Source organism: Urtica dioica, chromosome 1, assembly GCF_054948205.1.
Source record: "Urtica dioica subsp. dioica isolate 48M chromosome 1, U.dioica_male_clone48M_v1_H2, whole genome shotgun sequence".
Classification (NCBI taxonomy): domain Eukaryota; kingdom Viridiplantae; phylum Streptophyta; class Magnoliopsida; order Rosales; family Urticaceae; genus Urtica; species Urtica dioica.
Window position 1 is genome coordinate 57,699,615 of NC_142756.1, and position 72,089 is coordinate 57,771,703.

The window sequence follows — 72,089 nt, forward strand, 5'->3', positions numbered from 1 at the left end:
TTATTCACAAGCGACAAAGGAGTTGAGGAAATAACAGCTAGAAGGGTAAAATGGTAATTTAGTAAATCCCGACTAGCTGATGACATTCATGAAGGGTAAACATAGATAATATTCAGTGGATCCGCTCATCATAATTAGGTCGAATTCTTGAGTAGAAAATAAATTCATTTGAACCGAGAGATTTTCAGTGTCAGCTCTTTAGTGGAGTCAGTTGGCATTAAGCTAAACTTGGAAAAGGTTTGTGAACTTTTGAGTCCAAGTGTTTAGCTAAAGCTTTGTTCATTTGGGTCCATGAGGTCACTGTCACGAATCACATCGATAGGAATAGTTAAACTGGAAGCTAAGTCAAAACAAGAACGAAAATAGTGAAAAGGGTATTTTTGTCTTTTGAGACAAACGATGAAATGAATGTCAATAAATTTTTGACAAGGTCATTTTATGACATGTTTCACTCGGCCATGACTTGATCATTGGGCCTTGTGAATTAATTTCATTTCATAAGAATTTTATTGAAAATTCTTATTGGGCCTTTTTCATGTTGTCATGAACAAATGGAAAAGCTTCTAGAAGCCTTTTCTAGAAGGCCTTGGGCGCCCAATATACCCAACCAAGAGAGAATATTTTGTGCATAAATGTATCAAGATACTTGCCAAAAGAAAAAGAGGAAACAAATTTGCATAAGGATGCTATATGGAATTCGGCCACATTGAGAGACAAGGCAAGCCTTGAACAAAATAGGAAACAAATCAAGGCTTCTAGAAGCCCTAGCTTGGCCGAGTATCTCAAAGGGAAAAAAGAGGAAATTGCTCATGAATATGTGATATTCTATAGAAGAGGAAACTACCTTATTGAAGGTGAGACCTCTCCTATAAATAGGAGCCCCATTTCCTCACAATTCATTCATCCAAGTTTAAGAGATTTGAGAGACTCTCTCTCTAGAACTTGGCCGAAGTCCTCTTCTCCCTCTCTCTAGTTTATTTTCGGTTTTCTCTTGTCTTGGCACCTAGGTCCTCACTCGACCTAGTCTTTAGCTCTGCGACTTCGAGACTCGTTCTCAAGTCGTAGTGTTTAAAAGTGCCCACTCACTGATTCCTTCTTTTCGAGTGATTTAGTGATAGAAACTATCGTGGTTGCTCGAGTTCCCGAGGAAAGAAAAGAGAGACGTGCTGCGAGGGGAGACGAACGTTGCCAACCTTCCAAAGGCTCATCAACGTTCAAGCATCAAAAAGGTTAGTAACTTTTATAGCTCATATTAGTTTTTATTTACATGCATATGCTCTTGTCTAGGTTAGTAAAAACTAGTTTTACTTAAAAAGAAAATTTTTAAAATTCCGCCGCTTTGCGAAGCGTTTAATCTTTTTCTTAAACCCTAGATCGATTCCAACAAATGGTATCAGAGCTATGGTCAAAGGAATGCATGTGCATGTTTTTAAATTATGAGCTTGAAAATCGTTTTCGAAAGTTTACTAATTTTGTGACAAGTTAGAATTGTAATCTTAGATTTTTTTTAATTTATTGCTCTTGTCTCTAAATTAAAAACCATGTTGATTTTCTATGAGTTTGGGATGATGTTAAAACACATTAGAATCAGTTCTAAAAGTTTTTAATTTTTTATATTGAAAAACGTGTTTTAAAGGTTTGAGATTTTTCGAGTAAATTTTGTGACTAGTTTTATTTTCTCGCTAGTTTCGTTTATTTACTTGAATCGTTTTATGCATGTTGTTATTTCTTTTATTCTATGTTATTACCCTGCTAATAAGACACAAATAAAAGCTTTAAACAATATCTTAAAACGTTCCGTTACACTCGATTTTTTTTTCGCACCTAAAAGGACGAAGCTTTAATTTATTTCTTTTTCTTCGAGCTGGAATGTAAACCCGCATTAAAAGCGGCATAACTCTCTGCTCAGAAATCGAAATTTAATGATTCTTGAATCAAATTAAAGCTCTGTCTGTCCTCTGTCCAATGCCACCGGTTTTGGCTGAAAAGGACATCGGAGCCGCCAGATATGGCGATTTTACTCCGAGGTGCGCGGCTGTCTGAAACTCCAGTTTTTTAGAAATCCGGATTTTCAAACCCCACTACCATGAGTTATAGAACTCTAATGAGAAAACTTTCTTGAGCAAAAATGTTTTTCATATGATTATAAACATGATGTGTAAGATTAAAATGTTTTGATTTTTGAAAGTTTAATTGAAATTGAATTTTTACAAAACTAGTTTGAATTTTGAAAAACCGTTTTCACTTTCAAACTTGAAAATATTTTGTCATCCAAATCAAATAAGTTTTCAAAATGTTTTCAAAACTATATCTATATCACATATGTTCAAAATCTATATGCTCTTGAAATTTTGAGTGGGAGGTCTCCTTGTAGACAAGCCGAAAAATAAAAAGATGTGTAATCTCAAACTTTCAAGTGTTCGAGTGAGTTGAAGTTCACACTTCCCTCACGCACTTTCCCGAAATAGAAAATAGGAAAAGATCGAGTATGTCCCTTGTGCCTTTATGCACTAATACTGCTCTGAACATGTCGATCTAGGATTCTCTTCTAGTTGTCCGCTCTGTCGCTCTCTAACTAGGAAATTTGTTTCCGAACTTATAAGAGTCGATGAACCAACTCCAAAAACTAAGTGGGAGGGTTATATTCGTTGTTTGTAACCCGCGATCCCCAACACTAGTGAAAGATGCAATAACGTGGGACTAAGAGCCGCTCTTGCGACCCTCACTTAAATGTGAGTACTCCAAGGCGTTATTGCTTCGATCATTGCTCAATGAGCTACGTCCGAGAGTGATGCAATGATGGCAAGGCCTTCCCTTGGGGGATTGTTTTTCAAAGCTGATCTTTTGGACTAAGTGGTTGGTTGCACACTTAGGCTCAATCCCTAGTATCCTTCCTTAAGGCTCTGCGAAAGGATATGAGTGATCAAACCAATTTACAAGGTGGCTAGTCAAAATGATGTACTGACATCTTGGCTTAGCATTAATGATGTGTCATTTACTTATAAATGGAGATTTTTTGCGGCCTTCTCTTGAGGGAGTAAATTATCGTTTGGTTTATAACACCTTTGGGTTTTACAAAAGTCTTAATGAAACTTAAATCCTAAACCAAAGACTAATCATAAACTTGTTTCAACTGTTATAGGCAATATGTCTCTCAACCCTCTCTCAACAATTCTTTCCTCGAATAAACTCGAAGGCGACAATTACGTCGACTGGAAACGTAACCTCGACATAGTCCTTACTGTCGACAAGCACAAATGGGTTCTCACCACCCCCTGTCCTCAAACGAATGATGATTCGACGCAAGAGGAGAAAGATGTCCTGGCGGCCTGGCTTCGATCCGATGAGATTGCGAGATGCTATATTTTGGCATCGATGAACAATGTGTTGCAACAACAACATCGTGATTATGAAACTGCCACCGATATGCTCTACAATCTCCATGAGATGCTTGGAGGGCAAGGACGTCAAGCTAGGCAACAAGCGGTCCGACAATTCATGAACTGTCGTATGAAGGCTGGAACTCCCGTTAGAGATCATATGATGCTGATCATTAGCTATCTCAACGAGATGGAGATTCTTGGATCTGAGATTGATGGGGAGACTAAAATAGATATGATCTTGGAAACTCTCCCCGAAACCTTTGATACCTTCAAGTTGAACTATTCCATGAACAAGCTGGAGTACACTGTTACCGAGCTCATGAAGGAACTTCAAACCGCTGAGGCACTCACTAAGAAAAAGAGGGCTCAAGGAGAAGTACATGCTACTGCCTCCACCTCTGGATCTAAGAAGAGACCTCGCAATGCCGAGAAGAAGAACCAACCTAAGGTTCAAACGAAGAAGAAGGCGCCAAAGGCTCCGAAGGTGGACAAGTCTAAAGACAAGTGCCACCACTGCAACGAGCCTGGTCACTGGCGTAGGAACTGTCCCGCCTACCTCAAAACCAAAGCTAAAGGTATTGTACTTGTTACTGAAGCCTGTTTAGTAGCTGATAATGTATCATCGTGGATTATTGACTCCGCTGCTACTAACCATATTTGCTGCTCCTTGACTGGTTTTAGGAAAAGCAAAAGCTTAGAGGATGGCGACTTCTGCTTCAAGTGGGGTGATGAGAGCGTGGTGTCTGCGAAGGCTGTGGGATCCGTGACGCTATCTTTTGAAGATCGAACTTTAAATTTGAATAATGTTTATTATGTTCCTTCCTTTGGGAAAAACCTAGTATCTGTTGCTCAACTTTTCGAGCAAGATTATTATTTAAAGTTTATAAAGAATGGAATTCGTATTTCTTTTTCTAATTCTTTCGTCACTGATGCATGTATGAAGAATGGTCTTTTTTACATCTATCCCACTCAACCTTCTCTTTTAGACACCGAAATAGATAACGATCTAATTAGGGAGCCAAAGAGGATCAAACTTTCTGAATCCTCCGATCTAACAAAATCAACATACCTCTGGCACTTAAGACTTGGTCATATCAGTCTAGATAGGATTAAGAGACTTGTGAGGGATGGTCCACTCCAAGCCTCTGCAATAGGTTCACTACCTACTTGTGAATCCTGCATAGAAGGAAAAATGACTAAGCGACCTTTCTCCGATAAGGGTCGAAGAGCCACTGAGTTGCTGGAACTAATACATTCTGATGTATGTGGTCCGCTCAACCAACAGGCACGTGGAGGATACGAATACTTCGTTACCTTCACTGATGACTACTCAAGATATGGGTTTGTCTATTTGCTTAAACACAAATCCGAGACCTTTAACGTATTTAAGGTCTTTAGGGCTTTAGTGGAAAAGCAAACTGGCAAAGTGATCAAAACCCTTCGATCTGATCGAGGTGGTGAGTATATGTCTGGAGAGTTCGATGACTTTCTTAAAGAAGAAGGTATCGCTTCTCAGCTTACCGCGCCTGGCACACCTCAACAAAACGGAGTGTCAGAGAGAAGAAACCGAACTCTTATGGAGATGGTTAGATCGATGATGAGTTACTCATCACTCCCGCTTTCCTTTTGGGGATATGCCCTCGAAACAGCCGCCTACATTCTGAACCAAGTTCCGTCCAAGACGGTTCCTGGTACTCCTTATGAACGATGGACTGGCCGTAAAGTGAATCTTGGCCGCATCCGAATTTGGGGTTGCCCTGCACACGTGCTGAGGCAAAAGACTAGCAAGTTGGCTAGTAGGTCAGAATTGTGCCTGTTTGTAGGATATCCGAAGGAAACCAAAGGTTTTACTTTCTATAGTCCCGAGGACGATAAGACTTTCGTTAGCACGAATGCTCGTTTCCTCGAGGAGGACTTTATGAAGGATGCGAAACCTAGAAGCAAAATTGTGCTTGAAGAAAAGTTGGGTGAGGAAGCTTCTACCTCATCTGTAAGAACTGTTCTTACCCCAACTGAAACACAACCTAACTCGTCAGAATCTCGTCAAGTAGTACTTAGACGTAGTGGGAGGGCTACTCAAAAGCCTGACAGGTACATGTCTTATGGAGACTCTCTTGTAGCCGTCTCCGACATGGATGATCCTGTTTCCTATAGCCAAGCAATGGCTTGTTCTGAATCAAACCTTTGGCTTGACGCCATGAAAGTTGAGATGCACTCGATGTATGTCAACAAAGTCTGGAAACTTGTAGACCTTCCTGAAGGGATTAAACCCGTAGGGTGTAAGTGGATATACAAGAAGAAAAGGGGTCCTGATGGGAACGTTGAGACGTTCAAAGCACGACTTGTGGCAAAGGGTTATACCCAACAAGAAGGGATTGACTATGAAGAAACCTTCTCGCCAGTCGCGATGCTTAAATCCATCCGCATACTCCTATCCATAGCTGCAGCTCTCGACTATGAGATCTGGAAAATGGATGTCAAGACAGCCTTTCTGAATGGCAATCTTGACGAGCGCATTTACATGGCTCAACCAGACGGTTTCGTGGATAAAGGTCAAGAGACCAAGGTTTGTGAGTTGCTTAAATCCATTTATGGACTAAAGCAAGCATCTAGGTCATGGAATATTAGATTCGATGAAACTGTAAAGAGCTTCGGCTTTGAACAGTCAATAGATGAGCCTTGTGTTTACAAGTTAATACACGAAGGCAAAGTTGTGTTTCTGGTACTATATGTCGATGATATACTACTCATTGGTAATGACGTGGGTAAGTTGTCTGAGGTTAAGGTCTGGCTAGCAAAGCAATTCGATATGAAGGATCTAGGAGAAGCCGCGTACATTCTGGGAATCCAAATCTTTCGAGATAGGAAAAACCGGACCCTGTCGCTCTCTCAAGCATCTTATATTGATAAGGTGATGGATCGCTTCTCGATGCAAGACTGCAAGAGGGGTCAAACACCCTTTAGGCATGGAGTTTCACTCTCTAAGGAACAGTCTCCCAAGACTGCACAAGAGATTGAAGACATGAGGAAAATTCCTTACGCCTCTGCCGTAGGAAGCCTCATGTATGCTATGCTTTGCACCCGACCTGATATATGTTTCGCCGTTGGCGTAGTTAGTCGTTTCCAATCCAACCCTGGACCCGAGCACTGGATTGCTGTTAAGCATGTTCTTAAGTATCTTCGAAGAACTAGGAACTTGATGCTTACATACTCAGGTACTGACCTGACTATGACGGGATATACCGACTCCGATTTTCAAGCGGATAAGGATTCCAGGAAATCCACTTCGGGATCTGTGTTCATCCTTAATGGTGGAGCTGTTGTGTGGAGAAGTATTAAGCAATCTTGCATTGCTGACTCCACAATGGAAGCAGAATATGTGGCTGCTTGTGAAGCATCCAAAGAGGCTGTATGGCTTAGAAAGTTCCTTAAGTATTTGGAAGTTGTTCCAAACGTCGACGAGCCCATGACCCTTTATTGTGATAATAGTGGGGCTGTCGCTAACTCAAAGGAACCTAGAAGCCATAAGCGCTCTAAGCATATTGAGAGGAAATACCATTTGATTCGAGAGATCGTGCAGCGCGGAGACGTGGAAGTGAAGAAGATCTCAACGGTGGACAACCTCGCAGATCCATTCACCAAGGCCCTAGCGAACAAGGTCTTCGACCAACATCGTGAGGGATTAGGCATGAAGGACTACACACACCTTCTTTGAGTCAAGTGGGAGTTTGTTGTCAATGGTGCCCACAAGAAGAGTTGTAGTCTTTATTTTGAACATTTGATGTAATAAAGTCTCATGAAGACTCTTGCTTGTAATTGCCTATTCATTCATTAATAAAGTTGAAACGTTCATTCAATCTTCCTTGTCTGAAGCTTTATGATAAAACCATAGTCTTTTAGTCCATAAACAAACTTAACAACTTACGAAGAGACAAATGTAGATTTGCATGAACAAACTCTTCGTAGTTTGCTTAAAACGATATATTCGCAATCTTAGGGTCAAAGGACTATTGACCTCAGTATGATTGTTAGAAGAATCTATGATGTCTGGTTATGAGGCATTGAGAGTTGGAGACTCTATAGTTCTTCTAGGTATCTTCCGAAGGTACTGAATTGACCAGTGCGCTTCTAGAGACAAGATAAGAACAAACCATTTAACCTCTTATGTCTCGAAGTCAGTATGTATGAATTGCATCATGCTTACCTTAATCCTGAAATGAGACATGCCATTTCACACCTTAGTATTCTCATTTGAGAAAGTCAAAGTTCGGACTCACTATGTGATTCCGAACAAGGCCTATTGGTGAAGTACTAAGTTGTGAGTCTGTCATGAGTAACTTTGTGAAGTTCTCATAGATATGGAATTCATGTACAAGATTGCTGAAATGCAATGTATGTCACCTCATGCTTTGTTCCTTGGAGTGTGAATAAATGAACTGGCCAGTGTCCAAATTGAGTCCTGACTCTTTTGGATGAAACAATGTGACTTGTTAGCTCCTCGTCAATACATTGTTTCTAACTTATTCACAAGCGACAAAGGAGTTGAGGAAATAACAGCTAGAAGGGTAAAATGGTAATTTAGTAAATCCCGACTAGCTGATGACATTCATGAAGGGTAAACATAGATAATATTCAGTGGATCCGCTCATCATAATTAGGTCGAATTCTTGAGTAGAAAATAAATTCATTTGAACCGAGAGATTTTCAGTGTCAGCTCTTTAGTGGAGTCAGTTGGCATTAAGCTAAACTTGGAAAAGGTTTGTGAACTTTTGAGTCCAAGTGTTTAGCTAAAGCTTTGTTCATTTGGGTCCATGAGGTCACTGTCACGAATCACATCGATAGGAATAGTTAAACTGGAAGCTAAGTCAAAACAAGAACGAAAATAGTGAAAAGGGTATTTTTGTCTTTTGAGACAAACGATGAAATGAATGTCAATAAATTTTTGACAAGGTCATTTTATGACATGTTTCACTCGGCCATGACTTGATCATTGGGCCTTGTGAATTAATTTCATTTCATAAGAATTTTATTGAAAATTCTTATTGGGCCTTTTTCATGTTGTCATGAACAAATGGAAAAGCTTCTAGAAGCCTTTTCTAGAAGGCCTTGGGCGCCCAATATACCCAACCAAGAGAGAATATTTTGTGCATTAATGTATCAAGATACTTGCCAAAAGAAAAAGAGGAAACAAATTTGCATAAGGATGCTATATGGAATTCGGCCACATTGAGAGACAAGGCAAGCCTTGAACAAAATAGGAAACAAATCAAGGCTTCTAGAAGCCCTAGCTTGGCCGAGTATCTCAAAGGGAAAAAAGAGGAAATTGCTCATGAATATGTGATATTCTATAGAAGAGGAAACTACCTTATTGAAGGTGAGACCTCTCCTATAAATAGGAGCCCCATTTCCTCACAATTCATTCATCCAAGTTTAAGAGATTTGAGAGACTCTCTCTCTAGAACTTGGCCGAAGTCCTCTTCTCCCTCTCTCTAGTTTATTTTCGGTTTTCTCTTGTCTTGGCACCTAGGTCCTCACTCGACCTAGTCTTTAGCTCTGCGACTTCGAGACTCGTTCTCAAGTCGTAGTGTTTAAAAGTGCCCACTCACTGATTCCTTCTTTTCGAGTGATTTAGTGATAGAAACTATCGTGGTTGCTCGAGTTCCCGAGGAAAGAAAAGAGAGACGTGCTGCGAGGGGAGACGAACGTTGCCAACCTTCCAAAGGCTCATCAACGTTCAAGCATCAAAAAGGTTAGTAACTTTTATAGCTCATATTAGTTTTTATTTACATGCATATGCTCTTGTCTAGGTTAGTAAAAACTAGTTTTACTTAAAAAGAAAATTTTTAAAATTCCGCCGCTTTGCGAAGCGTTTAATCTTTTTCTTAAACCCTAGATCGATTCCAACAAATGGTATCAGAGCTATGGTCAAAGGAATGCATGTGCATGTTTTTAAATTATGAGCTTGAAAATCGTTTTCGAAAGTTTACTAATTTTGTGACAAGTTAGAATTGTAATCTTAGATTTTTTTTAATTTATTGCTCTTGTCTCTAAATTAAAAACCATGTTGATTTTCTATGAGTTTGGGATGATGTTAAAACACATTAGAATCACTGTCACGAATCACATCGATAGGAATAGTTAAACTGGAAGCTAAGTCAAAACAAGAACGAAAATAGTTAAAAGGGTATTTTTGTCTTTTGAGACAAAGGATGAAATGAATGTCAATAAATTTTTTGACAAGTTCATTTGATGACTTAATGTCACTCGGCCATGACTTGATCATTGGGCCTTGTGAATTAATTTCATTTCATAAGAATTTTATTGAAAATTCTTAATGGGCCTTTTTCATGTTGTCATGAACAAATGGAAAAGCTTCTAGAAGGCCTTTCTAGAGTGTAATAGGCGCCCACTACCCAAAGAGAAAGAGAGTTCCTTTTGTGCATTAATGTATGAAGATACTTGCCAAAAGAAAAAGAGGAAACAAATTTCCTATTCAAGGCAATGGGAATTTCGACCAAGACAAGTCAAGGGAGAAGAAAAATAAAAGAGGAAACAAATCCAAGGTGTCATGAAGGCTTATGTGGCCGTGTGACTTGGATAGGAATGGGAAATAAAGGGTTGCTCATAAAGGCTTGGAAAATAAGAGGAAACTACTTCTTTCCAAGGCCAACCCTTCTCCTATAAATAGGACCCTCATTCCCCTCATTTTATTCATTCCACATAAGTTAGAGATTGAGAGCTTCTCTCTCTAGACCTTGTGGTGGCCGAAATCCTCTCTCTCTCTCTTTCTATTTTATTTTCGATTTTTCTTGTTTTGGCACCTAGGTCCTCACTCGACCTAGTGTTTAGCTCTGCGACTTCGAGACTCGTTCTCAAGTCGTAGTGTTTAAAAGTGCCCACTCACTGATTCCTTCTTTTCGAGTGATTTAGTGATAGAAACTTTCGTGGTTGCTCGAGGTGCCGAGGAAAGGAAGAGAGACGTGCTGCGAGGGGAGACGAGCGTTGCTACTTTCCAAAAGCTTCTACAAGGTTCAAGCTTCAAGAAAGGTTAGTAACTTTAATAGCTCATATTAGTTTTTATTTACATGTACATGCTCTTGTCTAGGTTAGTAAAAACTAGTTTTACTTAAAAAGAAAATTTTTAAAATTCCGCCGCTTAACGAAGCGTTAAACTTTTTCTTAAACCCTAGATCGATTCCAACAAATGGTATCAGAGCTATGGTCAAAGGAATGCATGTGCATGTTTTTAAATTATGAGCTTGAAAATCGTTTTCGAAAGTTTACTAATTTTGTGACAAGTTAGAATTGTTATCTTAGATTTTTTTTAATTTATTGCTCATGTCTTTAAATTAAAAAGCATGTTGATTTTCTATGAGTTTGGGATGATGTTAAAACACATTAGAATCAGTTCTAAAAGTTTTTAATTTTTTATATTGAAAAACGTGTTTTAAAGGTTTGAGAATTTTCGAGTAAATTTTGTGACTAGTTTTATTTTCTTGCTAGTTTCGTTTATTTACTTGAATCGTTTTATGCATGTTGTTATTTCTTTTATTCTATGTTATTACCCTGCTAATAAAACACAAATAAAAGCTTTAAACAACATCTTAAAACGTTCCGTTACACTCGATTCTTTTTCGCACCTAAAAGGACGAAGCTTTAATTTATTTCTTTTTCTTCGAGCTGGAATGTAAACCCGCATTAAAAGCGGCATAACTCTCTGCTCAGAAATCGAAATTTAATGATTCTTGAATCAAATTAAAGCTCTGTCTGTCCTCTGTCCAATGCCACCGGTTTCGACTCAAAAGGACATCGGAGCCGCCAGATATGGCGATTTTACTCCGAGGTGCGCGGCTGTCTGAAACTCCAGTTTTTTTAGAAATCCGGATTTTCAAACCCCACTACCATGAGTTATAGAACTCTAATGAGAAAATTTTCTTGAGCAAAAATGTTTTTCATATGATTATAAACATGATGTGTAAAGATTAAAAGTTTTGATTTTTGAAAGATTAATTGAAATTGAATTTTTACAAAACTAGTTTGAATTTTGAAAAACCGTTTTCACTTTCAAACTTGAAAATATTTTGTCATCCAAATCAAATAAGTTTTCAAAATGCTTTCAAAACTATATCTATATCACATATGTTCAAAATCTATATGCTCTTGAAATTTTGAGTGGGAGGTCTCTTTGTAGACAAAGCCGAAAAATAAAAAGATGTGTAATCTCAAACTTTCAAGTGTTCGAGTGAGTTGAAGTTCACACTTCCCTCACGCACTTTCCCGAAATAGAAAATAGGAAAAGATCGAGTATGTCCCTTGTGCCTTTATGCACTAATACTGCTCTGAACATGTCGATCTAGGATTCTCTTCTAGTTGTCCGCTCTGTCGCTCTCTAACTAGGAAATTTGTTTCCGAACTTAAAAGAGTCGATGAACCATCTCCAAAAACTAAGTGGGAGGGTTATACTTGTTGTTTGTAACCCACGATCCCCAACACTAATGAAAAGTGCAAGTGTCGCCGGACTAAGAGTCACCCTCGTGGCCCTCTCTTAAATGAGAGTACTCAAGGGCGCTTTGCTCTGATCATTGCTCAATGAGCTACGTTCGAGAGTGAGACGATGATGACAAGACCTCCCCTCGGCGGATTGTTTTTCAAAGTCAATCTTTTGGACTAAGTGGTTGGTTACACACTTAGACTCAATCCCTAGTAATCCTCCCTCGAGGCCCTGCGAAAGGATGTGAGTGATCAAACCAATTTACAAGGTGGCTAGTCAAAATTGATGTATTGACATCTTGGCTATGCATTAATGATGAGTCATTTACTTATGAAAGGAGACTCGTTGCGGCCTTCCCTCGAAGGAGTAAAGTGTCATTTCGTTCATAACACCTTTGGATTTTACAAAAGTCTTAATGAAACTTAAATCCTAAACCAAAGACTAATCATAAACTTGTTTCAACTGTTATAGGCAATATGTCTCTCAACCCTCTCTCTATCTTTCTTTCCTCGAACCAACTCGAAAACGAAAACTACATAGATTCGAAACGTAACCTCGACATAATACCTACCGTTAACAAGCACAAATGGGTACTCACCACCCCGTGTCCTCCTCTGACGAATGATGATTCAACTCAAGAGGACAATAACGCCTTAGCGGCCTGGCTTCGATCCGATGAGATTGTGAGGTGCTATATCTTAGCATCTATGAACAATATGCTGAACAAGCAACATCGTGACATCGAGACTACCGCTGACATGCTCTACAATCTCCTTGAGATGTTTGGAGGGCAAAGGCGTCAAGCAAGGCAACAAGCAGTCCGACAGTTTATGAACTGTCATATGCAGGCTAGGACTCCTATAGGAGACTTTATGATATTGATCATTAGTCATCTGAGTAAAATGGAAATCCTAGGATCTGAGATTGATGGGAAGAATGTCATAGATGTGATCTTAGAAACTCTCCCCGCATCTCTTGATACCTTCAAGATGAACTACTCCATTAACAAGCTAGAGTACACTGTTACCAAGCTTATGGAGGAACTTCACACTGCTGTAGGTTTCACTAAGAGAAAGAGGAATCAAGGAGAGGCACATGCTACTGAGCAAGAAGCCTCCGCCTCTAGAACTGTGAAGAGACCTGACAAGGCCGATAAAAAGAACTGTCCCGCCTATCTCAAAGCAAAGGAACATAGTATTGTACTAGTTACCGAAACATGCTTAGTAGCTGATAATGTATCAACGTGGATTCTTGACTCCGCTGCTACTAACCATATTTGCTGTTCCTTGAATGGTTTCAAGAAAACCAAAAGCTTAGAGAAAGGCGAGTTCTGTTTCAAATGGGGTGATGGGAGCCTGGTGTCTGCAAAGGCTGTGGGATCTGTGACGCTGTCTTTTGAAGACCGCACTTTAAACTTGAATAATGTATATTTTGTTCCTACCTTTGGGAAGAACTTAATATCCGTTGCTCGTCTTCGTGAGCAAGATTATTGTTTAAAGTTCATTAAGAATGGAATTCGTATTTCGTTTCCTGATAATTCTTTTGTCACTGACGCATGTATGAAAAATGCTCTTTTCTACATCTATCCCACTCAACCTTCTCTTTCAGACACCGAAATAGATAATGATCTAATTAGGGAGCCAAAGAGGATCAAACTTTCTAAATCCTCCGATCTAACAAAATCAACACACCTATGGCACTTAAGACTTGGTCATATCAGTCTAGAAAGGATTAAGAGACTTGTGAGGGATGGTCCACTCCAAGCCTCTGCAATAGGTTCACTACCTACTTGTGAATCCTGCATAGAAGGAAAAATGACTAAGCGACCTTTCTCTGATAAAGGTCGAAGAGCCACTGAGTGGCTGGAACTAATACATTCTGATGTATGTGGTCCGCTCAGCCAACAGGCACGTGGAGGATACGAATACTTCGTTACCTTCACTGATGATTACTCACGATATGGGTTTGTCTATTTGCTCAAACACAAATCCGAGACCTTTAACGTATTTAAGGTCTTTAGGGCTTTAGTGGAAAAGCAAACTGGCAAAGTGATCAAAACCCTTCGATCTGATCGAGGTGGTGAGTATATGTCTGGAGAGTTCGACGACTTTCTTAAAGCAGAAGGTATTGCTTCTCAGCTTACCGCACCTGGCACACCTCAACAAAACGGAGTGTCAGAGAGAAGAAACCGAACTCTTATGGAGATGGTTAGATCGATGATGAGTTATTCATCACTCCCGCTTTCCTTTTGGGGATATGCCCTCGAAACAGCCGCCTACATTCTGAACCAAGTTCCGTCCAAAACGGTTCCTGGTACTCATTATGAACGATGGACTGGCCGTAAAGTGAATCTTGGCCGCATCTGAATTTGGGGTTGCCCTGCACACGTGCTGAGGCAAAAGACTAGCAAGTTGGCTAGTAGGTCAGAATTGTGCCTGTTTGTAGGATATCCGAAGGAAACCAAAGGTTTTACTTTCTATAGTCCCGAGGACGATAAGACTTTCGTTAGCACGAATGCTCGTTTCCTTGAGGAGGACTTTATGAAGGATGCGAAACCTAGAAGCAAAATTGTGCTTGAAGAAAAGTTGGGTGAGGAAGCTTCTACCTCATCTGTAAGAACTGTTCTTACCCCAACTGAAACACAACCTAACTCATCAGAATCTCGTCAAGTAGTACTTAGACGTAGTGGGAGGGCTACTCAAAAGCCTGACAGGTACATGTCTTATGGAGACTCTCTTGTAGCCGTCTCTGACATGGATGACCCTGTTTCCTATACCCAAGCGATGGCTTGTTCTGAATCAAACCTTTGGCTTGACGCCATGAAAGTTGAAATGCACTCGATGTATGTCAACAAAGTCTGGAAACTTGTAGACCTTCCTGAAGGGATTAAACCCGTAGGGTGTAAGTGGATATACAAGAAGAAAAGGGGTCCTGATGGGAACGTCGAGACGTTCAAAGCACGACTTGTGGCGAAGGGTTATACCCAACAAGAAGGGATTGACTATGAAGAAACCTTCTCGCCAGTCGCGATGCTTAAATCCATCCGCATACTCCTATCCATAGCTGCAGCTCTCGACTATGAGATCTGGCAAATGGATGTCAAGACAGCCTTTCTGAATGGCAATCTTGACGAGCGCATTTACATGGCTCAACCAGACGGTTTCGTGGATAAAGGTCAAGAGACCAAGGTTTGTGAGTTGCTTAAATCCATTTATGGACTAAAGCAAGCATCTAGGTCATGGAATATTAGATTCGATGAAACTGTAAAGAGCTTCGGCTTTGAACAGTCAATAGATGAGCCTTGTGTTTACAAGTTAATACACGAAGGCAAAGTTGTGTTTCTGGTACTATATGTCGATGATATACTACTCATTGGTAATGACGTGGGTAAGTTATCTGAGGTTAAGGTCTGGCTAGCAAAGCAATTCGATATGAAGGATCTAGGAGAAGCCGCGTACATTCTGGGGATCCAAATCTTTCGAGATAGGAAAAACCGGACCCTGTCGCTCTCTCAAGCATCTTATATTGATAAGGTGATGGATCGCTTCTCGATGCAAGACTGCAAGAGGGGTCAAACACCCTTTAGGCATGGAGTTTCACTCTCTAAGGACCAGTCTCCCAAGACTGCACAAGAGATTGAAGACATGAGGAAAATTCCTTACGCCTCTGCCGTAGGAAGCCTCATGTATGCTATGCTTTGCACCCGACCTGATATATGTTTCGCCGTTGGCGTAGTTAGCCGTTTCCAATCCAACCCTGGACCCGAGCACTGGATTGCTGTTAAGCGTGTTCTTAAGTATCTTCGAAGAACTAGGAACTTGATGCTTACATACTCAGGTACTGACCTGACTATGACGGGATATACCGACTCCGATTTTCAAGCGGATAAGGATTCCAGGAAATCCACTTCGGGATCTGTGTTCATCCTTAATGGTGGAGCTGTTGTGTGGAGGAGTATTAAGCAATCTTGCATTGCTGACTCCACAATGGAAGCAGAATATGTGGCTGCTTGTGAAGCATCCAAAGAGGCTGTATGGCTTAAGAAATTCCTTAAGTATTTGGAAGTTGTTCCAAACGTCGACGAGCCCATGACCCTTTATTGTGATAATAGTGGGGCTGTCGCTAACTCAAAGGAACCTAGAAGCCATAAGCGCTCTAAACATATTGAGAGGAAATACCATTTGATTCGAGAGATCGCGCAACGCGGAGACGTGGAGTGAAGTAGATCTCTGGAAGATCCATTCACCAAGGCCCTAGCGAACATGGTCTTCGACCAACTTCGAGAGGGATTAGGCATGTAGGACTACTCACATCTTCTTTGAGTCAAGTGGGAGTTTGTTGTCAATGGTGCCCACAAGAAGAGTAGTAGTGTCTATTTATGTACATTTGATGTCATATAGTCTTACGAAGACTCTTGCTTGTAATTGCTTATTCATTCATTAATAAAGTTGAAACGTTCATTCAATCTTCCTTGTCTGAAGCTTTATGATAAAACCATAGTCTTTTAGTCCATAAACAAACTTAACAACTTACGAAGAGACAAATGTAGATTTGCATGAACAAACTCTTCGTAGTTTGCTTAAAACGATATATTCGCAATCTTAGGGTCAAAGGACTATTGACCTCAGTATGATTGTTAGAAGAATCTATGATGTCTGGTTATGAGGCATTGAGAGTTAGGAACTCTATAGTTCTTCTAGGTATCTTCCGAAGGTACTGAATTGACCAGTGCACTTCTAGAGACAAGATAAGAACAAACCATTTAACCTCTTATGTCTCGAAGTCACTATGTATGAATTGCATCATGCTTACCTTAATCCTGAAATGAGACATGCCATTTCACACCTTAGTATTCTCATTTGAGAAAGTCAAAGTTCGGACTCACTATGTGATTCCGAACAAGGCCTATTGGTGAAGTACTAAGTTGTGAGTCTGTCATGAGTAACTTTGTGAAGTTCTCATAGATATGGAATTCATGTACAAGATTGCTGAAATGCAATGTATGTCACCTCATGCTTTGTTCCTTGGAGTGTGAATAAATGAACTGGCCAGTGTCCAAATTGAGTCTTGACTCTTTTGGATGAAACAATGTGACTTGTTAGCTCCTCGTCAATACATTGTTTCTAACTTATTCACAAGCGACAAAGGAGTTGAGGAAATAACAGCTAGAAGGGTAAAATGGTAATTTAGTAAATCCCGACTAGCTGATGACATTCATGAAGGGTAAACATAGATAATATTCAGTGGATCCGCTCATCATAATTAGGTCGAATTCTTGAGTAGAAAATAAATTCATTTGAACCGAGAGATTTTCAGTGTCAGCTCTTTAGTGGAGTCAGTTGGCATTAAGCTAAACTTGGAAAAGGTTTGTGAACTTTTGAGTCCAAGTGTTTAGCTCAAGCTTTGTTCATTTGGGTCCATGAGGTCACTGTCACGAATCACATCGATAGGAATAGTTAAACTGGAAGCTAAGTCAAAACAAGAACGAAAATAGTTAAAAGGGTATTTTTGTCTTTTGAGACAAAGGATGAAATGAATGTCAATAAATTTTTTGACAAGTTCATTTGATGACTTAATGTCACTCGGCCATGACTTGATCATTGGGCCTTGTGAATTAATTTCATTTCATAAGAATTTTATTGAAAATTCTTAATGGGCCTTTTTCATGTTGTCATGAACAAATGGAAAAGCTTCTAGAAGGCCTTTCTAGAGTGTAATAGGCGCCCACTACCCAAAGAGAAAGAGAGTTCCTTTTGTGCATTAATGTATGAAGATACTTGCCAAAAGAAAAAGAGGAAACAAATTTCCTATTCAAGGCAATGGGAATTTCGACCAAGACAAGTCAAGGGAGAAGAAAAATAAAAGAGGAAACAAATCCAAGGTGTCATGAAGGCTTATGTGGCCGTGTGACTTGGATAGGAATGGGAAATAAAGGGTTGCTCATAAAGGCTTGGAAAATAAGAGGAAACTACTTCTTTCCAAGGCCAACCCTTCTCCTATAAATAGGACCCTCATTCCCCTCATTTTATTCATTCCACATAAGTTAGAGATTGAGAGCTTCTCTCTCTAGACCTTGTGGTGGCCGAAATCCTCTCTCTCTCTCTTTCTATTTTATTTTCGATTTTTCTTGTTTTGGCACCTAGGTCCTCACTCGACCTAGTGTTTAGCTCTGCGACTTCGAGACTCGTTCTCAAGTCGTAGTGTTTAAAAGTGCCCACTCACTGATTCCTTCTTTTCGAGTGATTTAGTGATAGAAACTTTCGTGGTTGCTCGAGGTGCCGAGGAAAGGAAGAGAGACGTGCTGCGAGGGGAGACGAGCGTTGCTACTTTCCAAAAGCTTCTACAAGGTTCAAGCTTCAAGAAAGGTTAGTAACTTTAATAGCTCATATTAGTTTTTATTTACATGTACATGCTCTTGTCTAGGTTAGTAAAAACTAGTTTTACTTAAAAAGAAAATTTTTAAAATTCCGCCGCTTAACGAAGCGTTAAACTTTTTCTTAAACCCTAGATCGATTCCAACAGTTGGTACATCGACTCTTATAAGTTCGGAAACGGTTTTCCTTGTTATAGAGCGATAGATCTGACAACTAGAAGAGAATCCTAGATATTCATGTTCAGAGCAGTATTAGTGCATAAAGGCACAAGGTACATACTCGATCTTTTCCTATTTTCTATTTCGGGAAAGTGCGTGAGGGAAGTGTGAACTTCAACTCACTAGAACACTTGAAAGTTTGAGATTACACATCTTTTTATTTTTCGACTTGTCTACAAGGAGACCTCCCACTCAAATTTTCAAGAGCATATAGATTTTGAACATATGTGATATTAGGGATGGCAATTTCGTGTTCGTGTCGTAATCGTGTCGTGTTAATCGTGTTTACATAAATAATTGTTGGAACCAAATCCGACCATTTATTAATCGTGTTTGAAGTTTAGATCCAAATCCGACCGTTTATTTTTTTACTGATCCATAACCATTTAAATTAAACCATTTAATAATCGTGTTAAATGGGTTATTTAATCGTGTTTTAATCGTGTTTGGACAATTGGACTCAATTAATCGCGATTCAATTATCAAAACCATAATGATCATAAAAGAAAAAAAAATAGTCTTAACAAAATAAAAATATCTCAAACATAATAGGTAACTTACCCAAGATATAGCCGAAAAATGCAAGGTCAAAATACATGCTCATGTATAAAAGGAAAAAACATAGTACATTACATTCAGACATGAATCGTTCGGCCGAAAGAACATAGTGAGTTTGATATTAAAAGGAAAAGTACCTGCTTGTGGTTGAGAGTGAGACTAAACAAGATAGTACCAAATACATCTTTATTTGAAAGAATAGAGGCCATAGACAGACAGTTGTGCTAAAAAATAATCACTTGTTAAGCACGAGAAGTCAAAACATATCCTTGATATTCTGAAAGAATTCATATACTAAGTTGTACCTGAAAATGACCGCAATCAATTAAGATGAGGCATGGGTTATGCCGAATCATGGCAATGTGCCAACGATCTCGCTTTTACGGTCAGTTTTACGACCATTGTGTTACACAATCAATAAATTTAGAGCTGCTGGGAAATACATACTTATAGTCTATAGTTCAACAAAAAAAAATTACAGATTCAATTCCTAGCGAATATACCCAAAATTACAAATTCAATTCCAAGTGAATATACCCAAAATTACATATTCAATAAAGCAGTTCAAAACAACCACAAACCAAACAACGAGAATGAAATTTGAACAAACAACTCCATTTATAGGAAAACAAGAGAAGATGAATCAGCCCAAAACCGTAGGCTTTAAACAAATCACTAATGTCCATAATGGACAATAAAAGACAATAAACTCAAGGAAAAAAAACAAATAAAAACGCAGGCATTAAGGATGAGCAATAACACCTATAATAAAGTCTATATTTATTCCACTAGCTGTTACTAACCACTGTAACGTTTCCTTTTGCCATCAATTCATTTGACCAATTCAAGATTAGACTCACAGTGCCTTGTCTCGTAGACGAGTCGCTGAAACTCGTCGGACGTGAACCCGCTCTCGTCTCGGAGCACGTGGTAGTGCGTTGGCCGGCTCGTCCCTTTGACCCCGTGGTGGCTGCACAGGAAAAAGTCAAACTCCCTCGGGTGAGCGATGACCGTGTCCACGACCGTCCCGGGAGGGACGTTCTCGTCGCTCCTCTCCTGGAACAGCCTCGTGTGGTGCTCACGAACGTCACCGGAGGATCGTACGACCCGAACCGTGAGAACGCGGACTTTATCGCCGGAAGCTCTTCGCGGAGGACGCGGTGGAACTGGGTCTCGCTCACGCCGTCGCGGAAGAAGACGACCCGCCGGGGAAGCTCGCCCACGGAGGCTCGGAAGTCTTCTAGAAGCTCGGCGACCATGACGGCGAGGCCCTCGATGATCTCCTGGCGGTGGGGTCTGGGAGCGCATGCGGGAGGCGTACTTGTTGGCGGCGGGCCAGTTGGCGCTCCCGACGACGGCAGCGACGGAGGGGCTCGAGTCGTCGAGCGGGTGCGGGTGGGTCTTTATAGAGTTGTTGTATGACTATTAACTTCGCGGCGTTCGGTCTGATGCTCAAGGGCGAGTTGTAGATCCGATTTTTTTTTTCTTTTCTTGCCTCTGCTCTGCTCTAGTGACGTGCCTTGTAATTTTCTTTTGTTTATGGTTGCATTTTTTATTTTATTTTTTTTCACACAAAAATTAGACAAAATGGCGGGAAAGTGATGGGGGTAAAACAAAATAGAAATTTTTTAGATTGAAATTTGATGAAAAAAATGGAGGGAATGTTATGGAGGATATTAAATCTTAATATTAATCTAAAAAATTACACATACATGAAATAATAATAGAAATATATAATTACATAAAATAATAATAATCTGTTAATTACATGAAAATTGAATAAGATACGTTATTATGAGACTATTGTTATTGTGATTGTAAATTATGATTGTTCGATGTGAATTGAAATCAAATAAAATTGAATACAATATGCTATTATGAGACTATTGTTATTGTGATTGTGTGATTATTGTTGGATATGAATTGAATTGAAATCAAATAAAATTGAATACGGTAGGTTATAATGAGACTATTTGTTGGTATGAGAATACGGTATGAGCTCTGATACCATTTGTTGGAATTGATCTAGGGTTTAAGAAAAAGTTTAACGCTTCGTTAAGCGGCGAAATTTTAAAAATTTTCTTTTCCAAGTAAAAACAGTTTTTACTAACCTAGACAAAGAGCAAGTACATATAAATAAAACTAATATGAGCTTAATAAATTTCATAACCTCTTTAGAAGCTTGAACGTTGATGAGCCTTCGGAAGGTTGAAAACGTTCGTCTCCCTCGCAGCACGTCTCTCTTTCTTTCCTCGGCAACTCGAGCAACCACGAAAGTTTCTATCACTAAATCACTCGAAATAAAAGGAATTAGTGAGTGGGCAGTTTTAAACACTACGACTTAAGAACGAGTCTTGAAGTCGCAGAGCTATACTCTAGGTAAAATGAGGACCTAGGTGCCAAAACAATAAAACGAAATTGACTAGAGAGAGAGAGGAGAGGGGCAGCCAAGTCTAGAGAGAGAAGCTCTCAATCTCTAAAACTTTGGAATGAGAAAAATGAGAAGAATGAGGCTCCTATTTATAGGAGAGGTCTTACCTTCAATAAGGTAGTTTCCTCTTCTATAGAATATCACATATTCATGAGCCAATTTCCTCTTTTCCTCTATGACATACTCGGCCAAGGCATGTCTTCTAGAAGGCTTGGATTTGTTTCCTTTTTTGTTCCTTGCCTTGCCTTGTCTCTGTCTTGGGCGCCTACCTCATTTCCTCTTAGGGAAAATTTGTTTCCTCTTTTTTTTTAGGCAAGTATCTTCATACATTTATGCACAAAATATTTTCTCTTTCTCTTGGGTATCTTGGGCGCCTATCTCATTCTAGAAAGGCCATCTAGAAGCTTTTACACTTGTTCATGACACCATGAAAAAGGCCCGTTAAGAATTTTCAATAAAATTCTTATGAAATGAAATTTATCCACAAGGCCCAATAAGACTAATATTGGCCGAGTGAAACATGTCATTAAATGACCTTGTCAAAAAATTTATTGACATTCATTTCATGCTATGTCTCAAAAGCCAAAAATACCCTTTTGACAATTTTCGTTCTTGTTTTGACTTAGCTTCCAGTTTAACTATTCTTAATCGATGTGATTCGTGACAGTGACCTCATGGATCCAAATGAACAAAGCTTGAGCTAAAATACTTGGACTCAAAAGTTCACAAACCTTTTCCAAGTTTAGCTTAATGTCAACTGACTCCACTAAAAAGGTGACACTGAAAATTTCTCAGTTCAAATGAATTTATTTTCTACTCAAGAATTCAACCTAATTGTAATGAGTGGATCCACAGAATATTATCAGTGTTTACCCTTCATGAATATCATCAGCTAGTCGGGATTTACAAAATTACCATTTTACCGTTCTAGCTGTTATTTCCTCAACTCCTTTGTCGCTTGTGAATAAGTTAGAAACAATGTATTGACGAGGAGCTAATAAGTCACATTGTTTCATCCAAAAGAGTCAGGACTCAATTTGGACACTGGCCATTTCATTATTCACACTCCAAGGAACAAAGCATGAGGTGATATATATTGCATTTTAGCAATCTTGTACATGAATTCCATATCTAGGAAAACTTCACAAAGTTACTCATGACATTCTCACAACTTAATACTTCACCAATAGGCCTTGTTCGGAATCACATAGTGAGTCCGAACTCTGACTTTCTCAAATGAGAATACTAAGGTGTGAAATGACATGTCTTATTTCAGGATTAAGGTAAGCACGATGCAATTCATACGTAGTGACTTCGAGACATAAGAGGTTAAATGGTTTGTTCTTATCTTGTCTCTAGAAGTGCACTGGTCAATTCAGTACCTTCCGAAGATACCTAGAAGAACTATAGAGTCTCCAACTCTCAATGCCTCATAACCAGACATCATAGATTCTTCTAACAATCATACTGGGGTCAATAGTCCTTTGACCCTTAGATTGCGAATATATCGTTTTAAGCAAACTACGAAGAGTTTGTTCATGCAAATCTACATTTGTCTCTTCGTAAGTTGTTTAGTTTGTTTATGGACTAAAGACTAATGTTTTATCATAAAGCTTCAGACAAGCAAGATTGAATGAACGTTTCAACTTTTATTAATAAATAAGCAGTTACAAGCAAGAGTCTTCGTAAGACTATATGACATCAAATGTATATAAATACACACTACAACTCTTCTTGTGGGCACCATTGACAACAGAAACTACATTTTCAAGGAAATCCCTCCTCCTATAAATACCCCACCTCATTCACAATGTTGAATCCACAATTTTTGAGATTGATAGCTTCTCTCTGTAGTTGTTGCCCCCCCCCCCCCCCCCCCCCCCCCCCCCCTCCCCCCTCTGTCTCTCTCTATCTATCTCTGCTTGTTCTTTTTGTTTTGGCACCTAGGTCCTCATTAGACCTAGTGTTTTGTTTTAGCTCTTTGGCTCAAAGACTAGTTCTTGAGTCATAGTGTTTAAAAGTGCCCACACACTAAACCCAACCTAAACTCTAAAGACTCTAGTAGTAGAAACTTTTGTGGTTGCTCACAGGTTTAAGAAGACTAGTGAGAGAGGCAAGCTGAGTGGGGACACGAGCGTTTCAAGCTTCCTAAGGGTTCTCAACGTTCAAGCTCCATTCACGTTTGGTAACGAGTAAAACCTATAAGTAGTTTTAAAAATTTTAACTTATACGCTCATGCACTTTGTCTAGGTTAAAAACGTTTTACAAGTTTTTTAAAAAAAATTTATATTCCGCCGCTTGCTAGAAGCGATAATCTTTTCTTAAACCCTAGTTCTATTCCAACACTCTTCAAGCTTTCTCCTAATCCATCTTCCTTCCTTGAGTTCCTCAACGATCAGACCTGCGAGCTTTTCTTCACGGATTCGATGTGATGACACCAAAGTCTTCCGAGACGTAATATCCGATGCGAATAAGAAATATGAGTGGGCAACAATCTTTTATCTCTATGTGATCTCAAATAACGTTTTTAGAACACACCGTGTTCATGGGAATGGAATCATGGAATTCCAAGGGGGGAGAGAGAGAGAGAGAGAGAGAGAGAGAGAGAGAGAGAGTGAGTGAGAGAGAGAGAGAGAGAGAGAGAAGTTGGCCAAGAGGAGAGGAGCTCTCCTTTTGGTCGAATTCTATAGCTGATTAATTAGGTTAATTTTTTGCCTCTCATGAACCCCTATTTATAGTAGTGAAAATGAGATATTTTAGAATATTCTAGAATATATTATTTCATTTTATTGTGTTCACACTGTGTGAATTTAATCTCAGCCATTGGATCTTAGCTCATGAATCCTACATTTTCTCTCATGTATTAGATCAGTATCTAGGATTTTATTTTATATGAAAATATAAAATATTTTATTTGTTGAGAGAATATAGGAAAATATTTTTCCTATATATTCTCATAAAATAAGGAGAGAATATAGGACAATCTTATTTCCATATATATTACTCTATCTCTCCTTTATTTTAGGAAGAACAAAGATAAAAAATTTGGTTTTTTGCCCAACTGATAAAATCGACCAACAAGGAGAAGGGGGAGGCCGAAATTTGCTCAGTGCAAAGCCCAATTGCTTTAAACCCATTTAATTCTTATTTACTTGTCCAACAATAAATAAATTTTTTATTTACTTGATCCAATAATAAATAAATATTACTACTGTAAATATTTATTTTATTTCGCAAATACCCGTTTTTCAGAATTAATGTTGTCAATCACCATTACAGCTTTGTGAGATAATAATAATGAAATAATTATTATTAGAAAGTTCTTATTCGTCTTTATCGAAGCTGAATCGGTGACGATGAACCTAGTATTTCAAGCTTAACAGTCTCGATCAAAAGACAAAATAATCCTCTCTTTTACGTATCGATTTGTCTAATCTTGGTCAGTACTCTACCATGTAAGCCAAGACTACACTCTCCTTTAATAGTAGAATTATATTTACTCATCGTGACAGTGTCCACTGATTTAGTTAGTACGTGATCATGATCCTCTAGGTTCAACCCGTATCGAGATAGATCAATTTGTTCCGTTATACGACCATGTCTTGACCTTCCAAAACACCTATTTGATCAGTGTTTCATCAGTCTTTAACGTGGTGAATCAAAGAACCCGGTAACATGATCTAGAAGCCCATGATTACTTCAAGATTTAGATCAAGCGTCATTGTGACCATTATAAGTGACCTCAGCTAGTTCATCGTAACGGTCCTTAGGCGACACATCTATTCAAATCAAAGCCTGTCCAAGTCGTACACCTTCTTCAAGTGTAGAATGCTCCCACTGAATGATCAACCTTCACTGATGTTCCAGATATATGACTATAGATGTGGCATTCCAGGCGCATATTAGTCATCGACCATGTTTTAGTTCATCGTCCGAACTCGAATGCCTAGCATGTGACTCAGTTTAATACCGAGACTATGGAATGATAAATGTTTGATTAATTTTTGGATTAAGATACTATCTCTTTCAACTAAAAAAGATAATAAATGTCAAAACTTTATTTATTAAATATTTCAGCGTGAAGTTACAAATAATATCTTTTCGTGGGCAAGAATTCCTAACACTTTTATTTGTCCACACACAATTGCGGCTTGTCAAGTTGGAATTTTCTAATTGAGAACTATATTTCTAAGTTATATACTACGGAGTATTTGCAGTTAAGCTATGCGGTTGTACATAATCCTCATGTTGTCATTTCGAGTTGAGAGATTCCCTCCGAGGTGGAGAATATCGTAGTTCTTCTGGCTCAACACAAAGCATGTGCCGCCGATAGGCAAAAGAAGAGAAGAATACCCTCTCGAGGGGTGGATGTTATTCGGCGCAAATGTACGTGCTACAGAAAAATTGGCAACAATCGTCAAACATTCAATAGTTTTGCTCCTCGGCAACAAAATTGACTTTTCTTCCTATTTCTACTTTAAGGAACTTCATAATTTTTTATAAGAATCTCGCATGCTTCTTTCACACTCGTGCAAGTATTTATGATCCTGAAAACATTCTTGTCAACCCCATTAAAAATATCATTAAGACCACGAGAGTTACCCAAGGCAGCGTCATATTCTACAGGATCCAAATCCTTCTCAGGTTTAAGGTCGGTTTCAATGCCTTTATCATCTTTAGTGACAGGAGCAGTCCACCCGTAAATAATGGCATTCCATGTCTTGCTGCCAAGAGAATTCATGAAGGCACCCATGCGAGCCTTCCAATAGCCATAGTTCGTTCCATCAAGAACAGTGGGACGATTAATAGATCATCCTTCCCTGGAACTATCTATTATAAACATAATAGATTATACAGGAAAGCACCCTAGGATCTGGGTGCCTGCTTTGATACCGATTAAAATTTTGTTTAGAGAAAGAGGCACGATGTTGCACATAATGTAGAGTCAATGTGTCCGATAGCTTTCTCTAACACAAATAATGGATAATGAAATAAGCAGTGCGTAAAGTAAAGGACACACAATATGGTTACCCAATTCGGCGCAACGTCATCTACATCTGGGGGCTCTCAGCCAGTGGAAAGGAAGTAACTATCAAGTAGTCAATATTACAAACAAGGACTTATATGAACAATACAAATATCAATGCCCTAGAAACTATTATTACAAGTGATTACCAAAACAGGGACTCCCCCTGAATTTGAGACCCCTCTCAATTCCACTCTTCAAGCACACTCAAATGCTTGATCAGCTTCAAAATCAACGCACGTGAAGACTTCAATCACATAGATACAAAACCCAATCTCATAGATACTCAAACTTCTAGAATAGTGTTTGTAGAATTACATCGCTCTTATCAAAGCAAATAGTCTCTCTGTCCGCCAATCATTCACGTCTAGGAACCCTAAATATTTTGATAAAGCATCAAGAACTGGTAAGGGGGAAGCACTCGGCTTTTAAGGAAGTCATACAAGTCTGGAAGTCAATCTAGGGTTACATTACCCATAAACACGTGAAGATCATCAAGAAAAGTCTTCGGCGATATGATCTGGCAAAACAAATCCTGATGCATGTTGTCCGACATCTTTCCTTAACAACTTGCAGTAAAATATAAGCCAACACATAATGTAACAACACAAGTTTAACAAACCAGAATACACAAAAGAGTACAGAATAAAGTTTAACACACCAAAATACAAACAAAAGAGTACATCAACAAGTTTAACACACTAAAAGAGTATTTAAACATTACATTAATAAACTAAAAGAAAAATTATGAAATGAATACTTAAATATTACATATTTTTACAAACCAAAATTAAAAGTCTGAAATGAGCACTTAATATTACATCTCTTAAGAAACCAAAATAAAAAAGTCTGAAATTAGTATTTAAATAAAACGTTTCTTAATCGTTATCCATCTCCATGTCCAATCCCAATTTAGTCTCCGTTTTTACCACCCCATGTTGGTATAAGTCGATCGTGAACTTCTATCGGTACATGGCCATGTCTTCTTGTCTGACCTCTAACAGATCGATCCCGTAAATCATAAACTCAATGGCATTTACAACAAACATTCCACAATTGCCACTGTTAAAAAAATATGGTATTAGACAACTTGTGTATTTAAACGGTATTATTCAACAATAGCCATACACGTACCCATTCTCCATGTGTGGCATGTTGGGGAAAGTTTCGAATTTGAACCGGGCTGAGCTGGTGTCTTCAATCCTCAATCAAATCGAACACATGAATAGAGCGGATGACTAACGGGATTAATTCATCAAGTTTTTGGACGTTGCATGTATGGGTAATTGTTGACAACTATGTAAATAATTTATATCAATTGTTGACATAAATCTCAACAATTGATAGTAATTGTTGACATCTGTGGGTAAATAGTTCTCTGTTTGCTGACATAGAGGTCAATAATAGATATCAATTGTTGACATCTGTGAGTATATAGTTCTCTATTTATTGACATAGATAACAATTGATATCTACTATTGACATCTATGCAAATAGAGAACTATTGAAAATAAATGGCAGTCATACCTGGTCGGAGAGCCACTCTTTGGGCATCCAAAGTGTGTAAAATATTTTTTTGCTCTTACTTCAAGTTTCGTGAAATTCCATCCTCATGGTAAAGTTTATTCAGTTTTCACGTACCAACTCTAATCCTCGCCATTCTTCTTTTTCTGTCTAATTTTCAGCCAAGTCCCCATTACAAGGAGGCCTTTAAGAGACGTTGGAGAGAAAGAAGGAGTTCTAGGATTCATTTTGGGGAGATCAACGTTTTTGATGAACTTCATAAATGCCAACGAGATGTGAGTTGGAGTATATTTTTCTAGAGATCGAGTGACTCTTGCAGGTCTTTTTGGTTAATCCTCTATGATAATTGGAACAATCTGCTAGGACTCCCAATTTTCCTTATGTTGGAATAGATCTAGGATTAAGAAAAGTTTAACGCTTCTTCAAGCGGCGGAATTTAAAAATTTCTATAAACGTAAAAACGATTTTTACTAACCTAGACAAAGAGCAAGCACATGTTATTTTAAATTAAAACTATTGAAGAGCAATTACTTGTTTACTAACCTTTACGTAGCTTGATCGTTGAGAAGCTTGTGGAGGTGGAATCGCTCGTCTCCCCACGTAGCTCATCTTTCTTTGTTCTTCGAGAACTTGAGTAACCACGAAATTTTCTATCACATGAATCACACAACTACTCAAGAACAAGTCTTAGAATCGAAGAGATAAAATAAAACACTATGTCAAATGTGGACCTAGGTGCCAAAAACATAAATGAAAAAGGAATCTAGAGAGAGAAAGGGGGCGGCCAACAAGTCTAGAGAGAGAAGCTCTCAATCTCAAAATTGTGTGTTGTGAGTTGTGAATTAGGTGAGGTATTTATAGGAGGAGGATTACCTTCAAAAGCTAGTTTCTTCTTTTCTATATAATATCGAGCAATTATTTGCTCTCCTTTTCCTCATTTCACACGTCTAAGATGGCTACTAGAAGCCCTTGGATTTGTTTCCTCTTTTGTTCCCCCTTGGTTGGCCGCCCATGTCACCTTCCTCAGAGAGGAAATTTGTTTCCTCTTTTTCTTTTGGCAAGTATCTTCATACATTAATGCACAAAATAAACTCTCATCTCTCTCTTTAGTTGGACGGTTTGCATGCTTCTAGAAAGAGCTTCTAGATATTTCTTCATTTGTTCATGACAACATAAGAAAAACCTATTAAGAATTTTCAAGTAAAATTCCATGAAATGAAATTAATCCTCAAGACCTAATAACATCACTATGGCCGAGTAATCCAATTCCATTTTCATCATATGACAATGTCAAAAAACTTATTTATTGACATTCATACCATCCCATGTCCAAAAAGACGAAACTACCATTTAGACAATTTTCATAAAACTTGTCTAGTTCTTGTTTTGACTTAGCTTCTAGTTTAACTAATCCTACTCGAAATGACTTGTGATAGTGACCTCATGGATCCAAATGAACAAAGCTTGAGCTAACCTACTTGGACTCAAAAGTTCACAAACCTTTTCCAAGTTTAGCTTAATGTCAACTGACTCCACTAAAGAATTGACACTAAGAATCTCTCGGTTCAAATGAATTTATTTTCTACTCAAGAATTCAATTTAATTGTGATGAGTGGATCCACTAAATGTTATCTATGTTTACCCTTCATGAATATCATCAGCTAGATGGGATTTACAAAATTACCAATTTACCCTTCTAGCTATTATTTCCTCAACTCTTTTGTCGCTTGAGAATAATTAGGTTAGAAACAATGTATAGACGAGGAGCTAACAAGTCACATTGATTCATAAAAAAAAGTCATGACTCAATTTGGACACTGGCCAGTTCATTTATTCACATTCCAAGGAACAAAGCATGAGGTGATATACATTGCATTTCAGCAATCTTGTACATGAACTCCATATCTATGAGATCTTCACAATGTTACTCATGACATCTTCATAACTTAGTATTTCGCCAATAGGACCTGTTCAGAATCACCTAATGAATCTAGAACTCTGACTTTCTCAAATGAGAATACGTAAGCTATGAAATGACATGTCTCATTAAAGGATTGAGGTAAGCACGATACAATTCATACGTAGTGACTTTGAGACATAAGAGGTTAAATAGTTTGTTCTTATTCTGTCTCTAGAAGTGCACTGATCAATTCAGTACCTTTAGAAGATACCTAGAAGAACTATAGAGTCTCCAACTCTCTATGCCCCATAACCAGACATCATAGATTCTCCTAACAATCGTATTGAGATCATTAGTCCTTTGATCCTTAGATTGCGAATATATTATTTTAAGCAAACCGTGAAGAGTTTGTTCATGCCAATCTACATTTGTCTCTTCATATGTTGTTATGTTTGTTTAAGGACTAAAGACTATAGTTTATCATAAGACTTCAAACATAAAAGGAAGAATGAATGAACGTTTCAACTTTTATTAATGATTCTGTAGTTACAAGCAAGAGTCTTCGTGAGACTTTATTACATCAAATGCACATAAGTAAAGACTACTACTCTTCTTGTGGGCACCATTGACAACACCTTATCCCTTGAGTCATTGATCTCTTCCTCCATTTCTTGCAAGGTTCTACCCTCCGGAAGCATGCCAACATATATAAGTTGGCTCTCATCATACACCTCCTCCTCATATTGCTCATAATCCAACTGCAAGATGTGGGCTCTCGACTGTGATTCAGTTAGTTCTTGAATTTCAAGTAACTGGTTGTCTTCAATCGGCCCTGTATCTAGAAAACGTTCGTATGATTTTTGACAATTTAAGTTATTTGTTGACATCAACGTCAAAAATTGATATCTATTGTTGACAATTTAAGTTATTGGTCAACAAATACCTTAAATTGTTCACATTAATGTCAACAATTGAAGGTATTTATGGACATAGACAAATAATAGGCAAATAATTTTAACACAAATAATACCTTTTTCATTGTCTGGGCTGACTTCCTGATTTTCATAATCTTCTTCTTGTGTTTCTTGAACCAAACCTGCACCATTAGATTGATTAAAAAAACAACTCATAAAACAATTTGTAGACATCTAGATATCAATTGTTGACATCTATAAACGAAATTTTTTTTTAAATTGTTGACATTGATCTCAACAATAGATATCAATTGTTGACATTTATGTCAACAATTTAAGGTATTTGTTGACATAGACAAAAAAATAGGCAAAAATTGTAAGACAAATAATACCTTCTTCATTGTCTGGACTAACTTCCTAATCTTCTTCATCTTCTTCTTGGCTTTCTTGAACCGGACCTGTAACATTAGATTGATTACAAATAATATCAATTGTTGACATCTATTATGACAGTTGTAGACATACCATCTCCATCTTCATTGTCTTCATCATCTCTATATTTCTTCTGTTTTTCATCTTCTTTATCTTTTTTTCTCTTTATCTTTCTCCTCTTCTTTTTCATTCTTCTCTTCTTCATTATTTTGATCTTCTTCATCTTCCTTGTGTTCTTCAACCCACTCATGTTTTTAATCATGCTGAGGCATCTGTGCCACTGTATCGGCCTCATTTTCTTGTTCACTCCTTACACCCATGTTGGACATCTCCAACAATTGATCGCTGACATTTTTTTGGAAATCCTAAAAACTTTGCTTTATCTTCATACTAGACAACATCCACTCTACCTTTAAATAGTTGACAATGTCTTCCACAGACTTCAACCGAACCTGTGTTAAAAGTATAGGTGTTAGACAATATTTTTTTGACGAGAAAAATGTCACCAAAGGTTTACCTATGACTTGGGCCTGAATGAGTAGTTTCGGAAAAAAAAAAGATGTGTCTCTAGTAGATTCAACCTGCGCATGTAACAAAATGTCAACAAAAGTAAGTAAACAATGTCAACAACTGATATAAATTTCAATAATATATATCAATTGTTGACATTTGTGAGTAAATAGTTCGCTGTTTGCTAACATAAATGTCAACAATAGATATCAATTATTGACATCTATATCAACAAACACAGAACTATTTACTCACATATGTCAACAATTGATATCTATTGTTGATATCTACGTCAACAATTGCATTAACTAATTACATTTTTTTAGCTTATGAATTTTCTTCTTTGTTTATTTCGTAATGTACTCCTCTGCATTTGGTTTGAACTCTAAGTCCTCAGATAAAAAATTGAGGCTTTGAATTGTGTTTTCAAAGACATGAGTCACCGAGTTCCACCGACGCATAAGTGGTATAGTCGTGCTATACATTTTCTCATAATACGCGAGAGAAGTGAACACATGCATGGTTTCAAACGCTCAAATCTATAGAGGATACAGAAATGAAGGAAGGTTGATCTTTTCCTTTGACTCGGACTTGGAGTAAACGTTCTTGACGTACTTGTGGGCGCTTTCAAAGAAAGACTTCCATACAACTTACCTCATTGGTGCGTGTTAAATTGGTCTAGATACTCAACTAAATTAACGTATGAACAATCTGGAATCCTTGTATGGGCAGGAGCATTGAGGAGCACATTGCACAGAAAAGGAACGAGTAAGAACTTCCCCCGGTTCTCATCATTTTTCCAACTTTTGCGTTTTTTTCATTTGCGAAGTCGGTACGTCGCGATTCTTCAACGTCCCGTTGTAGAAGACGTCGTTGTACAATCCACATGCGACAACTTCAGTGTAATTGAGAGTTTTCTATTTGTCGACGAAGCGAAGACCGGTGATCTTCGCAAAGTGATTTCTTATGAAAGCTCGTGGTTTACCCCTAAACACTATAAAAAAGCATCTTCTAACTCCTCACTGTCAAAGTTACCAACCCTTATAATCAAATGGTTGGTAATATTTGAAGATCTATTGATTTTGGGCAGTTGAAGAAACTCACCGAAGCAAGAATTGCTAACCAGACCTTTCTCATCTTTGGTCATTACTTCATCTTCTTTAAACTTACCAAGCGATCCATAAAAACTAAAATTATTGTCAACAATGATCCCTTCTAGAACAGAACTCGTCCATACTAGAAAAACCATTACAAATAATAAACTAAAATTTGGTAAAGAAAGTATGAATATAATCAGAACCTTTAAACACTAGTAATTGTTGACATATATGTCAACAATTGCTAGTAATTGTTTACTTCTATGCGAACAACTGATATCTATTGTTGACTTAGATGTCAACAATTGCCAACAACTGTTGATATGTGTTATAAAAAAATATACACTTAAAGTATTTGTAGACATATATGTCAATAATTAATGGTATTTGTTGATATCGATGTCCACAACTGATGGTATCTGTTGACCATTTTCACCAACACAATGAGTTTTACAAATCCACCAAGAAATCAAATTAGTATCAAATCCACAAAAATAACCCTAAATCATAATCATAATCGGACAAATCCACCAATAATTCAATAAATTACGTAAAATAACCCTAGATCCACCAATAAATCAAGAAAAATACCGAAAACTGGCCACATTTCTTCCTTCTCGGTATCAGACGAAGCCACATTTCTTAGTTTATTATTTGTAATGGTTTTTCTAGTATGGACGAGTTCTGTTCTAGAAGGGATCATTGTTGACAATAATTTTAGTTTTTATGGATCGCTTGGTAAGTTTAAAGAAGATGAAGTAATGACCAAAGATGAGAAAGGTCTGGTTAGCAATTCTTGCTTCGGTGAGTTTCTTCAACTGCCCAAAATCAATAGATCTTCAAATATTACCAACCATTTGATTATAAGGGTTGGTAACTTTGACAGTATCTTGATGTAACTTTGACCAAAGACGAAATTCCTAATGCATGCATATGCAAATTTGTTTCCTCTTTTTCTTTTGGCAAGTATCTTGATACATTTATGCACAAAATAATCTCTTTCTCTTTGGTATTTGTTTCCTCTTTTACAAGGTGGCTAGTCAAAATTGATGTATTGACATCTTGGCTATGCATTAATGATGAGTCATTTACTTATGAAAGGAGACTCGTTGCGGCCTTCCCTCGAAGGAGTAAAGTGTCATTTCGTTCATAACACCTTTGGATTTTATAAAGTCTTAAACAAACTTAAATCCTAAACCAAAGACTAATCATAAACTTGTTTCAACTTATATAGGCAATATGTCTCTCAACCATCTCTCAATCTTTCTTTCCTCGATCAAACTCGAAAACGAAAACTACGTAGATTCGAAACGTAACCTCGACATAAAACCTACCGTTAACAAGCACAAATGGGTACTCACCACCCCGTGTCCTCCTCTGACGAATGATGATTCAACTCAAGAGGACAATGACGCCTTAGCGGCCAGGCTTCGATCCGATGAGATTGGGAAGGTGCTATATCTTGGCATCTATGAACAATATGCTGGAAGAGCAACATCGTGACATCGAGACTGCCGCTGACATGCTCTACAATCTCCTTGAGATGTTTGGAGGGCAAAGGCGTCAAACAAGGCTACAAGCAGTCCGACAGTTTATGCACTGTCATATGCAGGCTAGGACTCCTGTTGGAGACTTTATGATATTGATCATTAGTCATCTGAGTAAAATGGAAATCCTAGGATCTGAGATTGATGGGAAGAATGTCATAGATGTGATCTTAGAAACTCTCCCCGCATCTCTTGATACCTCCAAGATGAACTACTCCATTAACAAGCTAGAGTACACTGTTACCAAGCTTATGGAGGAACTTCACACTGCTGTAGGTCTCACAAAGAGAAAGAGGAATCAAGGAGAGGCACATGCTACTGAGCAAAAAGCCTCCGCCTCTGGAACTGTGAAGAGACCTTACAAGGCCGATAAAAAGAACTGTCCCGCCTATCTCAAAGCAAAGGAACATAGTATTATACTAGTTACCGAAGCATGCTTAGTAGCTGATAATGTATCAACGTGGATTCTTGACTCCGCTGCTACTAACCATATTTGTTGTTCCTTGAATGGTTTCAAGAAAACCAAAAGCTTAGAGGAAGGCGAGTTCTGTTTCAAATGGGGTGATGGGAGCCTGGTGTCCGCGAAGGCTGTGGGATCCGTGCAGCGCGGAGACGTGGAAGTGAAGAAGATCTCAACGGTAGACAACCTCGCAGATCCATTCACCAAGGCCCTAGCGAACAAGGTCTTCGACCAACATCGTGAGGGATTAGGCATGAAGGACTACACACACCTTCTTTGAGTCAAGTGGGAGTTTGTTGTCAATGGTGCCCACAAGAAGAGTTGTAGTCTTTATTTTGTACATTTGATGTAATAAAGTCTCATGAAGACTCTTGCTTGTAATTGCCTATCTATTCATTAATAAAGTTGAAACGTTCATTCATTCTTTCTTTGTTTGAAGCTTTATGATAAAACCTTAGTCTTTTAGTCCATAAACAAACTTAACAACTTACGAAGAGACAAATGTAGATTTGCATGAACAAACTCTTCGTAGTTTGCTTAAAACGATATATTCGCAATCTTAGGGTCAAAGGACTATTGACCTTAGTATGATTGTTAGAAGAATCTATGATGTCTGGTTATGAGGCATTGAGAGTTGGGGACTCTATAGTTCTTCTAGGTATCTTCCGAAGATACTGAATTGACCAGTGCACTTCTAGAGACAATATAAGAACAAACCATTTAACCTCTTAGTTCATTATTATTATCTCACAAAGCTGTAATGGTGATTGATAACATTAATTCTGAAAAACGGGTATTTGCGAAATAAAATAAATATTTACAGTAGTAATATTTATTTATTATTGGATCAAGTAAATAAAAAATTTATTTATTGTTGGACAAGTAAATAAGAATTAAATGGGTTTAAAGCAATTGGGCTTTGCACTGAGCAAATTTCGGCCTCCCCCTTCTCCTTGTTGGTCGATTTTATCAGTTAGGCAAAAAACCAAATTTTTTCTCTTTGTTCTTCCTAAAATAAAGGAGAGATAGAGTAATATATATGGAAATAAGATTGTCCTATATTCTCTCCTTATTTTAGGAGAATATTTAGGAAAAATATTTTCCTATATTCTCTCAACAAATAAAATATTTTATATTTTCATATAAAATAAAATCCTAGATACTGATCTAATACATGAGAGAAAAGGTAGGATTCATGAGCTGAGATCCAATGGCTGAGATTAAATTCACACAGTGTGAACACAATAAAAGGAAATAATATATTCTAGAATATTCTAAAATATCTCATTTTCACTACTATAAATAGGGGTTCATGAGAGGCAAAAAATTAACCTAATTAATCAGCTATAGAATTCGACCAAAAGGAGAGCTCCTCTCCTCTTGGCCAACTTCTCTCTCTCTCTCTCTCACTCTCTCTCTCTCTCTCTCTCTCTCTCTCTCTCTCTCTCTCCCCCCTTGGAATTCCATGATTCCATTCCCATGAACACGGTGTGTTCTAAAAACGTTATTTGAGATCACATAGAGATAAAAGATTGTTGCCCACTCATATTTCTTATTCGCATCGGATATTACGTCTCGGAAGACTTTGGTGTCATCACATCGAATCCGTGAAGAAAAGCTCGCAGGTCTGATCGTTGAGGAACTCAAGGAAGGAAGATGGATTAGGAGAAAGCTTGAAGAGTGTTGGAATAGAACTAGGGTTTAAGAAAAGATTATCGCTTCTAGCAAGCGGCGGAATATAAAATTTTTTTAAAAAACTTGTAAAACGTTTTTAACCTAGACAAAGTGCATGAGCGTATAAGTTAAAATTTTTAAAACTACTTATAGGTTTTACTCGTTACCAAACGTGAATGGAGCTTGAACGTTGAGAACCCTTAGGAAGCTTGAAACGCTCGTGTCCCCACTCAGCTTGCCTCTCTCACTAGTCTTCTTAAACCTGTGAGCAACCACAAAAGTTTCTACCACTAGAGTCTTTAGAGTTTAGGTTGGGTTTAGTGTGTGGGCACTTTTAAACACTATGACTCAAGAACTAGTCTTTGAGCCAAAGAGCTAAAACAAAACACTAGGTCTAATGAGGACCTAGGTGCCAAAACAAAAAGAACAAGAAGAGATAGATAGAGAGAGACAGAGGGGGGGGGGGCAACAACTACAGAGAGAAGCTATCAATCTAAAAAATTGTGGATTCAACATTGTGAATGAGGTGGGGTATTTATAGGAGGAGGGATTTCCTTGAAAATGTAGTTTCTGTTGTCAATGGTGCCCACAAGAAGAGTTGTAGTGTGTATTTATATACATTTGATGTGATATAGTCTTACGAAGACTCTTGCTTGTAACTGCTTATTTATTAATAAAAGTTGAAACGTTCATTCAATCTTGCTTGTCTGAAGCTTTATGATAAAACATTAGTCTTTAGTCCATAAACAAACTAAACAACTTACGAAGAGACAAATGTAGATTTGCATGAACAAACTCTTCGTAGTTTGCTTAAAACGATATATTCGCAATCTAAGGGTCAAAGGACTATTGACCCCAGTATGATTGTTAGAAGAATCTATGATGTCTGGTTATGAGGCATTGAGAGTTGGAGACTCTATAGTTCTTCTAGGTATCTTCGGAAGGTACTGAATTGACCAGTGCACTTCTAGAGACAAGATAAGAACAAACCATTTAACCTCTTATGTCTCGAAGTCACTACGTATGAATTGCATCGTGCTTACCTTAATCCTGAAATGAGACATGTCATTTCACACCTTAGTATTCTCATTTGAGAAAGTCAAAGTTCGGACTCACTATGTGATTCCGAACAAGGCCTATTAGTGAAGTACTAAGTTGTGAGTCTGTCATGAGTAACTTTGTGAAGTTCTCATAGATATGGAATTCATGTACAAGATTGCTGAAATGCAATGAACCTCATGCTTTGTTCCTTGGAGTGTGAATAAATGAACTGGCCAGTGTCCAAATTGAGTCGTGACTCTTTTGGATGAAACAATGTGACTTGTTAGCTCCTCGTCAATACATTGTTTCTAACTTATTCACAAGCGACAAAGGAGTTGAGGAAATAACAGCTAGAAGGGTAAAATGGTAATTTAGTAAATCCCGACTAGCTGATGACATTCATGAAGGGTAAACATAGATAATATTCAGTGGATCCGCTCATCATAATTAGGTCGAATTCTTGAGTAGAAAATAAATTCATTTGAACCGAGAGATTTTCAGTGTCAGCTCTTTAGTGGAGTCAGTTGGCATTAAGCTAAACTTGGAAAAGGTTTGTGAACTTTTGAGTCCAAGTGATTAGCTCAAGCTTTGTTCATTTGGGTCCATGAGGTCACTGTCACGAATCACATCGATAGGAATAGTTAAACTGGAAGCTAAGTCAAAACAAGAACGAAAATAGTCAAAAGGGTATTTTTGTCTTTTGAGACATAGGATGAAATGAATGTCAATAAATTTTTTGACATGGTCATTTGATGACAAGTTTCACTCGGCCAAAATAAGATTTATTGGGCCTTGTGGATTAATTTCATTTCATAAGAATTTTATTGAAAATTCTTGATGGGCCTTTTTCATGTTGTCATGAACAAGTGGAAAAGCTTCTAGAAGGCCTTTCTAGCATTAGAATAGGCGCCCACCACCCAAGAGGAAAGAGAGATTATTTTGTGCATAAATGTATTTAGATACTTGCCAAAAGAAAAAGAGGAAACAAATTTGCATGTAGATGCACAAGGAATTTCGGCCAAGAGAGTAATGGGCAAGCCAAGGAACAAAAAAGGAAACAAATCCAAGCCTCTAGGAGGCAGCCTTGGGCGCCCAACATGGAATGGGAAATAAGGGATTTTTGCTCATGAATATGTGATATTCTATAGAAGAGGAAAGTACCTTATTGAAGGTAAAACCTCTCCTATAAATAGGAGCCCCATTCCTCACATTTCATTCATCCTAAGTTTAAGAGATTGAGAGACTCTCTCTCTAGAACTTGGCCGAAAATCCTCTCTCTCTCTCTCTAGTTTATTTTCGATTTTTTCTTGTCTTGGCACCTAGGTCTTCACTCGACCTAGTGTTTAGCTCTGCGACTTCGAGACTCGTTCTTAAGTCGTAGCGTTTAAAAGTGCCCACTCACTGATTCCTTCTTTTCGAGTGATTTAGTGATAGAAACTTTCGTGGTTGCTCGAGGTGCCGAGGAAAGAAAGAGAGACGTGCTGCGAGGGGAGATGAGCGTTGCAAACTTTCCACAAGCTTCTTCAAAGTTCAAGCTTCAAGAAAGGTTAGTAAACTTCTAGCTCATATTGGTTTTTAATTACATGTACTTGCACTTGTCTAGGTTAGTAAAAACTGTTTTACTTGTAAAAGAAAATTTTTAAAATTCCGCCGCTTACCGAAGCGTTAATTATTTTCTCAAACCCTAGATCGATTCCAACAGCTTCATCTTAGGACACCCCTTCGCCGCGGAGGTCTTCGTAAGCGGTTTGGGTGACGTAGTCATTTTCCTTTACTGGGAGGGGGGCGAAGACTTGGGTGGGCTTTCCGATTAATTTGTGGGTGCCTTAGTTTTCGTCCGAGGACTCCTTCGTGCTCCACATGGTGGAATTGGGTCAATCATTTCGAGGTTAGGGCTCGAAATTAGTGGGTTCGTGGTTTGAGAGAGAGCGATGAAATGACGATGGCGGTTTGGGCTTCAAAATTTAATGGGTGCATATTGTTTTCAAGCGGTGGTTACATACGGTTTTAGAGAGAGAGAGAGAGAGAGAGAGAGAGAGAGAGGTCAGGCGGTTCATGGTTTCGTCAGTTTTAGGGAGAGAGAGAGAGAGAGAGAGAGAGAGAGAGAGAGAGAGAGAAAGAGAGAGAGAGAGAGAGAGAAATAAAGGAATTATATTAAAAGTTGAAAATGTATTAAGAATGGAAGTGGTGGTCAAACCATTTAAAAGAGTTAAATGCTAAGAATAAAAAAGTTGAGGGTAAAAATTGAATTTTTACATTGGGAAAAAATGTTATGTGATGGTAGTCGTTCTGGAAATTTCTCTTAAAAAATTAACAAAAAATCAATGGTAAAGCCCAACGTTCATCAACCTAATCTAATTGGCTTTGTCCCTTGGATAAGCCCAAACGTAATCAAGTCACGTCAGTCTAGCTCATATTTCCATAGAGAAATTTCATTAAGTGGGCTTAATAAGCTATTAAATATCAAGATTAGACCCTAATATTTAAAAATATCTAAATATGGACTTTTGACCCAAAATCGGACAAAAATACCCCTCTGAACCCTATACATCTCTCACACTTCATTTTTATCATTTCAATCACACTCAAATCCACTCAAATCCTCTCTACTTAAGCGGGTTTCAAAAGAATCATGGGTAAGATTACTAACTTAATCATTTTTACAAAGTTTATGATTGTATATGATAGAATGTAGCAAAAAAAATCGATCAGATCTGAAAACAAAGTCCAAAATCTGGGTTTAATTTGTTTGTACGATGGTATACGATGATGTACGATGAAATTTAAATTTTTGTACGATGAAATTTAGAATAAAAATTGTGTTCTGTACGATGCTATACGATGATGTACGATGTTGTACGATGCCGTACGATGCCTTTCTGTAAGATGATGTACGATTCTGTACGATGGTATACGATGTTGTACGATGATGTACGATATAGAAGCTTATTTTGCATAGTTTGTTTGTTTTTTGCAATTTTTGTCTTGATTAACGGCACTTGGGAGAAGGAAGGACACCAATGGGTTTTCACCAATGCAGAATTTCGTGCATTCGTAATTCCGAAAGAGGTAACGTTCACGGAGTTAGTAGATTTCTTATACGATAAGTTCCAGTTAGACAGATTCGCGTTCGACTTAAAACTCGAAGTCCCATACGCAGTCGGTACAATTCCAATAGGTCCTGCCGTATTGAAGGACAATGGTGATGTTTCGCATTTTATGAAGCACAAATATCGTAATAGATTTCCACTCTGTGTAAGTTTGGTACCGAAACAGATCGAGGTCATTGCACCTATTGCGTATCGAGGAGTATGTAAAGGGAAAGATGTGGAAGTTGGAATGGTGTCTCGCAATGAACCGAAGAAGAGACGGAATACTCTTGTTATCGAAGATCGACAAAATGATCCTATAATTGAAAACAAAGACGATGGCTGTGACGATGACTTGTTTAACGAGTACAAGGGTGCCAGAAACGGTGATGAAGTATACAGGCGTGATAGAGATTGTAATCACAACAGTGACGAATATGATGGACACAATGGTGATGAATACGAAGATGGCGAAGGTGATGAAAACGAAGGTGGCGAAGGTGATGAAAACGAAGGTAGCGATGGTGATGAAGAGAATAATGATGGATATGACGGAGATAACAATGGTAGAGGTGAAGAATTTGAAGAATTCGCCAATCCCGAAGAATATGAAGAATTTGTGGAAACGTTTACGGTACCAACGGGTCATTGTGAACCATCGAGTCAATGTCAGCGTGAGCCTCCGATGATCGGATCACCTATCGTTCCTTATTCATGGAAAGCACCCGAGTTCATCACCGATGATGTTGTGAAGGAAAACCCGAGTCATTATCCAAGTCATTCTTCTACAGGTAATTTAAGTGGATTCAAATGAGATTCAAGTATAATATGAAACCGCATATTGTTTAACTAACCTTTGAAAGTAACAGGTAGCTCAGAAGAAATATATATTGGGCAGCAATTTGAAAACAAGCATGAACTGAAGAAACATATCCACTTGTACGCGTTGAAACATAATTTCGAATTTAGAGTGAAATCTTCTTCGAAAAAGAGATGGTATGTTCTATGCAAAAACGAGAGATGCACATGGAGGTTGAGGGGTGTCGTGCAGTGGTCTGAGATGTGGGAGATTACGTCGTACGAGGGTAAACACTCATGTGGGCGTGTTGTTCGAACAGAGGGCCATCGAGGAGCGGCACCATGGGTCATCAGTCACGTATTTAAAGACAAGTACTCAATTAACTCTATGGCGGAGTATTCGGCGCATAACGTCAGGGAAGAAGTGAAGACAAGATGGGGTGTGAACATATCGTATTTGAAAGCTTGGAGATCCAGGGAGAAAGCTATTGGGTACGTGCGGGGTACGCCGGAACAATCGTACCAGAAGTTACCGTCTTGGCTGTACATGTTGAAGCAAAAGAATCCTGGGACGTTAACAGACTTTGTGCAAGATGGTGACAAATTCAAGTATGTCGGCCGGTCATAGCATTGGACGGTGCATGTCGTAGAGGCTTCAAAGCATGTCGGCCGGTCATAGCATTGGACGGTGCATTTCTGAAGACAAAATACGGGGGACAGTTGCTTTGCGCAATTGCAATGGATGCGAATTCACAATTATATCGACTTGCATTCGGAGTTGTAGATAGCGAGTGTCATGCTTCTTGGATTTGGTTTTTGAGAAGATTGCGAGAAGCTATCGGTGAAGATGTACCTAATTTGGCGTTCATATCTGATCGCCACGTTAGCATCATACATGGTGTCGAGGTTGTGTTTCCTGGTATCCCTCACGGAGCATGTTACCATCATTTACAACTGAATGTCCAACACAAGTTCAAGACAGACCATTGTCGCTTTGAACTTTACAATGCGGCTTACGCCTTCAGTAAAACAGCATTCGAAGCTAATTTTAGACAGTTGAGACGTAAGGATGTCGAGATGGCAAAGTATCGCGAAGAAGTTGGTGTCGATCGGTGGGCCAGAGCTTTCTTTCCTGGAAAACGGTAAGAGTCTAGAACTTCTTTTGTACTGAATTTTTTATGTCGTTGATTATATAAATCAAGTATGTTTTATATAGGTACGACCTAATGACGAGCAACAACGCAGAAAGCTTCAACAACAAAACAAGGAATGCGAGGACGTTTCCCATTACGACGTTGCTCGAGTTTATTCGATTCACACTCCAAACTTGGTTTTTTGAACGAGAAGAGATAGCGAACAAGTTGAACACAAAATTGACACCAACGTGGCAAAATGATCTCGCACAGCTAAATAATAAGGCACAGTTCGTCAATGCGTACGGACTTGGTCTATATGAATGTCATGTCAAAGACGTAAGAGGTGATTTCGATGTAGACCTTATGGCGAAGACATGCACTTGCGGACTACCACAACAATTGAATATCCCGTGCGAGCATTCTATCGCAGCAGCCCAACATCGAAGCGTGGACGTGTACACGTTATGCAGTGACTTTTATTTGAAGGAGACGTGGATTGAGATGTACAAGGAAGCCATATATCCGGTTGGCAATGAAGATCAATGGGATGTCCCGGATGAGATAAAAAACATGAAAGTTTCGGAACCCGTTGAAAAGAAGCAAGCCGGTCGACCAAAGAAAAGTAAACAAGGAAGAAGAAGAATTAATCGATACCCATCTCAAGGCGGAAAGATTGTCGTCCAGCGAAAATGCGGGAAATGTGGTGGTAGGGGACATAACAGAAAAACATGCACTTGGACGGATTAAAACTTTAGACTTTGTGTTATTTTTATTTTTAAGTTTAAAACTTTAACGTTTATTTGAGTGACCTTTTTATCTTGTTTAATGGAGTGTCATCCGTCTCATGGACCTTTTCGCAATTCAACTCTGTGAGAACGACGAAGATCTCATCTCGCTTTTGTCCCAAGACTCGTTTTCGTCCACAAATGTCTCGAGTTCTAAACCCTTTGTGAATGTGTGAATTTTTGATGTTTTTTTTGTGAATCTCTTTCATTGAATTACATGTTTATAAGGTACAATAAAAAAACATATTCAATCAATAGTCAACAAATCATCTCGATAATATGTTTATAAGGTACTATTACATAGAAAACCAAAAACATAAAAAATAAACATCCGAAAATACAAAATCACGGGATAAGGTGGTTGTAGAATAAGTCCACGCACCATTTCTTCCTGAACGTTCTCATATTGACACTTTGAAGAGTGTCAAATGATTCGTTCAGTACTAGGTGCTCGACGTACTTCAGTGCGAACATCTCGCAATCACCGCTACAACACAAGAATAAGTAAAAGAAATTGTCAAAAAAAGTTGAAACATAACTTGAAAAAAAAAGTTCAATTAACTAATTGTTTAAAAACATAAATTGTCAATATAAACATAATTGTTTAAAACTTGTCAATAAAAACATAATTGTAAAAAAAAAGTTCAATAAACTTGTCAAAAAACTTATAAAAAAAAAACCAAACTTCTAAAATAACTTGTCAATAAAAACATAATTGTTTAAAACTTGTCAAAAAAAGTTCAATTAAGTAGTCAAAAAAACTTTTTTAAAAGAACATGTTTACGTGTATGCACATTGTGGGACCTTGTCATCGACGATCCACGTCAGGTTAGTGAACTTAATTTCACCATGCTCAGTCTCCCGGTAAGAGTTGAGATGGTTCTTGAAGAAACCACCTATGGCCACAATCCTAGCAAATGCTCGACTCCAAGTCTGAATAACAAACATTTTAACAATGTTAAGTAACCCTTATAATTTAATTAATTGTTGCTCTAAGGTAATAATTGTGAATAACATAACATTTTACGTACCTCCATCAGCCCAGTGAAGTCCTTTTGATGGTTCGACGACTGCATGAGATCCTTTTGGCAGTCGAGGATGGTAATGGTCCAGGCCTCGATGTCGATCCGAAATGTGAACCAATGAATGTTCTTGAAGTTCACGACGAACAGGATCTCGCAAGCACCATCCCAAGGCAAAATATCGGTGTCCTTATACCCAGTCATCGGGCTAATAGTTGCCCTCATGTCCCAGTCCACGGGTTCGGGCTCTGCTCCCAGCTCGATGGCCTTCTTGGTGTTCGCTTCTTCCGTTCTGAATCGGCCGTACACGTGCTGGACCCACCGACAATCCATGATTCGGACGTCTTGCCGATATCCATCGAGAGCTCGTTGGCGAGCCCGAACCATGTGAATCATAGCATCAATATGCTGAGACATTAGAAACATATAGCGTTATTTTAAATTGATAGGGAAAGTGAAATTATATAATAACGTACCGAATCATGTAGCCATCTGGTTTCTGTCAATATCGTGTCGAAGAAAATCGTGTCTCCGTCGCGTGTCTTCAGTCGAACAGACTCCATGAACTTGCCGTCCCACTTTTTTATCCGCACCCACTTAACGAAATTATGAAACTCTTTTTGCTACGCGTCCTTCAACGGCTTGAACTTGGGGATCGGCTTTTCCAAATACTTGGGCCTCGTCGGATCAGTGAATTCGGCCCAACGCGACGTCTTCTGCTGCACTTGCCGATCTGGACGTGCCGGAGTAAGCTGTGCCTTCTTTCTTTTCCTTAGAGGAGTTGTGAACGGGCGTAGCTTATCTGAAATGTCTTCTCTACGAGGACTCGACGAAGACGTCGACAACCTGGGAGAAGTCACCGGCCTGATCTCCGATCGCTTCGACGACTCGCGATGCGTTGAAGACGGCTTCTTCGACTTCTTCGATGACTCGCGATGCGTAGAAGGCGGCTCTGACTTCTTCGATGACTCGCGATGCGTAGAAGACGGCTCTGCCTCATCCCGATCTCTGGGATAGCCTCGTACGCCCAGTAATGAAGGGTATGGAGATTACCCGTCAATGTGTACTTGGCCTCTTTCTGTGCCACATCCGGCTTGTCCTTCAACTTCTTTTGCAGCGTCTCGTGATAACGCCGTAGGTTCACCGACAGGCTGGAATACGTCTCTGCCCAACTCAAATTTCCCCAAGGCATCTTGAAGAAGAAGGGGAGGTCTTGAACGATGTATAGAAATTTATGCCACCTTTCTTCGATGGCTTTGTTGGCCGGCTGCCCCAGAAGATACCCATAGACGAATACGAGCAGCCCGAGCTTGAACGCAGCGTCAGGGCTTCGACATATGGTGAACGCGTTGATCAACGCGCTCAACTTGCTTCCGGCAACGCCGTTCAAGTGATCCGTGATCAATCCATCGTTGTTTCGCTCGTCTTGTTCGGCTTTGGTCGGACCGTCTTCATAGGTCATCCCCGAGACGAGTGCGTACTCGAGGCGTCCAAATCGTACTCGTTTGCCTCCGATACCAAAATGTATTTCCCCCCCGTACCGTCGCCTCGATCTTCTTCTGAAGGAGAGTATGTACGAGCACCGGTGAGAAACCAAGCTCGCTCTCCGTAAAAAATTGCTCGAACGGAGTCCCGAGGATTCGTTCTTTTATCCCGAGCTCATCGAATCTACTCCGTACAAGCTTCAAGATCCCGGTCCCACCGTAGGTGATACGCCCCGGGAATGAGACGTTGTACATGTAGTTCAAATTGTCCTAAAAAAACAACAAAATTAAATCAGAATCACAATTCAAGAAATTAAATTTTTTTAAAAACATCATCGCATAGCATCGTACAGCATCGTATATCATCGTAAAACAAGAAATTAAATTTTTTAAAAACTCATCGTATAGCATCGTACAACATCGTATATCATCGTAAAACAAGAAATTAAATTTTTTAAAAAACTCACCGTATAGCATCGTACAACATCGTATATCATCGTAAAACGAGAAATTAATTTTTTTTTTAAAAATCATCGTATAGCATCGTACAGAATCGTATATCATCGTAAAACAAGAAATTAAATTTTTTTTAAAAATCATCGTATAGCATCGTACTGAATCGTACGACATCGTACAAAATCGTACGACAATTTTTTGAGAAAACATAAACCTATCGTACACCATCGTATCGCATCGTAGAGCCCTATGAATTTCATCGTACAGCATCGTACGACATTGTACGATGCATCAATCTCATCGTACACTGGCCCTAATTTCAAACCCTAATATACTAAATCCGACCCAAATCACCTCAAATCAACTCAAATCAGAGAATAACTAAGTCCTAAACCCTATTATAACTATTTTCAATGAAGTTTAACAAGAAATTACATGAAAACTTACCTTTTTACTTGGTTTTGAAGCTCGGGATTTCTGATCTCCACCGCCGCCCGAGATCGAACCTTTTCCATCGTACGCCATCGTATTCACTCGTACCAGATGGTATCACGTCGTACACGGTCGTACAAGGTCGTACTGAATCGTACCGGAATTTTTTTGATTTTTTTTGTTGAGAGAAAGAGAGAGAGAGAGATGTCGAGTGAGACAGGAGGAGGGAAAGCTTATTCAAAATGTTTAAGGGGTATATTCGTCCGTTTTGGGTCCAAAAGTTCATTTGTAGATATTTTAAAAGGTTATGGTCTAATCTTGATATTTAATCAATTTTTAAGCCCACTTAAAGAAATTTCTCTTTCCATAAGGAGTCCGTGGTGAAAAAACCAAAGGGGAAGTTCTTAATATATTCATTTTTTTATCAATAAAAAAATATCCTCTACCAAAAACTTCTAGAAATACTAGTTTATTAATTTATTAAACAACCATTATCTTCAATATAAACATATCAGATTAGGGTCAAGTAAATATACAATTATATTGACATTTACGTTTTCCGTTTGACTAACTTTTGATAAATAATCATGAACTATTATTTTCACGTGTAAATTGACAAAAACACCCTATCGAACATTCCGCACATCATCATTATGCATTACTAATTAAATGGTTATTAGTTCGAGCACTTATTGATTGCGTCAATCGAGGGGAGAAAATTGCTTAACACGATAACCATTACTAATTTCCCAATAGAAAAAAAGGAAAGATCATGGCAAGAGAAATAGGAAAAAAAAACAACCCGTTTGAAATCTGTAACAAATCGACGAAATAGCTAAGGGTCGTATATTTCATATTTCCATATGTCAAGTTGTTCATCGATTCTATTTTCCTTTGAAGATTTTGTAAATCTTTTGTTTTTTCAAAAAATTAAGGTTTTTTTTGGCTCAGGTTATGTTTTTTCTTAAAAGACTTATGTTAGTTTTCCGAGATATTAACAACTTGCGACTATGAAATAGCAATTTTTTTTTTATTTTAATATTTTGCGATTTCGAAAAACTAGGGTTTTCTAGTATTTGGAATTTTTTTTTTATTTTTAATATTTTGCGATTTCGAAAAACTAGAGTTTTCTAGTATTTGGTATGCTTGCAAACTCGTTCCAAGATTTTTATTGTTTGCAATTTCGGTAAATATTCCGTATTATAAAAAGTTTGCAATTAAAAAATTAGGTGTTTTGTTTGGAAAATTGTTAATAGGATCAAAAAGTAAAGTGTTTATTTCAGGGAAAATTGTATCCATCTGTGCATATTGTAAAATGCGATTGATTGTATACCTTGAACAATACCATAGGCATATCTTTTATGTTACACCTGACTAGATATAGAGACATATTGATCACTAAATATTGTGTCCTTGAGTTTTGTAAATTTGTATACTTGTGACGTTGTATTTACTTGTGACGTTGTATTTACAAGTTTTTGCTACAAATTTGTATATAGTTAACTCTAATTTACAGTTATTTACTTTAGATATAAAATTTGCATTATGTACAAAGTATTTAGTGAAAACTTGAGTACTAATTATGTGAGAATTCAAATTGTGACCACCATAAAATATTTAATTGCTTAACTGCCTAATACAAGTTACATATCAATATTCAATCAGATATACTACACCATTAAAGAAAAAAATCTACTTAATTCCATAGCTAAATGCTAACCAAGAAGAAATTATTTTTTACACTGACCAAATAATTCAAATTTAAAACTAAATCACCAAAAATATTACAAAAAATTGGCTACATAAGCCACTTAAACTATAGGAATTGTAAATTAGCCAACCTTTGGTAAATACTTTGTAAATAGCCAACTTGCATATGTGGCAGCCTATTAACTACCTAAAATATATGTTTGACTGTGTTAAATAAGTCTTTTATTAATCTGTTAATAAGTTTACTTGGCTATTTACAAGAAATTAACTAAAGGTGGGCTATATCTCAATCCACTATATCCGTGTGGCTATATAGCTTAATAACCCAAAATATTATTCTCATTTTACGGCCGATAAATATAAAATTCAAATTTAAATAAATTTTGTTGTCGCACGAAAATGAACAACGATTAAATACCTTGGGCGGTTCGATCCAAGGCCGGACCAAGTGATCACGCTCGGACCAAAAATGTGTACTCGTAGACCGAGTTGCACCCTCCAGACCCTGAGGTGTGTTTTGGAGGGTGTGACCATGCCGAAGGTTGGCTGCCTACGTACCCTTTAGTCGGGATCAGGTCAGAACGTAGTTCAGTTTGAATGTTGGGGGCTATCTTTGGCTTGGAGGCTTGAGAATATAAGGCTTTAGAGTAGGACCCGACTCGTAACTTCTAGTGAAGACTTTAGAGGGGTCGCTTGCCTCGTAGCTCGGAGTTCTAGCTCAAGGGCCAAGAAGCGGGCGAGCAGTGTATGCACTGCGGAGACTCGATTCGCAGAAGAGGAGCGCGGCCCCTCTCGTGGAGGGGGGGTCCTTGGATTTCTGAGCCGAATGAGGAGGAGCGCGCGCTCTTGGAATGTCAGAAGAGCGCGGGAAAGGAGAGAGCTCTCGAGAGAGAGTGTTTTGTGGAGAAGAGAAGTGTGAGTGTGAATTGGGATGCCTTTCCCTCTCCCAAGGGGGGGGGGGGGGGGGAGGGGTATTTATTGGTTTGGAGGAGGCCTTGTGCCGGCTCCCTCAAGGCCCACCGGATGGCCGGGAGCGGGGTGCGCGAGACTCAACGCCCGGACAGGCGCGGAGCGTGCAAGGCTTGCTGCCTGGATGGGCGCGGGGCGCGCAGGGCGAGACGCTTGGACGGGCGCGGGGTGCCTAGCCGAGGCAACACGTGTGCCCGGTCGAGGCAGCAGGAGCTCTCGGCCCGGGCAGCAGGGGCACCCGGCCGCGGATGCAAGAGCGCTCAGCCGGGGCAGCAGGGATGCCCGGCCGAGGCAGCAGGGACGCTCGGCCGAGGCTGCAGGGGCACCCGGCCGAGGCTGCTCGGCCGGGACAGCAGAGACGCCCGGCCGAGGCAGCAGGTGCGCTCGGCAGGGGCAGCAGAGGCGCCCGGCCGAGGCAGCAGGGGTGCTCGGCCGGGGCAGCAGAGGCGCCCGGCCGAGGCAGCATGGGTGCTCGGCCGGGGCAGCAGGGACGCGCGCGGGGGCCGGGATGCCCGGGAGTGCGGGGGCGCGCGCGGGCCGGGACGCCCGGGGGCGCGGGAGCGTGCGAGGGCCAGGACGCCGGGGAGCTCTAGGGAGCGCGCGGGCCGGGACGCCCGGGGGTGCGGGCGCGCACGGGCCGGGACGCCCGGGAGCGCGCGGGGGCCGGGACGCCCGGGGGCGCGGGAGTGCGAGCACAGGCCCATCGGGCCTGGAGCGTGGGCACACGCGCGGGCCGGGGCGCGGTCGTGCTGGTGCGCGCGTGGGCTCGTCGGGCCGTGGGTGTTGTTAGGGCGCTTGGGCCTAGTGGACCGGGACCCATTGGGCTTTCCAGCCGGCGGAGCCCGGCCGGCCTTAAATTGTTTTCAAATTTCCGATTTCCCGAAAACGACCGGTAACAAATTTTTCGAAAATAAAATTCAAATAAAAAAAACTGTCTATTATAATTTTTATTAGGGTTAAAACAAAAGGGCAAATATAGAAGACGGAAACGTAAGAATTGATGCCACGTCATGCCACATCACTATTGTGGCTATTTACCAAATAGTGGCTAGTAAGTAAACGTCCATGTTTATGTCAGCTAGTTAGCTAATTTTTTTTTAAAAAAAATAGCTAAATAAAATTATAAATAGTATTAAAAAAATGTAATGTAAAAACTATAAACATTAAGGAATATACGGTTAAAAAATGTAGGCAATCAATATATAACTAAATTAAATAAATAATCATGAACGAAACTAATAAAAATACATACATAGACATGAGAACCAAAATAAATAAATTCAAATAACTAAACCGGATATCACCAAGAAACCGGTAAAGAAGGAAAATGGAGAACACGTCGAGGCTTGTTCGACAATTTCCTTAAAGCGTTATTGCTCTCCCACCGGGTGCTGGAATAACGTGAGCAACCGCGTCCCAGGATACAACGACGTACGAGAAGAACAAAGCACCAACTTGTTCAGCTCCGGCGAACTTGAACGCATGCCAGAATACTACCACCTACACCGAGAGAATTGAGGGGAAAAAAGGAAAGTATTTTGTGTGTTCTTTCAGCCATAACCTCTTGGCTTTTTCTTCTTATTTTCTATATTCAAATGAGAATAACAACAAGCCTTTTAAAGGCTCATCTCCAAAACCGTTTTTTTAACACATTTATCAGCCTTTTAATGCACATGAAGGCATCATAAATGAGTAAAACGTTCAGCCCATTATTGTGTTTTGAAGGCTGTACAAAACTGCCCAGAACATCCTTAATTGCACGTTAATAACCAGCCATTAACATATACAAAATTGTTTCAGAATTAATGATGTTTTGCAACACACTTTGACCATCAATTTCTCATTCACATTAGCTCCGATTTTGGCAAATGAATAAGGGATTTTATACCTCTCGCAACGAGGAAAAGAATCAGTCAAAACATTTCAGTTTTGATGAGTGGACCCCACTCGAATATTTGCCACAAATGAGCCAATAAATTGATATTAAATTCTCGTTAATATTAATAACCACACAATTTTCCAACAGTAACTTGTGTGTTTATTTTGAATTATGCATGTTTTTGTATTTTTTCTCTATTATATGGCGTACGTTGTAAGTTTAATTTTTATTTTAGATTGTATTTGTATAATTATTAGTATAATTGGTATGCATTTTATTTGGTTGTATTGTGCTTAATTAATGTTATGTATTATTATCAATGTCATATTATTTACTCTCTTTTTTAATTGATAATATGTATTTTTTGAATAAATTATTTAAATTATGGTCTAAATTACAAATTAATTTTTTATGTGTGGATTTGTAATTACAAATAGTTTCACCCCAAATCTGAGGTGGATGAATAGTTTCACCCCAAATTTGGGGTGGGTTGGAGCAATCCCACCATAAATATGTCCAATCCCACCCCAATTTAAGGGTGGGTTGGAGATTGTCTTAGAACGAAAATAAACCAAAAAAATCGCCAAATAATCTTGAACAAATAAGGGGAAGGAAAATTGAAAGTTTCAGAATAAGAGTTTGCTCACTGATCAATCTTTTTGTTTGTATTTTTTATAGTGATGTTCGATCAATATAGGAAGAAAAAGAAACTAATTTCCATCCATCTGTGTTTGATGATCTTCAACTTTGATTATTAGTATTAGCTTTTATTGAATGTTAATGATATAAAATAGTAAAATCAAACTTACAAATAGTAGGAAATAATATATTGATTATCGATTATGCATGTTTTAAAAAGTTAGATTTTTTTTTTTTGTTATCTGAAAGATTCAAATCGTTTGAATTAAGTATATATTTGAGATTTTTTTTTTTGTTATCTGAAAGATTCAAATCGTTTGAATTAAGTATATATTTGAAAATTATTGACAATAATCATGTATATGTTAATGATTAAAAACCCAGATATTGATTTCAGTTTGCATTTCCATTAACAATTAATCATGGGGGCCAAAAAACGAAGCCCTCTGCACCCAAACCACAAAGAGCAATACTCGAGTTAATATCGAAGTTCTCTTGTGGATATTTTTGAAGAAATAATCAGTTATTAATTTTGTTCTAATTAACAATAATTATCCCATATTTCCGTAAGCGTAACTGGAATCCTCACCAGCAATTGAGAAAACTGACAACACGAGAATAATGCAAGCAAAAACAATAAGATCTCTTTTTATGATGTTTTAAAACGTTAAAAAAAATAGAGTAATTTTTGGTAGCATTCAAATTCAATTTTTTTTTTATTTTTTATTTTTATTTTATTTTAGAAAAGATCTGTATTAAGACTCTCAAGGAGCAAGGGCCAGGTCGGCCGTAAGAAGGTCCGTAATAGTTTAGCCACAGAGAAGAACCCTGGGATTTAGAACCCAGTAAAGCAAGCCGATCGGCAACACAATTTTCGGTTCGCCGGATAAAATGGAAAGAAAAATTACAGTGAAGATTGATGGTAATGATATCTTCAGCAATCAACCCCTCCTCTTTAGCATTCTTACCCCCGTCACGTAGGAGCTTAACAGCAGCCATCGAGTCCGTTTCAATCTCGCAGGTAGTGAAGCCATACCTGGTTGCGACGATAATGCCTTCCCGGATAGCTATTAACTCCGCTGCGAGCACCGAGGAGGTATTGTGGATTTGGCTACAGAAGGCGAGGCAGAAGCCACCGTCAGCGTCTCTAATGCACCCTCCTATGCCGCCAAAGTCGGATTCTGGGCTCAGTGAGGCGTCGGTATTAAGCTTCCAGCGTTTGGTGGAGGGCGGTGACCATGTAGCTACGTGGCTAGGGGCCTGGTGTCGCTGGGGGGAGAGGTTCAAGAGCGCGTAGTTGTCGGATCGACTTACCGCTTTGCTGAATATAGCCGCCATGTCAGGTTTTCTTTCTTCGTGGATGAGTTTGTTATGGGAGGACCAGATTTCCCAGGCCATGATGGTCAACAGGCCCAGGTTGTCGAGGGTTGGAGGTTTCGTAACGTGCATGATCGTCTCCCACAGGTTTTGGTCTTGGCGTTGGTCCCGTAGGGTACTCGTTTGATGTCTGATGCGGCATAGTAGGTGTGGGGTTAGGTGAAGAGGGGGTTCCTCGGGAGGGGCTCATGTCTGCTGTCCCATCAAAGCAGGGGAAAGATCGGGATTCAGCCTTAATCCACGGACCCAGGGCCCGCCTGGTTTTTCCGGCCGCGTCGGTGATCGTCACCACCGCCTCTTTTCACGCCCGCTGATCATGGTCCAGTCTCCCACAGCCATAGCATATCCCTGGTAATTTTTCATACTTGAAGGCCACCTAGTGTTGTTTCCCTGCCATAGTGATGTAGCGACCTGGGAAAATGGGGGCATTTATATTGATCGAGACTTTTCATCGGAAGAATTCTTTGAGAATGGAACAAAAGGATCCATCCCACTTTAGTTCCAAAATCTCTCTACCCGCGGCGGCCAAGCGAGATATGTTTTTCTCAGTTCTTGCTTGTAGGGGGATCCCATACATTCGGACCCAGATCTCCACTGTGTCGAACTTGCAGTCCTTCCAAGCCTCCGACTCTGGCCAAGGCTTCAGGAGGAGCATCCCCCCATTGATTATCCAAGGGCCCTTTTCGAGCACTCGATTGCAATTTTCCACCGTTTTGAACTCGAACCCGATGAAGATTGCGCCCTGTTCTTGAGCTAGAAGCTTTACCTTTCAGCCCTTCACATCCCACCACATCATCTGCAGGATGGAGTTGAGGAGTTTCAGGGAACCAACCTTTGGAACTGTGGCTTTTTCGACCAGCGTCGCGTGCCTAGGTCTTCCCCCGGAGCTTTCACCCTCTTCACCGAAGGCGTCTTCCCATTCTTCGTCGTCCACGTTGAGAGCCTCAGTGAGGTCCGCCAAGGAGTCCATATCATCTTCTTTTGAAAATTCTGTCTCCATTCTTCACTTCAGTAGGGTAATGAGAAATAGGGTCCACAGCGTGCAGGGCTCACCTAGAGAGAGATTGGGAGCATTCAATTTTTTACTATGTGTTCTTAAACGGTTTGCATTCAAATTCAAGTTGTTGCTTCTAATCAACAATAATCAATCACTACAAAAAAGGAAATACACGTGTAATTAATTAGAGGAAACAAAATCAATATAAAAGAAATACAAATAATTGGCCAGATAAGCCTTACAAACAGTGGCAATTGCGTTTTAGCCAACATTTGGTTAATTTTTTGTAAATAGCCATTGCGCCTACGTGGCAGGATATTAACTGTTTTTTTGTTACTTATTTGCCCTTATTAATTATCATCACTCATTATATGCGGCAGTTTTTTTAAAATTAAAAAAAAAACTGAATAGGAAAGTAGTCATGTAATTTGACTCATTAAAATCGCATTAATTATGACGCTGGTTTTTTTTTAAAATTTGGTATAAACTGAATTGAATAGCAGTTATTGTATTCCCGAAATTTTTGGACTTGGTTTGAGAAAATTTTGCGAGCTTATTTACACGTTATCTGATGTTAATTGATTTGACAGTTTATTTACAACACGAATACACTGTAAATAGGCTTTGTATTTACAGTGAATATACTGTAAATAAGCTTCAAATTTACACGTATATACTGTAAATATGATTTCTATTTACACGAACATATTGTAAATAGGCTATCTATTTACACAAATAAATAAGCAAGCACTTGCAAATTTCCAATCCCTTTAATCCTATATGTACAAGAAAAAGAAAAAAAAAACAAAAAGCCTTAAGCGTCATCGTCCTCGTGAGGCGAACCTCAACCCTCCCCACACGCATCCACGCGCCACCGAGATTGTCTTCGTCATGTACGGCTCGCTCGAGGTCGGCTTCATCACCACCGCCAACGTCCTCGTCACCTCCGGCGACACCTTCGCTTTCCCGCGCGGCTTCGTTCTGTCCAGAAAAACGCCGGCGATTCTCGCGCGGCTTCGTTCTTTCCAGAAAAATGCCGGCGATTCTCTGGCCGCTGTGATCGCAGCTTCAACAGCCAGCTTCCGGGGACGGTGTTCATTCCGCTCACGCTTTTTGCCGCCTCGCCGCCGGTTCCGGACCACGTTCTTACACAGGCGTTCCAGATCGGGACGAAGAGGTTCATCCAGAGACTCGTCTCTCGCGGAGGCCTCCATCGCCGCCGCTTCGTCCACGATCGAGTTCCACAGCGCAGTTTCCGACCTCCCGATCCGTCGCCTCCGAGCGTCCTCAGTCGGCCTCTGAAGGCACGATGTCGCCATGGATCCCGGCCATCCGATGCAGATGTCGGTGAAGACTCCCCTCGGATCCACCACGCCCTGGACGGTTTTGGAGTACGAGGTCTCTGGTTCTGCTCTTTTTTTTTTTTTGGATTTCGTTTTGAATTTGTGGTTGAATGAGAGAGAATATTTGTGTATCTTTGGTATTAATTAAGGAAGAGCGTAATTATGGCCTTGATAACCGCGGTAGTTATTAGCCGAAATATTGATTTAATTAATTTATTTTGTAGGCTGTATGGGCGGGAACGGTTATGAGGACATTTTGGTATATTTGTACGTGTAAATAAATTGGGCTGGCCATTTACCCATAATTAACAGAATGTTGGCCATATCCAAAACTGTATATTTATAGGAGGCTATTTAGCTATAATACCCAAAGAAATAAGACAACCGATATTTGTCAAAGGGCTTACGTCCAATAATTAAAATATCGATACCGATGTCTATACTGAAGATATGATTTTACTGATATATCGAGTATCGATAAATATATCGACGGATATCTTATAACAATTTTAATACCGACTATCGATGATATATCGATTATCGACGGATATATCAACAAAAATTCTATAACAAATAAATATTATTTATATATCATTTAATGATACATATAGTAATTATATTTTAAATAGATATATATATATATATATATTTATATTTATATTTATATTTATATATATATATCCGTTGATAATTACCTCTAAATTTTTCCTCCATATAATTACCAAAAAGCCCAATTATGTTTTGTTTTGGACGTAAGCTCATCCCCACTAATTCATTTTGTCCTATTTAGTACTACACTACTACGAGTACTAAGTACTAACTATAACATGCTGTAATTAGTTTTTTTTTTAAATGTTTCATACTCTGAAAAGAAAAAGGTAGAATAAAAATGAAAATAAATATATAATAAAGAAAAGAGGACATGACAGTTGCATGGAAAATGACAAACCATTTAAGATTATTAATATATTATACAAACCCTCTCTCCTTCTTCTATCTTCACTCCCGAGTTCTTCTTCTTCTCAAATACCTTCAAAAAATTAAAACCCTAAAAAAACTACTACTCATTTACCAGCGATTTCATCGGAAACGCCTTATGTGACCGAGATTAACGATGGCATTATTTTGAGCGACCATAAGCTACGGTTTGTGAATATTTTTTTTCGCCCAAAAATATCGCCGATATTTAGGCCGTTATAAGCTTTTTTATACCGAGCTTACTCATTTTTTGGAATATCGACTTGATATCGACAATTATCGTCGATATTTAAAACATTACGTCTAAACAATCTCAATTAAAAAAAGAAATAAAACCTCCGATATTTGTTAAAGGGCATATTAGGCATTTCAACATTCCTAATCAAGTGTCAACTCATCATTTTCACTATTTGTTTAAAGCTTTCTATACATCAACTACAATAAAATTAATAAGTTATATGTGGCTAGTCGGCTACTATTAAGTTGATTTCTTTAAAAACAAATATATAATGTAGGAAAAAAAAAAGCAAGTTTGGAAACACTTCTAAAATGATGCTTTTTTCTAATTTTTTTTTTTTTTCCTGAGGAACAGGTGTGACCCAACGTTAAAAGTGTATTATTATTTTACTGAAACTTAAAAAGCAATAATAGCTTGGTCTTTGTTGCGTTACCACACATTTCTTACCACACAAACTTCTACCTTAGTATAAAAAAGAGAGAAAAATACCAAATAGGAAAAATAATCACTGAATGGTCGTTATCAAGAAGGACAAAAGATTTGCTCACTTTGCAAACACATTAGCGTAGTCTCTATGCCATCTTCAGGCGATGGTCCACGGCTACTTTGGTCATTTCTCTCTTCAAATTTCCCCTTTAAAATGTTCACTTCTTTATTTAAGAAAAAAGTAATCACTTCTTAATCCCCTGCAAAACTAAAAATATATAACTTTTTGCATAGCTTTTACATGTGAAAATTGAGAAGAAAAGAAAGACATAGCAAATTAATTGATAAAAAATATATTAATTGATATAACGAAGGTGAAATTGTACATAAAAAAAAATTATAAAATAATTCACATTAACTATTATTTTTTTGTTGAGAAATTATACAATATAGGCCACTTAAAACTACTTCATTTAAGAAATAGTCAATTTTTGTTAATTTTAAATAACTAACCATTCCATTTTATTAGGCAGCTTATATTGCTTAATTTTACAATTCTATCTAGTGTTTTATAATTCGTTTTTTAAAATTGTTATCACTATATATTGGATGTTTTTGTGCTTTGCAAAACTGTTGTTTTATATGTTGTTGGGATCATCTGTGCTGTGACATCCAGTGTCCTATTCTACGTCAAAATCTGTGATGTGTAATTTCTGTAAATTGTTTTTTGTCTGATCTACTTCTACGCTTCTTTTGTGATCGTCCGATGAGATTTCTCCAGGTGCATTGAGAAACCCTAGCAAAAGACATACATATGAGAATGTGTCATATAAAAGGAATGTTTTCCCTCTTTGGTAGGGTTACACACTTAGGGTTTCGAGAGAGTTGTTATTGCTGAAAAATCTTGTCCTTTGTGTAATGTTACTCTGTTATTCTTGACTTCCATTGTTGGAGCATGTTTACATAGTTGGTTTGTGTATTTATGGTATTGCAAAATACGCATTGTTATAAGCACTGTTCAAACACTTTGTGAGTGTATTGAGTGGAAAGAGAGGAGAGCTCAAACACATGGGGAATCTGGGTTAGAATTCACTTGGATAGTTTTTTAAGTTTAGGAAACCAAGAAGGTGATCATCCTTGGTTGTCCATTGTCGTACTTACTCTACCATTTAGTGAAGTTCCCTTTCCACCGGGAGTATCATCCCTCAAGAAATAGGCACGATTGGCCAAACTGAGTTACCAATTGCGTGTCTCTTGTTTTACAGTTTATTTAGTTTCACTAATCTAGTGATCTACCGGGTGTTCCTTAACTTGTTATAACATCTTAAAACTCATCACAAAAAAAATACATTTACTTTTTCAATTGGTATCACAGCGGGTACCCTGCTTATATAAGGTGTGTTTCTTGGTGTTTTTCTTTGTTTTAGTTGAGATGGATGCTTTTGGGGAAGGTTATTCAGTTAGTCATGCTCCTCTTCTGGATGACTTGAACTACGCTTATTGAAAAGCTAGGATGACTACTTTCATTATGTCCATCGATCAGAAGACTTAGAAAGCTGTTTGAATAGGTGGAGTCCTCCAACAAAGCTTCTTGAAGATGGAGTCACTGTGGTTGTAGGAATCAACCTCATCACTAAACTTATTCAATTGGGCTCACGCCTGAGATGATTGAGTGCGACAATCAGAGTCAGCCTGACTCGAAGCGTAGCTCGCCAAAAGAAGCCAAGTTCGTCGCGCACAAGCCCAGTTTGTCCACATCTACTCAGCCCTCTGTCAAGACCGACTCCAAGCCTCTAGACGGTTAGCCTGAGAGAATTGTTCTTCAGCTAATCTTCTCGCCCATTCCAGCTCAGGTGAGCGAACATGACATCCCGAAACTTGACATTCAAACCACGTGTCCCTTAGATAAATGGTGGAGCAGCAACGATGTAAGTTATAAATAGGCGAAGATTAAGTCTTATAGAGGGACGTGATTTTAACTTTCATTCTATTATTATTTCAAAAAAAACTGTATTCGAAACATAGTTGAGCTCGTCACTTTTCAGTGCGTCGAGCTCAGTCCCAGTTGAACTAGTTCGACCAGCTCATAATATAATAATTTGATTCATTCTTCTTTATTTATTATACGTTACTTTTGCTACACTTCAGCTTTATGTGACTATAACACGATGAATTCTAAAGATCCATTCAAATATAAATAAATACGATATACGAATATATTATATAGTTTCATGATTGTTGAGGGACCGAATATGACATCAACAATTTGGCGCCTTCTATGGGGGAGTTTTCTATCAGGAATTCTAACCTCGAAGAATTGAGTCAAGCTCAGTTTCAAAAAGTATGGCTAACGAGAACGAACAAATCGAATTGAGTCCGGGGGCCACCTTCGCATTGTAAGCCCTTCTGAAAACTCTAGTCGCTAGATCAGTTGAGAAACGCGAGTTCCAAAAGTCCACCCGGACTCATTTGGAATCCCTGACCACTGAACTATGAAGACCCGACTTTTTGGACCGTCTTACTTGTTGTCAATGGTGCCCACAAGAAGAGCAGTAATTTCTATTTATGAACATTTGATGTAATATACGAAGACTCTTGCCTGTAACTGCTGAATTATTAATAAAATTGGAAACGTTTGATTCATTCTTCCTTCTCTGTTTGAAGCTTTATGATAATCTATAGTCTTTAGTCCTTAAACAATTCTCACAACATATGAAGAGAAAAATGTAAATTTGCATGAACAAGTTCATGGTTTGCTTAAAACAATATATTCGCAATCTAAGGATCAAAGGACTATTGATCTCAGTACGATTGTTAAGAGAATATATGATGTTGGTTATGGGACATTGAGAGTTGGAGACTCTATAGTTCTTCTAGGTATCTTCTGAGGGTACTGAATTGATCAGTGCACTTCTAGAGACAGAATAAGAACAAAACATTTAACCTCTTATGTCTTGAAGTCACTACGTATGAATTGCATCATGTTTACCTCAATCCTGAAATGAGACATGTCACTTTATAGCTTACGTATTCTCATTTGAGAAAGTCAGAGTTTGGATTCACTATGTGATTCTGAACAGGGCCTATTGGTGAAGTACTAAGTTATGAAGGTGTCATGAGTAACTTTGGGAAGATCTCATAGATATGAAATTCATGTACAAGATTGCTGAAATGCAATGTATATCACCGTATACTTTGTTCCTTGGAATGTGAATAAATGAACTGGCCAGTGTCCAATTTGAGTCATGACTCTTTTGGATGAATCAATGTGACTTGTTAGCTTCTCGTCAATACATTGTTTCTAACTTATTCACAAGCGACAAAGGAGTTGTGAAAATAACAGCTAGAAGGGTAAAATGGTAATTTTGTAAATCCCGACTAGCTGATGATATTCATGAAAGGTAAACATAGATAATATTCAGCGGATCCACTCATCATAATTAAGTTGAATTCTTGAGTAGAAAATAAATTCATTTGATTCGAGAGATTCTCAGTGTCAACTTTTTAGTGTAGTCAGTTGACATTAAGCTAAACTTGGAAAAGGTTTGTGAAGTTTTGAGTCCAAGTATGTTAGCTCAAGCTTTGTTCATTTGGATCCATGAGGTCACTGTCACAAATCATATCGAGTGGGATTAGTTAAACTAGAAGCTAAGTCAAAACAAGAACAAGACAAGTTTTACGTAAATTGTCTAAAGGGTATTTTTGTCTTTTTGAACATAGGACGAAATGAATGTCAATAAATTTTTTGACATTGACATATGATGACAAATGAAACTATATCACACGGTCAAGTTCAAGTTAATTAGGCCTTGAGGATTAATTTCATTTCATAGAATTTTATTTGAAAATTCTTAATTGGCTTTTCTTATGTTGTCATGAACAAATGAAGAAACATCTAGAAGCATGTTCTAGATGCCCTTGATTTCGTCCATACCAAGAGAGAAAAGAGAGTTTATTTTGTGCTTAATGTATGAAGATACTTGCCAAAAGAAAAAGAGGAAACAAATTTCCTCTAAGAGGAAACACAATGGGCGGCCAGGGCTAGGAGAAGGCAATCAAAAGAGGAAACAAATTTGCTTCTAGAAGCATAGTGATGGCCCTGTGATTTAAGGGAGATAGATGCAATATTTGCTCATGAATATGTGATATTCTATAGAACAGAAAACTACCTTTATGAAGGTAATCCCTCCCCCATAAATAGAGGCATCACTCTCGTTGTTTTCTCATTCCACATAAGTTAGAGATTGAGAGCTTCACTCTCTAGACATTGTGGCCGCCCCGTCTCCCTCTCTCTCTCTCTGTAGTTCTTTTCGGTTTTTTCTTGGCACCTAGGTCCACATTTGACCTAGTGATTTATCTCTTCGACTTTTAGACTTGTTCTTGAGTCGTCGTGTTTAAAAGTGCCCACACACTAATTTGTTTTAATCTCGAGTGATTCATGTGATAGAAACTTTCGTGGTTACTCGAAGATCGAAGAAAGACGAGCTGCGTGGGGAGACGAACGTTTCAACCTTCCTAAGGCTTCTCAACGTTCAAGCTTCGCAAAGGTTAGTAAATGAGTAATGCTTTTAATAGTTTTAAATGAACATGTACTTGCTCTTTGTCTAGGTTAGTAAAATTGTTTTACTTGTTTAAAAGAAAATTTTTAAATTCCGCTGCTTGCTCGAAGCGTTAAATCTTTTCTTAACCCTAGATCAATTCCAACAAATGGTATCAGAGCTATGGTCAAAGATATGCATGTACATGTTATTAAAACTATGAGCTTGAAAATCGTTTTCGAAAGTTTACTAATTTTGTGACAAGTTGGAATTGTTTTCTTAGATTTTTTTTTTAATTTATTGCTCATACCTTTAAATTAAAAATCATGTTGATTTTCTATGACTTTGCCATGTTATTAAAACACATTAGAATCAGTTCTAAAAGTTTTTAATTTTTTATAATGAAAAACGTGTTTTTAAAGTTTGAAAAATTTCGAGTAATTTTGTGACTAGTTATGTTGTCTTGCTAGTTTCGTTTATTTACTCATTTCGTTTTATGTTTTTTGTTATTTTCTTTTATACCATGTTATTATCATGCTAATAAAACACATATAAAAGCTTTAACTACCTCTAAATCGAATATATTTATTCTTAAATCGAATTCCGGAATATTTCCTCGGAAAATAATTTATTATTCCGGAATATGTCCACTGAGTTGTTGGAACTAGTACATTCTGATGTATGTGGTCCGCTGAGTCAACAGGCATGTGGAGGATACGAATACTTCGTTACCTTCACTTTTGATTACTCAAGATACGGTTTTGTCTATTTGCTCAAACACAAATCAAAGCGATGGTGGGAGGGCTACTCAAAAGCCTGACAGGTACATGTCGTATGGAGACACTCTCGTAGCCGTCTCTCACATGGATGATCCTGTTTCCCATAGCCAAGCGATGGCTTGTTTTGAATCAAACCTTTGGCTTGACGCCATGAAAGTTGAAATGCACTCGATGTATGTCAACAAAGTCTGGAAACTTGTAGACCTTCCTGAAGGGATTAAACCCGTAGGGTTATACAAGAAGAAAATGGACGTCGAGACGTTCAAAACACGACTTGTGTCTAAGGGTTATACCCAACAAGAAGGAATTGACTATGAAAAACCTTCTCACCAGTCGCGATGCTTAAATCCATCCACATACTTCTATCCATAGCTGTAGCTCTCGATTATGAGATCTGGCAAATGGATGTCAAGACTGTCTTCCTGAATGACAATCTTGACGAGCGCATTTATAAGGCTCAACCAGACGGTTTCGTAGAAGAAGGTCAAGAGACCAAGGTTTGTGAGTTGCTTAAGTTCATTTATGGATTAAAGCAAGCATCTAGGTCATAGAATATTAAATTCGATGAAACTATGAAGAGCTTCGGCTTTGAGCAATCAATAGATGAGCCGTGTGTTTACAAGTTAATACACGAAGGCAAAGTTGTTTTTCTGGTACTATATGTCGATGATATATTACTCATAGGTAATGATGTGGGTAAGTTATCTAAGGTTAAGGTCTGGATAGCAAAGCAGTTCGATATGAAGGATCTAGGAGAAGCCGCGTACATTCTGGGGATCCAAATCTATCAAGATCGGAAAAACCGGACTTTGTCGCACTCTCAAGCATCTTATATTGATAAGGTGATGGATCGCTTTTCGATGCAAGACTCCAAGAAGGGCCAAAAACCCTTTAGGCATGTAGTCTCACTCTCTAAGGACCAGTCTCCCAAGACTGCACAAGAGATTGAAGACATAAGAAAAATTCCTTACGCCTCAGCCGTAGGACGTCTCATGTATGCTATGCTTTGCACTAAACCTGATATCTGCTTCGCAGTTGGCGTAGTTAGCCGTTTTCAATCCAACCCTGGACCCGAGCACTGGATTGCTGTTAAGCATGTTCTCAAGTGTCATCGAAGAACTAGGAACTTGATGCTTACATATTCAGGTACTGACCTGACTATGACGGGATATACCGACTCCGATTTTCAAGCGGATAAGGATTCCAGGAATTCCGCTTCGGGATCTGTGTTCATCCTTAATGGTGGAGCTGTTGTGTGGAGAAGTATTAAGCATCTTGCACTGCTGACTCCACAATGGAAGCAGAATATGTGGCTACTTGTGAAGCATCCAAAGAGGCTGTATGGCTTAGAAAATTTCTTACGTATTTGGAAGTTGTTCCAAATATTGACGAGCCCATGACCATTTATTGTGATAATAGTGAGGTTGTCGCTAACTCAAAGGAACCTCGAAGCCATAAGCGCTCTAAACATATTGAGTGGAAATACCATTTGGTTCGAGAGATCGTGCAGCGCGGAGACGTGTAGGTGAATAAGATCTCAACGGTGGACAACTAGGCATATCCATTCACCAAGGCCCTAGCGAACAAGGTCTTCGACCAGCATCGGGAGGGATTAGGCATGAAGGACTACACACATCCTCTTTGAGTCAAGTGGGAGTTTGTTGTCAATGGTGCCCACAAGAAAAGTTGTAGTCTTTACTTATGTACATTTGATGTAATAAAGTCTCACGAAGACTCTTGCTTGTAATTGCTTATTTATTAGTAAAAGTTGAAACGTTCATTCATTCTTCCTTGTCTGAAGCTTTATGATAAAACCTTAGTCTTTAGTCCATAAAAAAACCTAACAACATATGAAGAGACAAATGTAGATTTGCATGAACAAACTCTTCATGGTTTGTTTAAAACAATATATTCGCAATCTAAGGATCAAAGGACTATTAATCTCAGTACGATTGTTAGGAGAATATATGATGTCTGGTTTTGGGACATTGAGAGTTGGAGACTCTATAGTTCTTTTAGGTATCTTCTGAAGGTACTGAATTGATCAGTGCACGTCTAGAGACATGATAAGAACAAACAATTTAACCTCTTATGTTTCGAAGTCACTACGTATGAATTGCATCATGCTTAGCTCAATCCTGAAACGAGACATGCAATTTCATGGCTTACATATTCTCATTTGAGAAAGTCAGAGTTTGGATTCACTATGTGATTCTTAACAGAACATATTGGTGAAGTACTAAGTTATGAAGATGTCATGGGTAACTTTGTGAAGATCTCATAGATATGGAATTCATGTACAAGATTGCTGAAATGTAATGTATATCACCTCATGCTTTGTTCCTTGGAATGTGAATATATGAACTGGCCAGTGTCCAAATTGAGTCATGACTCTTTTGGATTAAACAATGTGACTTGTTAGCTCCTCTCCAATACATTGTTTCCGAATTATTCACAAGCAACAAAGAAGTTGAGGAAATAACAGCTAGAAGGGTAAAATGGTAATTTTGTAAATCCCGACTAGCTGATGATATTCATGAAGGGTAAACATAGATAATATTCAGTGGATCCAATCATCACAATTTAGTTGAATTCTTGAGTAGAAAATAAATTCCTTTGAACCGAGAGATTCTCAGTGTCAACTCTTTAGTGGAGTCAGTTGACATTAAGTTAAACTTGAAAAAGGTTTGTGAACTTTTGAGTCCAATTATTTTAGCTCGAGCTTTGTTCATTTGGATCCATAAGGGCACTGTCACAAATCATATCGAGTAGGAATAGTTAAACTAGAAGCTAAGTGAAAAGAAGAACGAGACAAGTTTTACAAAAATTGTCTAAAGGGTATTTTTGTCCTTTTGGACATAGGATGAAATGAATGTCAATAAATTTTTTGACATTGTCATATGATGACATATTATCACTCGGCCATAACAAATTAATTGGGCCTTGAGGATTAATTTCATTTCATAGAATTTTACTTGAAAATTCTTAATGGGTCTTTTCTTATGTTGTCATGAACAAATGAAGAAGCATCTAGAAGCCCATTCTAGATGTCTTGGCCGCCCAACATAGATAAAAAAAAGAGAGATTAGTTTGTGCATTAATGTATGAAGATACTTGCCAAAAGAAAAAGAGTAAACAAATTTCCTTTATGAGGAAAGGGGGAGTTCGGCCAAGCAAGAGGGAGAACAAAAGAGGAAACAAATCCAAGGCTTCTAGAAGCTTTATTTGGCCGTTTGAGTTGAAGGGAAGGAGAACAAATTTTGCTCATGAATATGTGATATTCTATAGAAGAGGAAACTACCTTCTTGAAGGTAATCCCTCTCCTATAAATAGAGCCCTCATTCCCTTCATTCTATTCATTCCAAAATATTAGAGATTGAGAGCTTCTCTCTCTAGAACACTTGGCCGCCCTTACCCTTTCTCTCTCTAAGTTTTCTTTCTTTTTTGTTTTGGCACCTAGGTCCACATTCTAGTGTTTTAGCTCTTCGACTCTTAGACTTGTTTTTGAGTCGTCGTGTTTAAAAGTGCCCACACACTAATTCCTTTATTTCTCGAGTGATTATTATGATAGAAACAATAGTGGTTGCTCAAGTTCCCGATGAAAGAAGAGAGACGTGCTACGTGGGGAGACGGACGTTTCAACCTTCCTAAGACTTCTCAACGTTCAAGCTTCTCAAAGCTTAGTAAATAAATAATGCTCTTTAATAGTTTTAATTTATATGTACTTGCTCTTTGTTTAGGTTAGTAAAATCGTTTTACTTGTTTTAAAGAAATTTTTTGAATTCCGCCGCTTGCTCGAAGCGTTAAATATTTTCTTAACCCTAAATCAATTCCAACATTGACAGCCTTGAAGAATGGTCTTTGGCATGACTCTCGATTCTGCGAGGAAATGATAGTCAAGAGGACATCCACTATCGAAGATATGATCAATCGCACATCCAACTTCGCCAAAGCTAAAGAACATAGGAGTATCTTGGCAAAGAAGCATAATGTTAAGAAAGCTCCCCAAGGAAATTCCAACTCGGGAGGCTCTCAGTCTCAAGGAAGGGGACAAAATAAGAAAGGAAGTTGTGCATCCAAAAAGGCCGATGGTTCATCTGGTTTTGTATTTAACGTAAACGACGGAGATCGTGCTGAAGGGTTCAGCAAGAAATGGACCTGAGATCTCGATGCTTATGGTGAATATCACAAGAGCAACGGGCATGCTACCCTCAATTGTGAGACAATGAGGAAAGTATTGGACGAAAAATTCACTAAACACTAATTGAAAGAACTTCAATTCACAGCCTCGAATAAACCCTTCTCCTGGCAAAGGGGAAGAGATTATGAGGAAGACACGCGGGATGATCCTCAAACAAAACCAAGAATCGACTTAATAATGGAAGGTTTGAAGTTTTGCAGAGAATCAATAAGAACCATCAAGGCATACCAACACAAGCTTAAAAATACTCCTCAACCGGCCAAATTGGGAGATAAGAATCTTTTATCATCTTTAAGGATAGTGAAGCAGGGGGATTACTCATGCCTCACAGTCACATTTTAATAATTAAACTAGATGTGTCAAACTGTATCGTGGTACGAATCCTAGTCGATGGTGGAAGCTCGGTGGACGCTATCTTCAGAAGTATTTTGAAGAAAATGAACATTGAAGAATCCAGTATCGAACGGGAATTTACCATGCTGAATGGCTTCAATGGAATGGTAACCCTATCAATGGGGGTAATTAAACTCCCCGTCAGGACAGTCGGAATCAACAAGACAGTTGAATTTGTGGTCCGTGGCTGCACGTCCCCGTTTAACATAATATTGGTACGGCCATGGATCCATGGTATGAAAGTCGTGCCTTCCACCTACCACCAATGTCCCGTTTCTAGACTCCGGAAGGAATCAAGGAAATACAATGAAGACAAGAAGCATAAAGGATATGGTATATGTGTTGTCAATGGTGCCCACAAGAAGAGTTGTAATCCTTATATTGTACATTTGATGTAATAAAGTCTCATGAAGACTCTTGCTTGTAATTACTTATTCATTAATAAAAAGTTGAAACGTTCATTCATTGTTCCGTGTCTGTTTGAAGCTTTATGATAAAACATTAGTCTATAGTCCATAAACAACAACTTACGAAGAGACAAATGTAGATTTGCATGAACAAACTCTTCGTAGTTTGCTTAAAACGATATATTCGCAATCTAAGGGTCAAAGGACTATTGACCTCAGTACGATTATTAGGAGAATCTATGATGTCCTGTTATGAGGTATTGAGAGTTGGAGACTCTATAGTTCTTCTAGGTATCTTCCGAAGGTACTGAATTGACTAGTGCACGTCTAGAGACAAGATAAGAACAAACCATTTAACCTCTTATGTCTCGAAGTCACTACGTATGAATTGCATCGTGCTTACCTTAATCCTGAAACGAGACATGTCATTTCACACCTTAGTATTCTCATTTGAGAAAGTCAGAATTCGGACTCACTATGTGATTCCGAACAAGGCCTTTTGGTGAAGTACTAAGTTGTGAGAATGTCATGAGTAACTTTGTGAAGATCTCATAGATATAGAATTCATGTACAAGATTGCTTAAATGCAATGTATATCACCTCATGCTTTGTTCCTTGGAGTGTGAATAAATTAACTGGCTAGTGTCCAAATTGAGTCTTGACTTTTTTGGATGAAACAATGTGACTTGTTAGCTCCTCGTGAATACATTGTTTCTAACTTATTCACAAGCGACAAAGGAGTTGAGGAAATAACAGCTAGAAGGGTAAAATGGTAATTTTGTAAATCCCGACTAGCTGATGATATTCATGAAGGGTAAACGCTGATAATATTCTGTGGATCCACTCATTACAATTAGGTTGAATTCTTGAGTAGAAAATAAATTCATTTGAATCGAGAGATTTTCAGTGTCAACTCTTTAGTGGAGTCAGTTGACATTAAGCTAAACTTAGAAAAGGTTTGTGAACTTTTGAGTCCAAGTATTTAGCTCAAGCTTTGTTCATTTGGATCCATGAGGTCACTGTCACGAATCACATCGAGTAGGAATAGTTAAACTTGAAGCTAAGTCAAAACAAGAACAAAAATTGTCAAAAGGGTATTTTTGTCTTTTTAGACATAGCTTGAAATGAATGTCAATAAATTTTTTGACAAGGTCATTTGATGACTTAATGTCACTCGGCCAAATTAGATTAATTGGGCCTTGTTGATTAATTTCATTTCATAAGAATTTTATTGAAAATTGTTAATGGGCCTTTCTCATGTTGTCATGAACAAATGAAGAAGCTTCTAGAAGCTCCTTCTAGAGTGATGTTGGGCGCCCAAATACCTAAGAGAAAGAGAGAATATTTTGTGTATAAATGTATCAAGATACTTGCCCAAAGAAAAAGAGGAAACAAATTTCCCACACATGCTTGTAAGAATTTCGGCAAGTAGACAAAAGGCAAGGCAAGGAACAAAAAAGGAAACAAATCCAAGCCTTCTAGAAGGCTGCCTTGGCTGAGTATCTCATAGAGGAAAAGAGGAAATTGGCTCGTGAATATGTGATATTCTATAGAAGAGGAAACTACCTTATTGAAGGTGAGACCACTCCTATAAATAGGAGCCTCATTCTTCACATTTCATTCATCCAACATAACTTAGAGATTGAGAGACTCTCTCTCTAGACATTGTTGGCCGATCCCTTCTCTCTCTCTCTAGTCAATTTTGTTTTATTGTTTTGGCACCTAGGTCCTCATTTGACCTAGTGTTTAGCTCTGCGACTTCAAGACTCGTTCTTAAGTCGTAGTGTTTAAAAGTGCCCACTCACTAATTCCTTTTCTCTCGAGTGATTTAGTGATAGAAACTTTCGTGGTTGCTCGAGTTGCCGAGGAAGGAAGAGAGACGTGCTGCGAGGAGAGACGAACGTTGCAAACTTTTTTTCCAAAAGCTTCTCAACGTTCAAGCGTCTAAAAAGGTTAGTAAACTTCTATGCTCTTATTAGTTTTTATTTACATGTACTTGCTCTTTGTCTAGGTTAGTAAAAACTGTTTTACTTGAAAAAGAAAATTTTTAAAATTCCGCCGCTTAACGAAGCGTTAAACTTTTTCTTAAACCCTAGATCAATTCCAACAATATGAGCAACCACAAACTAAAAACGGAAGAGACCAATGATAATCAATAGCAATTAATGACCAGCAGCGAAGCCTTATCTTCTCAGGATGCAAAAAACCAGGGTATAATGTTTGGAAAAACAAGATTCCCCGAGTCTCGAGTTAACCACCTGAGTTTAGCTCGATGGCTCAAATCCAGAACCTTGCGTAGGGATTGGAGCCCATCTAAAGGGGAGCCTAAGAAGGGAAATAATAACATTCTTGAAAAGAAATTCAAAAAAATTTGCATGGACCACCGAGGACATGCTAGGCAATAAGTATAGATATTGCGTCTCATAAATCAACGTATATCAAAGCTTCAAGGATGTAAAACATAAAAGAAGGAAACTTGGCCCATATAGAGCCAAGGTCATCAATGATGAGGTAGAATGACTTCTGAAAGCTGGATAAATCCGAGAGGTCAAATACACAAGGTGCTTGGCTAACACGATCATAGTCAATAAAAAGAACGAGAAGTGTCACATTTGCTTCAACTTCACCGATCTAAATAAAGCATGTTCCAAAGACAGTTTTCATTTGCCCCATATGACCGTCTTGTTGAGGCCAGGACGGGACATAAAATATTGTCATTCATGGAGCCATTTGCTGGTGATTATTGCACCTCAAACAACCATTTAAATGCGGAAAATATTAATTACGCTATCATAAGCTAATTAAAACATGTTTATTAATTAAACAAGATCTAGGTTTACGTTATTTAATGAGAGAAAACGCAATATGTCAAGCAACCGATAAATTTATTGACAACTTCAGAAGACTTATAAATTTGGGCTCATGAACCGAATCTTCAAGTTTTCACAATCCATCTTCACTCTATAAAAGACTCCTCACGATCAGACCTTCGAGATGACTTTGAAACTCTCGGATTCTTTCTCGTCGTGTTGATGACACCGTAGTCTTCCGAAACGTAATATTCGAGGAAGATAAGACTAATGAGTGGGCAATGATTCTTGATCTCACTTAGATTTGAAACAAGGTGTTTCATATCTTTCTCACTTATTTCGAAGAATGGAATTGAAGCAATTTCGAGAGGAAGAGAAAGGTAGAAGATCGTCCACACCAAGAGGGGAGAGTTGGCCAATTCTTTCTGTAGCAAAATTAGGTAAAACAACTTATTATTTATGCTTCTCATGAACCCCCTATTTATAGTAGTCAGAATAAGATATTCTAGAATATTCTAGAATATAATTTTCCTTTTATTGTGTTCACACTAATGGATTTAATCTCAGCCCTTGGATCTCATCTCATGAATTTTACTTTTTCTCTCATCCATTAGATCAGTATCTAAGATTTTATTTAATATGATCATATAAAATATTTTATTTGTTGAGAAAATATAGGAAAATATTTCTCCTAAATATAAGGAGAGAATATAGAACAATAACTAATTTCTTATATTTTCTCTCCTTTATTTTAGGAACAAATAAAGACAATAAACTGGTCTAAAACCAATATAAAAAAATTGCCCACCTCATATTAGGGAGGTGGCGAACTTTTTTCTTCAGCACAAGGCTCGACCCAAAAATCCAATATTATTTATTAACTTGATCCAACAATAAAAAATAAATTATTAATTGATTAATCACAATTACAGCAAGTGAGACTATAACAAGGAAATAACTATTATATGAACGTTCTTATCCACCTTTATCGAAGCAGAATCGGAGACTACGAATCAAGTATTTGAAGTTTTACAAACTCGATCAAAAGACGAAACAGTCCTTTCTCTTTTACGTATCGTTTTGTCTAATCTTTGTCAGTACTCCACCGTGTAAACCAAGACCTAACTCTCCCATAATACTAGAATTATATTTACTCATCGTGACGAGTGTCCACTGATTTAGTCAGTACGTGATCATGATCCTCCATGTTCAACCGTATCAAGATAGGTCAATTTGTTCTTATATACCTTTCTCGTTACATATATACCTTAAGCACAGTTGCTAGCCACTTAGGACCAAAGGGCAAAGATCCAACGCTAGCTAGATAAGTATTGTGCTGCGGCTGGAGTGCTTGAAGCATGATGAAGAGCGAGCTCAAGGAATCACCAGGCGATTTGCAAGAGGCCAACTATGACATCTAGAAGTTCACTTCGGCGCTTACAGCTGGGCCACGAAACTTCTCTTGAAGAGTATACCATTGATTACACTAAATCTTGTGCTAATTTTTTTTTAATTTGCACCTTTTTTTCTTATGACTCGCTGCGTCTCAGTTGGGGATGTATTTGAAGATCTCGTCTCTCTAGTCCCTCACTTCTATTGTCATTATTGAATTCACAGTAATCG

General features: G+C 38.4%; 1 pseudogene; it reads right to left on the bottom strand.

Annotated features, from left to right (window-relative positions):
* Positions 1 to 19,855: 19,855 nt before the first annotated feature.
* On the bottom strand, positions 19,856 to 31,395 carry LOC149408201 (protein argonaute 7-like; annotated as a pseudogene).
* Between the last annotated feature and the right edge of the window lie 40,694 nt (positions 31,396 to 72,089).